The sequence below is a fragment of the Saccostrea cucullata genome, unplaced genomic scaffold, assembly GCF_032062105.1.
Source record: "Saccostrea cucullata isolate Sc308-1 unplaced genomic scaffold, CSIRO_AGI_Scuc_v1 ctg3167, whole genome shotgun sequence".
Classification (NCBI taxonomy): domain Eukaryota; kingdom Metazoa; phylum Mollusca; class Bivalvia; order Ostreida; family Ostreidae; genus Saccostrea; species Saccostrea cuccullata.
In genome coordinates, this window is record NW_026917908.1 from 1 (window position 1) to 72,089 (window position 72,089).

At 32.7% G+C, this 72,089-nt stretch overlaps 4 protein-coding genes and 2 long non-coding RNA genes across 6 annotated transcripts in view; 2 read left to right on the top strand and 4 right to left on the bottom strand.

The window, feature by feature from the left end:
- Positions 1-2,243: 2,243 nt before the first annotated feature.
- On the bottom strand, positions 2,244-14,143 carry LOC134260184 (uncharacterized). Its single transcript, XM_062742801.1, has 6 exons — positions 14,138-14,143; positions 7,735-7,981; positions 7,491-7,607; positions 6,648-6,686; positions 5,306-5,497; positions 2,244-3,373 (listed from the first exon to the last, which is right to left on the bottom strand). The coding sequence occupies exons 2-6, from the start codon at positions 7,928-7,930 to the stop codon at positions 2,691-2,693; spliced, it is 1,227 nt and encodes a 408-aa protein (XP_062598785.1). The 5' UTR covers positions 7,931-7,981; positions 14,138-14,143; the 3' UTR covers positions 2,244-2,690.
- A 13,278-nt stretch (positions 14,144-27,421) lies between these two features.
- LOC134260544 (uncharacterized) lies at positions 27,422-32,810 on the top strand. Its single transcript, XR_009990575.1, has 2 exons — positions 27,422-27,618; positions 31,931-32,810. It is a non-coding gene; the product is annotated as an uncharacterized LOC134260544 (long non-coding RNA).
- Positions 28,161-29,591, bottom strand: LOC134260286 (uncharacterized). Its single transcript, XR_009990525.1, has 3 exons — positions 29,387-29,591; positions 28,848-28,903; positions 28,161-28,253 (listed from the first exon to the last, which is right to left on the bottom strand). It is a non-coding gene; the product is annotated as an uncharacterized LOC134260286 (long non-coding RNA).
- Positions 32,811-34,314: 1,504 nt separating the features above from the next.
- LOC134260096 (uncharacterized) overlaps positions 34,315-72,089 on the top strand; it is a gene marked incomplete at its 3' end in the record, with an annotated part of 103,227 nt that continues 65,452 nt past the window's right edge. Inside the window, exons 1-3 of the mRNA XM_062742706.1 lie at positions 34,315-34,392; positions 70,080-70,148; positions 70,274-70,505. Coding sequence (XP_062598690.1) covers positions 70,104-70,148; positions 70,274-70,505 — 277 coding nt within the window. The remainder of the gene's footprint in view (positions 34,393-70,079; positions 70,149-70,273; positions 70,506-72,089) is intronic.
- On the bottom strand, positions 46,353-50,883 carry LOC134260608 (uncharacterized). Its single transcript, XM_062743192.1, has 2 exons — positions 50,613-50,883; positions 46,353-48,529 (listed from the first exon to the last, which is right to left on the bottom strand). The coding sequence occupies exon 2, from the start codon at positions 48,389-48,391 to the stop codon at positions 47,228-47,230; it is 1,164 nt and encodes a 387-aa protein (XP_062599176.1). The 5' UTR covers positions 48,392-48,529; positions 50,613-50,883; the 3' UTR covers positions 46,353-47,227.
- LOC134260451 (protein IMPACT-like) lies at positions 64,375-65,996 on the bottom strand. The gene is made up of 2 exons (XM_062743029.1): positions 65,537-65,996; positions 64,375-65,131 (listed from the first exon to the last, which is right to left on the bottom strand). The coding sequence occupies exons 1-2, from the start codon at positions 65,944-65,946 to the stop codon at positions 64,678-64,680; spliced, it is 864 nt and encodes a 287-aa protein (XP_062599013.1). The 5' UTR covers positions 65,947-65,996; the 3' UTR covers positions 64,375-64,677.

Sequence of the window (72,089 nt, forward strand, 5' to 3'; positions counted from 1 at the left end):
ATAAAATGTGCCAATATGGATATAAAGATTTAATTGCTTTTTCTTTATTATGTGTATTAATGATGCTATAATGATGATTTTATGAATTTGTACACGCCAGACCTCATTTATTTTTTTCATTTCATATGCTGAATACTATCATTTAGTTAAGAAAAAAGTATTTCAGAAAAAAAAGAAAATGGATTATACAAGTGTGAAGTTTTAATCCATTTGATTAAATAGAACTCATGTTAGCCAAAATTTAAACCAACATGTTTTGTTACCACAGAGCAAGGTTAACGAACATTGTACCGTCAAAGACAACGTTGAGAAAGTTTGTCAAAATCATACTTATTTTCTTAATATCAAACACGGTTTGTAGCGTCTTCTTCATTCAAAAAAAAACATATCCATTACACTTAGTTTGCGAACAATTGTACAAATATACATACCACTTAACCACGGTACGTTCAATGACGTTCTTAACTCTTTCGATAATATTTTTAACTGTCGAAAATTATATGCAATCAAAAATGAAATCACATACATGTATATGTTTACATGGTTTTTGCTGTTTTAAATCAAGTCCATATATTTAGAAACTGATATCTTTTAAATGGAGCGACATATTGCATAACCTGATTTCATTTTAATTAATACAGCAATAGTTTATTTAAACATGTAAATTCTATTTCGTTTCAGCTCCATTATTAGAAATTTCAATACTATAAATTGCAGATACATTCCAATTTTTTTTTTATCAAATTATTTGATGTTTACCAAATTTGGATATTATATGACGTTAAATAAAAAAGTTAAGACAAAAGTCTACGAACAATGCATGATGTTTAATTTAACCTTTATTGAACAGTTTTACAGATGTAATAAGAATATAAAGTCCGCCCGAGAACCTGTTTTATACGTAATAACTCTCCTCATACCCCTGTGCGAAAATAGCGACACTTGATACAATAAATATTAATAAAATAAACGGGACTGGATACTTTGAGAGGTTCTTTGGAGTTTTGGTACAGAATTACATTGCAAAAGCTCAAAATCGTCTTGAAACATCTCCTGAAAAAAAATAGTGGTCCATATAGACAGAATGTATAAATTTACGACCTTGAACGTTGACTTTTTTCATTTATGCCAAACAAGTTAATATGATCTTCTTTATATAGGAATTCAATAATTCTTGAAATTTATTGATGGAACATTAAATAGAACGTTTGAGAAAATATTAACTTCATTTACATGTCTAAGCAACTTTAATAAATATGTGCATTATAATCCTACAGTCTTCACTATCGTCTTTTTACGCAACGTTGTATAACAAAAATTGACGTTTCTAATGCATTTTTCCATCAAAACACTACCATATTGCAAGATCTCTTTTTGAAAAAAAAATATAATTGATATCGATAGAAGAAAAAAAGGCGTCTTTCTCATATCTCATTTAAACTTCTACATTGATTGATCTTGCATTGTATTCAAAAGCATAACCCCCGCTCCAATCTCATTTACGTTTCCCACCTCCTAAGAGTTCCTTTAATTTTAAGCAATCATGATAACGATAATTGTTACCCATATTAACCTTTTCTTAAATCAAGGAAAAAAATAACTTTTACATGATGCGTTCAAAATATTACAGAAGTGTATGAGAGTCACTTTGGACACTTTATTTATTTATTTTTTTATTTTTGCATTTTCATCTGTAAATTGTACACTTTTATCTGTAAATAAAACATTTTAATCTGTAAAATGTACACTTTAAGCTGTGACATATACACTTAAACATGTCAAATCTAAACTTTAATTGCTAACTTTAATGCAAATTTTACATTTTAATCTGTAAATTGTACACTTTGATCTGTAAATACTGTAAAATTTAAACATTTACCTGTTTAATGCGAACATTTCTTTGTTTCAATCAATACGGCAACTGCATACTTTTTTTAGTAATATGCTTCAATGCCAATAGACCATGAGTCCTGCATGATAAAATATAATGATGATTTCCTTTTTAACAATAAATGTGAATAATAAGTACTTATCTTCTGTTTGTCGCTCTATACTGAAGTACCAAAGAAATATAATGCATTGAAGGCAGATTTTCGATATTTGATTGGGAAGGCAGGCACATGAGGAAATGACCCATCCGTACTTATCATATATAAACATGTTTAAATCTTATGCAAACACATTTGAAAGCATATCAGTTTTGTACAATTTTTCATATGTCATATAGGTAAAGTACCATAAAACCATTCAATCGTTAGCTTTAGTAGAATTTTTATAGATTAATGTGAAAATTGTACAGATGAAAAGTGCAAAATTTACCGAATAAAGTGTAAAAGTTTCAGAATAAATAGTAAAATTTACAGATGTAATGTTTAGGGCCGTGGATATCGGCCTTGGAAACTCAGTTGGTAGAGCACCTTCTTGGACATGCAGGGGTCTTGGATTCGATTCATTATTATAATTATTCGTTTATCTTCCTGTCCGTAATTCATAAAAATAACCTTATTTATAACGTATGAAGAAAAGAGGATTTTCAAGTTGCTACATTTAAATTTAGATTGACCCCCTCCCTTGTGCTTTTGTTTTCTGTTGTTATGAGTACAAAAGGCAAGAGAGGGGATCATTTTAGAACCAAACACTGTAATGTGCTACAGATAAGACTGTTTTATGACGGATCTAGCCTTTATATTTCAATCAACAACTTCAACATAGGTATTTTCTGAATCTGCTACAGGAGTCAAGTACGTCTCTGCAATTGGTGTCAGGTATGTGTTTGGATCCAAATACTTATTTTTGTCATCCTGGGACTCACATGACATTTCGTTATCCTCTAAACTAGATCCATCAACAGAAGAATTAAGCATAGTTATTTCCTCATATTGTATATCATTTTCAGACATGGGAGGAATAAATGCCAAAAGCGTTTCTTGTTCATTAGTGTGTATTATGGAACTTCTAATATGCACATTTCTCTGAATAGGCATATAGTCTGTATTTTCCTTTTGAAAAGTATCCAAAGGTAATTCTAAGTTTCTTCTTTGAAAAACATTTTTGTGCATAAAGGAAAACGCAAATATCCCAAAAAATATCACAAACAATCCCGCTAATCCAAAAATAACATAAGGAATGTATCCAGACCAAAAAACATCCGACTTGACTAGAACTGCTGGTCTTTCAGAACTGAAACGGGTAGATATAATACTGGTGAATAAATAAAATTTATTTGTAGACTCGTGTTCTATGTATCTTCCTTTTGTAACTTCATTCTGTACCCCTGTATAGAATAGGGTTCTTTTCGAGCTTTTGGAACTGTTCATCGTTGATACATGTTGACTTAATTTTGTTGCCCATAATTCTAAGCGAAGGCTCGTTCCTAAATTGAAAGGAACAATGTTAGCAATTTTGCAATATTGCATCAAAAGAAGGAACGGGAAATCTAATACATGACTGTACATTGTCTTTTATTATGCGAGAGAATGATTTACTAAAATGAAATAGAGTATCAGCTTCATCATATTTATCCATATTTTATTGTTTGACATGAATTGATATTCAGCTTTTAAACATTATTGATGCATGTAGATCTAAATGTAAACTCCATTTTTATAACAACTTTGCTCAAAAGAGAAGAAGGAATTAAATACATTTAGAGATATATTATTAATTTACATTTTGTCTCCTAATCTACAGTGATTGGCTTTACTGTAATATCATAAAATTATGGAAACCGACGCTTTTAATGTTAAATACGGCATGTTATTCACTAAAATAATATCAATATTGATTGAGGCGAAGACTGGGTAAATAATTATGTATTTTACACACAGACATTTTCAGTACTGAACTATTTCATAAAACTTTTATTATATAGTCTGAATTGGATAAAAAAAATAATCTTGTCTGTGTGATTTACACGCCAATAATTCACATAAAACTCATTCCTTAAGAGATATGCTTGTTTATTACGTGTTAAATCCTGAAAAATCTAAATATACATAATAAGTGGAAAATTTATCTAGGAAATGAATTTTGTCGAAATGTGGTCAGATCTTAGAAAAACCCTCCTGGTTAACCACATTTATTTCCGAGAATTTTGTTCACATTGGTTTTTGTTTCCTAAGTAGGTATAAATTTAAAAAAAACAAATGTTTTCTCTATAACGACTTAGCGAGGAAAGCCATTTTAATGTTACCTAAAAAGCTACATAGAGTTAAATTAGGCATGGTTTAATTTTTTGCGTGAAATTTGTCCATATATTTTTAGCACTTTCTTCAAATGAGTGTTTAATTGCAAATTGTGAAAGGCAAGTGCATAACTCATTAACATTTTGATTATAATTATACATGAATATTTACATTCAGTGTAATTTTCTTTATGAAATCCATTAGAAATCCATGAAGTTCAAATATCTTTAACACACTCGAAACTTTTTCACCGCGCATTAGAATACGCAGAAGGATGTATATGCATTTTCAATACTTTATGAACAACAAGATTTACTATGTTTGACACAATTTAATTTAAAAAAATAAACCCTGTTTAATTAATGTAAAACTACAACAAATGTGCATTTATAATTAATTTGTCACTTTTTTCCTCGCAATGTTCGTTCGCGTTATTTAACTTTACGACGTCACAATCGTAACAAACGGTTCTTAAGTCTATTAAAACACACAGGTTTTCAAGGGCGCTGAATTCACATCACAGATAGTCGAAATGAAAAATTTTGAAGAGGACAAATTAAAGAATGTAAATATAAGTATTGAATTCATATTTTCGGTTGTAACACACCTGGCCATGCCGACAAATTATCATACTGCGCTAACGCTCGGTATTCAAATTGTAGGCACGGCCAGGTGTGTTATAGAACCGAAGAAATTCCAAAATATGAATTCAATGCTTAAATAAATCGCGATCAAATCTTTTTTGGATCTTTAGATAATATACACAGATACTTCAGGATCAGTACGCGGCGATATTTATTTGCGATGACGGGGTTCTTGTGGGCCTCGCGAAAATGTTTCACAAAAAAAAAAATAAAAGTTGGTTTACAGTATCAAGTAGTCATCAGTTTGAGTCAAATCCCACTTCACTAACGTTGGAAACCATTTATTATCTTTTTTTTTTCATTTATTTTACATGTTATTACATGTTATTACTAGTAATCGTTTTCAGAACAGCAAATAACCCCATTAAATGTGGCATGGTTATGTCAACAGTAATATAAGTTAAACATTTTTAAAGTATGCTATTCAACTTATCAAAGGGTTGTTGAATTACGGATGTTTAAAAAAAAATTATTTACCAGGGCAGGGCTGTGAGTTGCATGTCTTCTCCTTTTTATCCTCTTCAGAACCTTCACATTCGCGTACCCCATTTTCTGGTTCAGGATTTTTACACTCCCTTGTCCTCAAACTCTGTTGAACTCCTCCACCACAGGTAACTGTACAATCACTCCAGCTGCCAAATGGACTCCATGTTGACCACCCTCCATCAACTACAATAATAAGATTAGAATATTAAATGTGTTAAATTGCAATTTTCATGATTTTAATATAATCTGAAATTGCTATTGCATGTGTTTGAATTATACAGAAAAATGAATTAATTTTGGTTATTTTTGGTCACTTAAAAGTTGGTAGAAAAAAAATATTCTAATAACCGTTTAAAAAATAAGTACAATTTTTATTCATCCTTGCAATATTCAATTAGCATATGCTAAACCGGACTTCTGTCTACAAATAGTTGAATCCACACTTTTTGAAATATATGTCCCCTGGCAACCACCAAAAAAAAGAATCTTCAAAGTAGCATCTGTAGTTTTCTAATTTGTAACTTTTTTATCTGACTGGAAAAATTATGTGCATCTTACATAATAATTGTACCAAAATGGAATGAAAGAAACACTGGAAGTAAATTGAGCAATGAAGTCACCAAATGATACCCCCACCTCCCATATGAATATAAAAGCATTGTCCATGTTTTGCTATTGGAAACACAATTGGAATATGTAGTAGATATTCAATGAAAGTCTCATTAAATTTGATTCACTGGTATAAAAGGAATTGCAGATAAGAGAAGGGTACCCCAATGCGTAACAGACGGAGGGTCATCATTAACGGTCGCAAATACCAAATTAGAAGATCATTTTCTAATTTTATTTCCTGCTCCAGTGAATACCTTTGATTCTTCTTTTATTTATTAACTTCCCGAAATATCATATATTGAATATTCAAAATTTACAAAAAGTTTAACATTATCATTTTTCTTGTTCCATGACTCTTGAAAAGAAGATGAACCAAATTTATTTTTGTCAGTTCTAAATTATCTACACTTGGGAACGAGACTTTGTCCGAGACTCATTCTTAATTCTTTTTACTTCAGAACAATTTTTAGCTCAGATGGAACCATTCAAATTATACCAAATTTGGTTTACCGTCAAGTGTCTACGAAGAACATTTTTTTAAGGAAATTACCATCTTGTTATATATAATTTGGCAACAAAAAGTAGTTGCATCATACACTGGCAACCGTACACTATAATCGACTTTAAGATGGTCGATAATCAAGCAATTAAAATAATTTTAATAAAAATAACACTATTTTAGAAGACTCTGTATAGGGACTACATGTGCTTGTTTACATACCCTTATTTTGCTTGCCGCTAAAATTGTAGCATGGTTTATCTGTAATTAATGAAAACTCTGATTGAAAAGATAATTGATATTTACAATATATTTCAAGCAGTATACAAAAATAAAAGAAATAATCTTATGTTGAGGACATATAACAGGAAAACATTTTTTTCAGAAATCAGCAATGTTTCACATAGATTTATATTAATATACATGTAGGTAGCCTGAATATTGTTTGCCAGGTACAGGAGAAAAATATTTTGACAAAATTATAAAATTGAATGAAAATGAAAACGGCATGCCTAAGTATGAAACATACGATTTCTTAATATCTTATGAATTTATTATTTTTGTCATTTTAATTCACAATGAGCAAAAAATCATTCCCTGCATCAACTTTTGATTTAGTTGTATGTCCTTAAAATATTTTGTATTTTTGTACACAAACACGCTGTAAAATACCGTGTAACCGAGCATCCTATGATACTTCTTATTAAAGTTAAAATCAAATTACATATTGTCCAAATAACACGATTAGCAATATTCACTTGAATTTAATGTGGACTTAGTGATACACGTGCAAAAATACATAAGTCCATTGATTTATTTTTCATAAAGAATAAATCACTTACATGAACAGTAAAATGAAATAATCTGGACGAAAGTACTTGGAAAAACTGAAATTGTACATCTATATTAAGTTTTTTTGTTATTGGTATGCTTAATTCGCAAGAAATATTGTTGTAGGTACAAGAACTCACCTCATTTCATTCCAGAAAGACCTCTCCTAATGCATGTATACAGTGTATGATCTAGTGTTTATCAAACTAACAATTTAACTGTGAGATTACATACACAGATAAGCTTCTGTTGAACTGTAATTGCTTTTACATGGGGGATCAAACTTTGTGCAATCGTATCCAAAATGCGCCTGGATAGATCCACCTTTAACGTTGAATTCTGTGCAATAACCTGTAAAACACTGGTAAATTAACTCGATTTTTCTGCCAAAACTTTTTTTCTTAAAGTCACTAAGCACTGCGTGACTATTTCTAATAAATTGGTATACCTCAAAATATTGTAATATAAATATAAGTACCTTTGATTATTGTTTTAATGCCGCATACTTCAATTGTCTCATTTTTATAATCATTAATAACGCAGTGGTATTGAAATTTCAAAGGATCCTCATTACACTCGTGTTTATAAAGGTTCCAGTATCTCCTACAATTTTTATCTCTTGCTAACTTGTTCTTCTCATCTTCATTTGATGGACAGGAGTCAACTTTCATCATTGTTTCCAGCGACAATCCATTACAGGAAAGTGAGGAGGAAGTCTTGTAGTCCTAGTTAAAGAAAAACATTCATCTAATTGAGAACATGATAAAAGTATACATCAGTTACAATCTTTTTTTTTCTTACTTTTATCAGTATATAAGTATTATGCATGGTTACGGAATATTAAGTTTGCATGTTTTTTTTTTTTTTTTACTTTATTAATTCATTTACATATGCTTTATTAAATTTTTGAATAATCAAATGAAAGACAAATACATGAAATTTTTATCCTCTTTTCCTAATATCAGTCTGTTCATACATATGATAATTTTCGAGTACATCGTGTCGCTTTAGAGATTTAATTTTTATGACAATTATATTGTGTTCTTCTTTAAGACAAGCAAAAATTTAAATTTTCAGTAAATAATTTACGAGCAAAAAATTATTCCAGTTTATACAGCTAATGTACGTTAGATAAAATGATTATTTTTATTTTCTGACTTACCTTTTCAAAAGTGACAAACGCTTGCAAACCATTTCTTATTAAAATTACCTTAAATTGTCCTTTTTGTAAACTTATATGTATCGCAAGACATAATATCGAAGAATTACTAGTGAACAAAAATGCCCTTCACATATTGTATCAAAGCCTAGTAACTCTCTTACTAGGCCCTGGGTAAGGAAAGTATTTATACCATCATATTAATCATGTTAAATTCCGAAAAAAATATATTTATGGATTATATTCATCAGAAAACAATATCCTATGAATGAAAAAATGCACAAATGTATATGCTACACACAAAAGAGAATGTCATAATATTATTATTTCATTGTTAATTCTAATTGCTTTAAGTATGTGTAATACGATGAGAAAGTCTGGACGGAAACATGTAGGGATGAGTTTTTATTAAACACTATCCTGAAACCAATTGTTTTCATCTTATAAACACAATCATTTTTTATACTATACCATCTTTTGCTAGGGATTACATTTTTGAATGTATTGACACTATCTATGGGCAAAAAATAGAAAATAATATATACCCTTTTCCATATCAAATCTTGTATCAGCCCGAGACACCAATATCAGCCAGATCTGGAGGGCCGAAATTGGTCGTGGGTTGAAACAGAATTAGATGTGGAAAGGGTGTGTGTAAAAGAACACAATTAGATGAAAAGAATTTAAGTAAATAATCATCCATGGATTTCTTACAATGTACACTGTCTGTTGGTTCAAACAGTTTGAATATGTTTCTGCATGTACATGTATTTCTATTTTAAATCTCCCGATCTGTAATTTGAAAATAATATATTATTTGTTGAATAGATTATCCTTACATTCAAAAAGTTGAAAATAAATAAATAAATAATACCTTCAAAATAGGTGTATGATTACAAGTACTGATTTTCAGGTTTAATTTACTGAGGGTGTTCTATTGATCCGTATTAGCCCTACGAATCCATTTCAGTCCTATAGGGCTGATAGGACCGTTTTGACATCTGCCATATTGCGTATGCAAAAAAAAAAAAAAAAAAAAAAAAAAACTGTATTTTTTTTTACTTAGTATGTAATTTACAAACATATAACTGTCTGCTATAAAATGCAGAGTAGCTTTGGTTCCAGATGTACAAGAGGACTGATATTTGGACACATATAAATGGAGTTTTTTTTATTTTTTTTATGTACTATAAAGGTAAAGGTTAAATCAAGAGGCGAAAGATGGAATATTGTGACGTCATGTACTGAATCTTTACGGAATTTTTTTGCCATTGAATTTTTTAGATCGCAAAAATATCTGAAACCACTGGTTAATTTTTCTTAAGTTTTACGCAGTTCTTTTAGGGACAATCTGAATGATTCTGTTTAATCTTATAAAAAATGAATTATTCAATTATTCAATTATATTTAGATACCAAAAAGTGTAAGACATCTACGTGTGAATTTTCAAATAGAAAGCTATGTTTGTTTTATTTTTACTAACATGTAATATTTTACTCATTTTTTTTCAGTATCAATATGATTTACTGAGTTAAAGAAACAAGCAGGTTAGTTACGAGGGCCTAATGATAAATAATGTTCTCGGTGCTCAGAAAGACACAAAGGACGTTTTTCAATGATTTTGTCTTCATTTTTTTTACTTACTGTGGAATCACATGTCCGTAACCTTTTTTTATCCAATTTCTGATTGATGTTAGAACAGTTTTGTGTATGACCCTTTGTATACTGGAAAATGGCAGATCCAGTGATTTCCTGGACTTGTTTCTTCCTCATCAAAGGTGGTTTTTTTTCAATCATGGAAATCGAAATAAGTCTAAAGGTCAAAGATCTGGCGAATTGTGTTAATGTGCAAAAATATTAACTACATGTATCTGTGTATCCCGAAAACCCCATTTACTCTTCAGGGCGTGCGGGTTTGGTCGCTGTCATGAAGAAATTTAATGATTTGGACTCCTGATTCTGGGTCCTTCCTCTAATAAAACTTTCGATTTTTTTGCAAAAAAATAATGTTTTCTAGCCTCATCCAGAAATTAAACTGTCTCCCCGAATACGAATTTGACCAACAATACCACAAATATATAAGAAAATTGCATATAAATCTCTTTTTGAGCTCTTGCAATTCTTTGTTCTCTCCAGACCTTCGCTGTTTTTGTTAAGTACATCTCATGCTATAGTTTATTTTGAGGATTTTAAGCAATAGATTCAAGTTCATTATCTGTTTGAATATCCAAAAAAAAAAAAGTTGATAACTCCAGTTAATGATATTTTAAAATAATCGTTAAGACATTCATACACGCTGTCGTTTTCATTCAATTTTCAAAATATAGGGTGACCTTTGAATACTAAGCTTTTTTACCGTCAAACATCTCTTAAAACAGTATAAACCACCCCCAATGTGATGTTTATCAAATTTGCTATTTGTCTTAAAGTCAATCCTACATCATCAACTATTTTTTTTGAAATTAGGCAAACAGTACATAAGTGTTATAATTTTTTGTTGCCAAGGACGTTACCCATTTTTGATGCCCATTATATAATGTTTTATCATTGAAATCCACCTGCTCATTTGTCTACAAAACAGGTATTGGTTGTTGTAAATGTCACATATTTCAGTGAAAATTTCTTTGGCTTTTTAACAAGTTTAACAGCAGCTTTGTTTAAGCTTTTATTTTCACTCTAGTTTGCCGGTTCTTTACCATTCATTTATAATGCAGTATCTCGAAAAGCCCTTGTCTCCCAGCTTCTTACAATGAAGTTATGTGATGAAAAGTGGTCACATAAACTGTTATAAGTTCATTAAAGAATTAATTATGAGAGAAAGTCGAGTTCAATGCTATATGATATCTGTATTGTATGTCATAGAGTTCAGGACACTATATTTGAACAGCCCTCGTGCTATACAAATCTGCAATAGATCAATTGATAATTCTAAAGTAAGGCCCATTTTCAAGTCGAATGTCTGATTTCACAATCTTCTTACAGGGGTCTGATAGTCTATATTTCAGATATGTGTGCAAAAATGTTTGATGTTTCATGGCACTTGATCCCACCTCTGATGTTTTTGGGGTCCGTGATTGCTCTGCTCTTATTTTGTATTGTTTTATGGACTTTGAGATCGAAAACTGTTCGTTATCTCATTACTTCCTTGATCTCTTTCGTATCATATACATGTATGAAGAGATGTTTTGTATCCTAGAACAATATATCTAGGTTTCAGAATGAATGAACTCGAGGTTAAAATAAAAGGCTTATACATTGTGTCCTACATGAACATGTGCCTTAAAGACAGATGTTTGCACTGTAATTCATGATCTCCACTACTTAGTACAAAATTACCTTTCTATAGATGTTAATTAACCTACCAATTAATCTCTTAGTTATAATTTTACTGTTGTTTTGTTTATTATCTATTAGTGATAAGTATCTTTATTGCCGTTCAAGAGAAACTGTGAATATAATGATTTGCATATTGTGTCGATAATTGTAAAAATGGTGCACATATCGTGTTTTATGATATAAACAGTAAATAATCAGGGCTCCTCATATTTCTAAAGAAAAAAAAACTAAATGGACTAATCTATACGTAATGACTGTACACCATTCATTTATTTTTATTTTTTGCAAATTAAATCTAGAGAAACTTCTTTACGTAGTCACGCCAATGACTATGTGAAGTAGTAAATCAATGTTTGCAGTTTCGATGTTAATTTACGTGAGAAACATGCTAAAAGATAGTTTATATCATGACCCTCATGAAAAATCATTTGAGATTTATTTTAGGATTAAATGACTGTTTATTTATTGTTTACGCCTATTCGAGAATGTATCACTTTTAGGGACGTAATCATACACCGCTAAAAATGTTCAAATCGTTAATTTTTACTCGGTTCTTAACACATTGAACAGTGAGGAGATTTTATATTGCCAACACCTGCATTACACAGGGTGTCAGGTTTAAAGGTCTCATCCTAAGGACCCGTAGCGTTAAAATCAAGTTTTGAAAACATGGCAGAGAAATAGTTGCTACCTTGTTTTGTTGATTGACATGTAAGTCAGTTGCAGCCGAGATTTGAACTTGCAACCTCCCGATCACGTAAAATGGTTTCTATTGAATGAATTTTTGTTATTTGTACATGCATATGAAAATTCATTTGATCTTTTTTATAGAATTAAAAATTTGAAAATATATTTTTTTTTTTTATTTTACAGTTGTCTAGTGTGTTATCTTCATTTGGAAAAAAAAATACTGTATATACTAAATGTTCGCTATACCCTATTTTGCGAGGAATTTATCAACTCTCTATGAGCGGGGCAATTTTTTTTTAAAAAGTGTGACTTATGATCTATATAATCTTAAGGAATAAAAATAAACGCAAGAATATTTTTTTGCGAGTCCATAGTCTCCAGTTATAACACGAAATAAAGCATTGGCGAAAAAAAGATTAATAGTAGTTTTTTTGTCAATAATTGCCAGAAATAATTTGTTGTTGTATTATAAAAAAATTGACTCATACAAATTCAATTTTAAAATACTTACCATTACATGTAAGAACCATAGAAGAAAAAATGAAGCTTGTCCTTCGCACCACATTTTATTTTACCCTGCAATGAAGTACCTATTACTTCAGACAATTTTTAATGCATGTAAATATATACATGTTTTTATTGTTATAAGTATATTGGAACTTTAAAATGATGCATGCGCGGGTATGTTAAGGATGCATACAGGTCATTTCTCGGAAAATTTGGACTTTTTAAAGAAAAAAATTATTATGATGAAATACTAAAACCGCTGATAAACGTAAACTATTATTATTATGCATAAAGATAAAACGGTGTCTGAAGCAAAGACGTGCACCACCGCCACTGCATCACGTGACTTTTTTTCCTTAATTTCCTGAGATTTTCCTTAATAGCGAGCGCAGCGAGGCGGCGCGAAGCGCCGCTCGCATAGCGAGCTCTTAAAGCAACGCCTGTGCGAAGAGAAAATTCGGCCTTCTGCACATTCATTCGATAAAACTTTTTGATGCCGAATTTGGACCCACAATGCATCACTTGTTTTAGCTACGTTCTCGCGAGAATCACGGCAAATGTTCAACAAAAAGTTTACTCGCCTTGATTTAATGGATATATATTGAAGATAAATAGAAAATAAAACGTTCTTCATTAACTTTCAGCACTGTTCAGGCTTTTTCTCGGTATATTGTAATTTGCATACGTCATGTGATGTCAGAGTCTAGACGCACCGAATGTCACGTGCGGCTTGACGAGCCCGATCTAAATCAAAACAATAGAAGAGTTTGCGCTCGCTCTAACGGTCGCACCGTCAACATATTAAAAAGGCTAACAGAACAACAAATGATATGTTGAAAAACATCTATTTTGCCTTTAAAAGTGCTGCTAAAATCCTACTGTCCTGTCAGCAAAATAATTATTCCACACATTCGTACCAAACCTTACCCTATGTCATGGATTTTATACATATGAATTGATATTTTTCGGAAAATCTTGCCTTACTCGGGATTCTAGCAGCACTTTCCAAGTTTGTCAGAAGGCTAACTGTCCATCCGCACAAATCTTATATTTTGAAATATCCAGCTTATTGTTGTTCTGTTGTATCATTTTTCCCACGAATGACGGAGGAAAGGCCGACAGGAATACGTATATATATAGCAGACTGTCTTTGAAATAGAATATAATCGATGAAAATAAATTAGCATACCTGTTTAATTAACTCAATTCCATATGAATTTCACATAATATCGACGAAACTTCCTTTCCAACTCCATTTGACGTATCTTTGTACATGTCGTCTTAGCCACATTTTCTTTACACGACTTGATCAATTCCCAAGCTACTTGATGTACACATATGACGTCATCGGTGGTAGATTTGAATCAATTTGACAGATAAAGCATAACAAAATAAAAACATTTTTAATTTTGTTAATGTGTCAGATTACTATTAATTTTATAGAGTCAATTTTCATTTTCTGGAGTTAAATTACATCTCTAAATACCAATATTACAAAAAATGGTGTTGTAAAATTGACGTCATCTCACTTATTATGACATCATAATGTAGCACTGATTAAGTCAAGGTACAATATTTTGTATGCTTCCTTTTTACCTCTGCGTAATTTATTGATAAAAAAACAAACAATGAAAAAAAAATTTGATACCTACCAACACTTGATTATTTTTCTGTAAGACTCAAACAATAAAAAAATTGCTGCAGCTATCACACAATTATATTTTTTGAAAATGCTCGAATTATTTAAATTCATTTGCTTTTGCGGAAATTAAACATCATTTCAGTTTACTAATAAACGTCCTATAAAGCCCTTCCTGTATAAGGTTTGAAACACACATATATTTATAAAATCTGATATATTTCCTCTTTCTAAGATTGATTTTGACGAAATCAGTTGCAGTAAATTTAACAATGATATTAATAGATTTATGAGAACTATCTATTTAATTTACTGTTTTGTTGAAAAAGAGAAAGCTTGAATAGCAATTGACTTCAAACTATTGAATCAGCGTTTTTGATATAAAGAAAATATCAATTCAAAAAGGATAGAAAAAAAAATTCATATAATGTTGCAGATTTTTTCTGTCGAGAATTTTCAAAGAGCGACCTAAAGTGTACTAGTAATTCAGTTTATTATATTATATTAACAAGCCAGTAAGCTGCTAATGCTTAAGCTTTTCTGATTATCTTTTTAATGCACCATTTAACAGATATCTGGTAATATCTCTCTTAAGACAATGAAACAGCTGTCTAAAACCAAGAACATAACATTATCCATTCCCTCGATATAAGAGAATGTTTATTTATAATTCTATCATTTGCAATGTAGCGCCTATTTTTGTTTGATTTTTTAATGCTTACAACTATGACAATTTGGCATACTATAGGCAGAATTTTCAAAGTAGAGATATGCTATGGAAACCAATATTATGTTTGCGAAATTAGACAATTGAAATCAGTATAACAAGCTCGAGCTTTTAAATGTGTGCAACTCGTATAAATCATCACTTAGCTATGATCTTTAAAATGACCTTGTTTAGATATAAAATGTTCTTTATCATCAATTACCAATAGCTATTCTTGGATCAGTTTATTGCCATAACTCTATTCATTTCGGGTGTAAATCGGTCAAGCCCGCTTTTGAAATATGCTAACAAAGCGAGTACCGTTTTTGACTACTTAAAATTGTTTGACAATCCTGACAATTTTTTTATTTAAATGTGCTACAATAACCTTGTACTGATGATTGTTTCGCTTGGGTTTGTGAAATGTCAACAAGAAGAAATGAAACCAGATTTGGTCTACAAAATACAATGCATGTGTCAAAGTTGCTGTCTAGAGAATGATTTATAAATGACAATATATGCTAAAACCCTTGATGGCACCTAAATGTATTATGTGTCTAGAAGTGCAATCATTCATCATCACAAACCTGCTTTCATCCTTTGAATACTAACTTATTGGGTATAAATTTTAAGGGAAGGTCATGAAAAATGCAAATTGCCGTTTTATCTGATTTATATGCAAATTTTCATGCATTTTACAGCACATTTTGTTTCAACATGGTAATAAACGCAGAGCACACGCCTGCAAATATAGTTGAATATTTCGTGAAATAGTATCAGGTGTTTTTGAGTATATCAGGTAAGCAAACTTTGTTCTGCTTAATGAATTGAATATTATCTCAAAGAGCTACATTCAATGTATGTAGATTTACTTTTTGCATAAAATTGCCCTGTCCTTATATCAATTAATTGACTAGTACATGTATAACCTATGTTACAACACGAAATGTAATAACAACGCGAAATGTAATAAACCTGGATTATTACATTTTGCGTTATTACATTTTGCGTCGAGATCAACGCAAAATGTAATAACGCAAAATGCAATAACACGATTTTTAGATTATTACATTTAACGTTATTACATTTTGCGTTGATCACGACGCAAAATGTAATAACGTGCTTTTTCGTTGTTACATTTTGCGTTATTTTATTTTTGCACTGAAGACAACGCAAAATGTAATAAAACAATATGTAATAAAACAAAATACACTTTTTTTTTATTGCGATTAACAAAAAAAAATAATAAAATTGATTCAAAATATACATATATCCAACATGGGAAAAACGCTGTACAAAATATTTAGAACTAAAACAATGAGAACAACTCTAGGGCTTTTACGGACATAAATACATCATAATGTATCGTTTTTCTGACTCTGACTTTAGTAATATTGAATACACTGTGCTAAATTATAAAAGTTTAAACTTAATTGGCATATTTTTGATAGTCTTATTAAATTTCTAACCAATAACACAATTTATTTAATTACCAAAGAATTGACCATAAGTTCATTATTAGCTCTTGATATGCATGTTTGGCATGTGTACATTGGTTAACAAAGAAGTGTATGTGTGTGTCAAGCGAGGAAGGGCAGGAATAGGGTGGAGTGTTTACTTTATATATATCATTGTATTACTATGGACATGCAGAAACAGTCCATTTATTATTGGATAGAGGGAGGGAGGGGTGGGGTGTTTTTGCTTGTGTGCAATGCAGGTGATTTGCATAGATCAGTATGGTATCACAATTGTCAATAAACCCTTCAGATATATATTTACACCTGCCAGTACAAATAAATAGGTTTTCTTTTAGATTCATTGCATTTTCTATTTAAAACAAGAGGCTTAGGGGCCACATCGCTCACCTGAGCCATTGGCTAGGAAAAAACAAAGATCGGATCAGAACTGAAAGTAAGCTTGAATTTTACCCCCCCCCCCCCCGAGGGGTCATGATTTGAACAAACTTGAATCTACACTACCTGAGGATGATTTCACACGAGTTTCATCTTTCCTGGCCCAGTGGTTCTTGAGAAGATTTTTTTAAAAATGCCATTATATTTCTCTAATTCATAATTATCTCCCCTTGGAAAAGGGCGTGGCCCTTCATTTGAACAAACTTGAATCCCCTTCACCCAAGGATACTTTGTGCTAAGTTTGGTTGAAATTGGCCCGTTGGTTCTTGAGAAGAAGATGAAAATGTGAAAAGTTTACGACGACAACAACAACAACGAAAACGACAACTACGACAGACAACGAACAAATTTTGATCAGGAAAGCTCACTTAAGCCTTCGGCTCAGGTGAGTCAAAAAGCAAAAGTACACTGCTACTCACGCGCGTTTCTAATTTGCAACACTTATAATTTGAATACATTAATTAACCTGATTTAAAACACATGTAGTTTATTATATCAATATATTATGAAATTCATTAATTGTAGGAAATTGCATATATCTGTTTTTTTTCTTTTGTTTAATTTCCTCTTCAACGGCTACTACTCTATTAATAATTGTACTCAATCTGGCTGACCAAAGAGTGTGTTGTTACATTTTGCGTTCTTGCTGTTTGCTTAATTTCGACGCAAAATGTAACAACGCAAAATGTAATAATCCAAAAATCATGTTATTACATTTTGAGTTATTACATATTGCGTTGATCTCGACGCAAAATGTTATAACGCAAAATGAAATAATCCTCAAAAATGTCTTTTTACATTTTGCGTTATTACATTCTGCGTTGATTTCGACGCAAAATGTAATAACGCAAAATGTTATAATCCATGTTTATTACATTTTGCGTTGTTATTACATTTCGCGTTGTAACAAACCTATGTCCAATTTTATATATCAAAATTAAGCAGAGGCGGTACGATTTTACATGTATATCATGTAATATACGTTCTTTATGAGAACTCACTTATTACCTTACAGGCTTTAAGAAAAAGAAAGTAACTAAATTTTGCATAGACAATATGATTTGACCGCGTTTAGTAAAAAAGTAAAGTATGATCACAGCCTATAAACATTAAAAACAGATAAATATGTTATGTTTTCTGATCTTCAGAAATAGATCTTTCATTGTGTTTTGGTTCAAATTTGTGCTCAATATGAAATATTGAAGAAAACAAAAATAACTTTTAGGCTAGTTTCTAACGAACTTATAGCTATAGGTTATGGAAAAAATCACGCATTTTATGACGTTATAATGCATCAAATAGATGAAAAATTACGTCAGCTCCATGGTTACATGCCAAAGCTATATGTACGATTAGTTCAAGTGATAATTACTGCATTTTCAATATAAACTTTACAAGTTTTATTTCTCAGGGGCAAATAAAGCTTCAGAGGGTCCTTGTTCTTTGAGGAAATTCTTTCAAGATTGACGAAATTTAGTAGTTCCCTAGGTCTGTACTCGTTAAATCAAATAAATTGGTAGATTTCAAACAGGCAACATTTTACAGACTTAACTGCAAACCTAAATTAAAGCATATCAAATGTTAGCATCAAATGATGGGCCAAATTCAGCAATTACCATACATTGTCTTTTAAAGTAAATGCGTTTAAGGTTCCTCGATATCTTTAATATTACTTTTCTAATATAACTGATCAACAGTAATGACGTCACGGGTTTAGTATTTAACCCCTGTGGTGAATATCTAGACCCAGAAACCACAAGATTCCTCTTATATTATGCATATGCATATTTTGATTCATTTTAGGACCTCAAATCAATCTTAAATGTCGATTTTAAGAAAAATTTATCTCTCAAGTTTACGTCATATAGTTCACTATGAAATCAAATCACATCGGCAAGTAGAATATTTGGTTGTTACCTAAACAAACCTGCGTATATAGTGAAATTATGTTTTTAATGAATGAACAGTATTCCAACTTAAATGTCCCCTGAGACAATACAAATGTGTGCACATCAGACATTGGCTTCTATTAATCCGAGATTTATTCATGTGCCATTGAGGAGTTTTATACCTTTTCGACCAGTCTCACCGATCTTTTGTTCGTTTAAATGATCGAAACATGCAAATATATAGACAATTCATTATCATTGTTGAAATAATAGTCTTACAATTAGTAAAGAAAGGTCAGTTTTATTTAATTTGATCATATATTGTATACTCATACACTAACATGATCATGAATTTTATGAAGACAGTTAATATTCTTTGTATATCATGCAATTTCTTTGTCATAAGCTTTTTTCGTTTTAAATTTTTTGTACGTAGTTCATGCTATTGTCAAACCAACTGAGTAAAAAAAATCCCTTATGCAGGTGTTAGATTGATACACAAGCAAGGGAAGGTAACTAAATGCATTAAATGACCCAGTCCTTATATCAATTAAATGATTTTCACTCCCCATCCCATTTTATACATGAAAATAAAGTGGAGACAGAATTAATGCTCTTATTTCCTGTAACAAAATTTCTTTTTGAGAATGTAGGTATTAGAAAAAAGGCTTTGAAAAAATGCAATGTTCTTGATTTTTGCAGAAAACATCCCTGTCTGAATATCTTTAGTAAGGAATAAAAATATATGCATAACCCAAGATCCAAATATTAGAACATGATTTTTGATCTTTAGAAACAGTTTTTCTTAATATTGTTTCATATTTTGGATCAGAGGTTTTGCTCAATGTGAAGTTTTGAAAAAAAATCTGCGGCTTCAGTTTTAGGCCATTTACAAGGAATTTACGGGATATGGTAAAAATTTTATGCCTCATAATGCATTGACTAGAGGGAAAATTACGTCATTTTCAATAGATATATGGTCGCCACAGTCGATGTGATAAATACTGCGTTGTCAACCTAAACAGAGCTTTTTTGGTTTTTCAAGAATCGCCAGGGCTAAGGTCCTAAGTGACTTTGCTCTTGAAATCATCACTTTTATCCAAATGTTTTGTTGGATAATCATATTTTCTTTTTGCTGTACAATATTTAAATATTGAGCAGATGTTACAGATAAAACATTGAATGTAGAAATTTAGTTCCAGATGTTTTCCTATTTCATATTGTTGTACAATTGGTACACAGCTGATATCTAAATAAAATATGACGTTCAAACTCCACTTCCCATTAGGCTTTATTTCAACGTTTTGTTTCCTTTTTTCGGTTGTAAAATGTCATTCAACTTCCAGTTTTATAGAATAAAAATAAAAACAGGGAAATAAATCAATTATAATCAGAAAAAAAAACTTTCAATCCTCACTGATTTAACTTTCTCAATTTGTTGGTTAAAAAATCAATAGAATATGAGTTTTTTGTTAGGACGGCTTTGGTATTGGTTTAAAAGACATATGTATAGATAACCTTCAATTTAAAAAAAAGGAACGAGTACATGGATCTTCGGAATAATGCATAAACGTCATTTACACCTATTAAACTGAAACTGTCGTCCTATTTAACATTTTATGATTAAACATGTCTTAAATTTTACGTTAGTTTTTTATAGAATAAAATTCAGATATAAGCAAATTTTACCTTTAAAACATTGCTGTTTCAATTTCAATAGTTATACGGATAACAATGCTAAATTTTAAAGAAAAAAAAATAATAAAAAAAAAATAACAAATCTATTTTTTTTTTCAAATCATATTGAATATTAATCCAACTTAACTCAATATGAGTTAAGTTGTATTATAGAAATGAGTAGATCACCTTTTGTAACATAGATAAAGAGGCATAACTCTTGCAACATTTAAACATCACTTACTTTTGACACTACCCTTCACAAACATTAAACTTTGACGCCATCCCCTGTTAATACCAGCATATATACTACGCTCGCGCCAATTGCAAATTCTTTCTGGAAATTCTTCTCAACAAAATTCAGACTAACCACCATCGAAGGAATCCTTCAAACTTTATTAGCCATCCTATAATTTTGGTAAAGTATTTAGATCATCAAAGCTACGGTACGTACTTACTTCCATTTATTTTGATTTGGTTGACGTCATTTAGGCTTGTAAAATTGGTAACCGATTTCAGCTCCACCATCATCCTCTCGGCATTTGCCGCCATCATTGTTGCATGGTTTGTTTGAATTTTTAAGAAAACCTAAGGTATTTCTGTTTAAGAATAAGAATTAACGATTATAATGGATTAAAATGATTTTGAAACACAATAAAGACTGCACTTCATAATTTTATGATAGTACCCAACATTAAGATTTGTCGGGCCCGTGCAGGCCCGCTTAGCTAGCCTTAGGCTACCATGCATATTATAACAGTGAATGTATTAGTCTTACGAATTCCTAGGGAATGTTGCGGTGTAGCAAAAGAAAATCCAAGTCACCCTATGCTAGGCCTGTCAGGACCCCAGTTGAAAGGTCCATTGCAGTCACGGCCCTGTAGCAACCTCTAATGATAAAACGTCGCTTAATGATAGAAATAGCATTAAGCGTTGCAATTGCAACGCTTAATGCCAAAAATTATTGCATTAATAGCTGACATAATCAACAGCTAATGCTAAATCGCCGCTTTATGATAGAATTATATCATTAAGCGTCACAAATGCAGTGCAACATCGACGCTTAATGAAACAAGCAAATATCGACATATTCGACGCTTAATGATACACACTGATGTATCATTAACCGTTGCAGCTGCAACCCTTAGTGATATAAAATTTAGAAATCGCTCGTAATATCTAAGAGAAACACACATTCACCTTTCCTGAACAATGAGATATCACTTGTAAAAATATTTATATACGCCCTTTTGCTACATGTATATAAATAGTAATTAATGAAGTTTTATTGTGTTTTCTATTTAGTCAAGGGAACGTCTTTAAGCCACGGATGTTTAAGAGATAGCTGGAAGAAAGAGATACAAACAAAGAGATAAATAAAATGATATTCAAATCCTTTAAAAGAACCATTTCTAAACTGAAAATAGAGAGGCAAACAAGCAATTAAATTCCTTTTAAATTTATACAATGATTTGAATAGTCAACCTGAAATATATATATGTTTTAGATTTGATACCACTTTACACATATCACTGTTAACGTTTCAGATATACATATCGAGGTTTTCACTATTGCTTCGTTTCTCCAAATTCCGAAAAAGAGAGACATCAATATTGACAACTTATGTTTAAGGATAATAACAAAGAATACAAGTACATGTAATACATAGAATAATATATATTGTGTTGAGAAAACGGTTCATTTATGCTTTCATAGTGAGCCGTGTTACTTGAATACATCACTGAAGCATGATTATTTTAGAATCAATTTTGAATTCTAGTATTTATCAAAATACAATATACATATTGACTGAGGTTGAAGAAGCTGTATTTTTTTTTAATTCTAAATCACGCATATTTCATTTGTAGTATATTTTTTTTTCTTTCGATATATAAGACTAAGTTTACATCTGACTAATATTAAAATGAAATAGATTTAAATGAATATAGTTCTTTTTTCGGTACAAGAGAGACCCTCTCTATTAATACTGGTATTCATCAGAAGTATTTCGTTCACTGCAAATGGGTATTGAAAGGTAGCATGAAAGGTCCGACTATGCTTTACTTGCATTGGTGAAGACTTTAATGAGCTACAAAATAATCTTGTCTCATGCAACTGCGGCCAGATTGGGAGAGGATCGTACATTTTGACAGTGGTTAGCGACTTTCCAAAGTTTTCACTTTAGCAAATCAAAGTTCCAAAGTTTTCACTTTGCTTCTCTAGTTAATTATATTAAACTATAGTAAACTATGAAGTTTTCTATAGTATTTTTTTTTGTTAGGGACATGTCCGCTATCTAACATCAGCCATAAGTGAAAAAAAAACTGTCTAAATTTCAGACTTATATTAAGCAGAAACGACTAACAGGCGAGTATAATGGTACATGTATACCGAAATAGATCATTCTTTACTGACAATTGCAGTGAAGACAGATTGAAATCTTTCTGGTTAGGAATAGAATTAACAACTTTTGAATAATATAAGACATTATTGTTTCTAATTATTCTAAACATAAAGTACAAAACTTTGATATCCTTGGACTCTTGGTATTTAAGGCATATGGTATTCTTGGCGCTACATAATTAGATGTTAAATCGATTCCACATGGTCAATAGCTCATCTGATTCTATACATAACAAGAGGCCCAGGGGCCTCATCGCTTACCTGCGCACATCGACTAGGAAAAAGCACATATCAGATAAAAACTGAAAGTTTACTGGGGGGGGGGGGGGGTTAACACCCCTGGGTGTCATGATTTGAAAAAAGTAGAATCTACACTACATCTGGATGTTTCCATATAAATAGAAAAATATCACTAATTATGGCTTTGAAGTACTTGAAAAGAAGATTTTAAAAGGTGTCCCTCTATATCCCTATGTAAAACTTTGGTCAGCCATTTTGGGCCCACCCTAGCCCCAGGGTTTATGATTTAAAAATGCTTGAATCTACACTAACTGAGGATGATTTCACATAAGTTTCATCTTTCCTGGCCCAGTGGTTCTTGAGAAGAAGATTTTAAAATTTTTTTCCTATATATTTCTATGTAAAACTTTGGTTAGCCATTTTGGCCCCACCCTAGCCCCGTAGGTCATGATTTGAACAAACTTGAATCTACACTACCTGAGGATGATTCCACATGAGTTTCATTTTTCCTGGCCCAGTGGTTCTTGAGAAGAAGATTTTTTTAAAGATTTTTCCTATATATTCCTATGTAAAACTTTGGTCGGCCATTTTGCTCCCAATCTAGCCAGGGGGTCATGATTTGAAGAAACTTGAATCTACACTACCTGAGGATAATTCCACATGAGTTTCATCTTTCCTGGCCCAGTGGTTCTTGAGAAGAAGATTTTTAAAGATTTTTCCTATATATTCCTATGTAAAACTTTGGTTAGCCATTTTGGCCCCACCCTAGCCCCGGGATCATGATTTGAATAAACTTGAATTTACACTACCTGAGGATGATTCCACATGAGTTTCATCTTTCCTAGCCCAGTGGTTCTTGAGAAGAAGATTTTTTAAAAATACTATTAATTTTTCATTAATTCATAAATATCTCTCCTTGGATGAGGGCTTGGCCCTTCATTTGAACAAACTTGAATCCCCTTGAACCAAGGATACTTTGTGCCAAGTTTAGTTGAAATTGGCCCAGTGGTTCTTGAGAAGAAGATAAATATATGAAAAGTTAACGACGACAACGACGACGACGACGACAGACAACGGACAAATTTTGATCAGAAAAGCTCACTTTAGCCTTCGGCTCAGGTGAGCTAAAAAGTAGCACAAATACAAGGAACGAAAGAAACACAGAAGTCTTTCAGTGAGCTGTCTAGTTGGCAAAAATAAGCACGAGCTAGATTTTTTATTGCAATGACATTTATTTTATTTTCATTTTTTATTGTTATAAAAAAACAATACTTTGATTGGAAATAGTTACTTTAAGACCCTGGGTACCACTTGTAATTTAGATGCTAAAAAGAAACGTAATTTGCATATAAAGCACGTCTGTGGGAAAATTTTCCAAGTATAGAGGAAGGCCTTAAATTGAGAATAAAAAATCCCCAATCTTCCCAAAAACAATAAAGAAATACTAGTATTTAACTTACGAAGGATTCTTCTCTGGTTTCTTACTAGATGGAATATTCAAAGTATATTTGTTGATATGTCATATATTTAGATGTAAGAGGTTTAAAAGACCATATTTTTCTTTCTTCATCACAATTATACACAATTATACAACTTGAAATAGAAATGGTAAACTGCGTTTGAAAACTAGCAGGGACTATATTTTTGGCTTAATGGTGGCGTATGAAATTTAAATATCTTCTTTTCTGCCACTCAAAATTATTTTAGAACATTGAGTTTGCTTTTAAATGCTTCAAATCCAAGTACAGATTTGAGCCAAAAATCCGTAAAAAGTCTTAGTAAACGATCAAAACGGTTAGTTTTTGTATCATTTTGTACCTTTATGTTCCAACTTTACTATATGTGAAAATTGGAAAAATTTAAACACATGTATAGGAAGCATAATAGAAATAACTAATAAATCCTAAAAATTTAGGAAAAATAGAGGATATTCGGATTAGCATATATCCATTTTATTTAAATTACCCATGTCAATTTGGTAATATGATCTTATACGCCATATATGTTAGTATCTTTCTGTGCAAAAATAAAAAAAAAACATCTTTTGAAGTAAAAGTAGGGATCGCATTATTGGAAACAGTAACTTTTAGCTCTACTGGTCAGAGACTATTGAAGAGCTTTTGCGATAGTAATGCGCCCGTCCGTCTAGCTGTCCGTCTGTCTGTAAACATTTTTTTAAACGCTACTCCTACTACAGTTTTGTCTGATTTCAATATAACTTGGCACACAAATATACTACAATAAGATACATAGGATATTTAATCGGTTTTTGATTTCGATGAACAGTGTTGCCATGTTTACTAAAAATAAAATTTTCTATGAAATTTCTTTGAAACACTACTTGTCCTACAATTTTTGTCTGATTTCGATATAACTTGGCACACAAGTAGACTACACTTAGATACATAAAATAGTACATCAGTTTTTGATTTTAATGAACAAGGTTGCCATTACTAGTAAAAATAGTAATTTCTGTGAAATTCCTTTAAAGCGCTACTCCTTCTACAGTTTTGGTCTGATGGTAATTGCTTCTTTTCTCATCCTTTGTTATAAGTACAAACCAGTTGGGCTACAGTCTTGACAGAGATTTCTGGTTTAATGTAAAGGTCAGACGACACGTTCCTCAAAAATATATAATTTTTCTTAAGAGATTGTCATTGAATAGTAGGTACTTAAACAAGATTCCTCGCAAAAAATAAGGATACCTTACCAGCCATTTGGACAAGATACCAAAGATTCATATTTCTTATATAACCCTTATGTTCATTTTTTAGAGATTCACAAACATTGAATCAATGGAAACATACGGAATAATTTGTAATTTAAGTCATTCCATGATGCCCCTCTTTTTATAATCGTATCCCCCTTTCTGCATATCATGAAATCCAATTCTATCAAATTATACGGCCCACATACATGTGCATCTTCTGCTAGAACGAAAGAAATCCATTTTCTTAGGTCGGATAATTACTGAAATAATTATTTATAATCTAAGATATTAAGTCTTACATGTATCTAGTTACAGAAATAGCCATTTCCGGGTTTATTTCAAAGTCTATGAAATAATATTGATAATTCTTTCAAACCTTAAATTAGTATTAAGCCGTATTTCGTTTTGAAAATATCGATTCCTAAATATTTTGAACGATTTTGAGTGAAGAATCGCGCGTTTTCGTTAACAATCGTGTAAGATCGTGTAACGTGTAGAATCGTGTGCGTGAAGGATCGTTCGTGTAACAGGTTTAATCGTGCATTAATCGTGCGGGATCGTTCGTGTAACGTGATCGTTCGTGTAAGTTGCCAACAATAACGTCGCAGCCAGTGTAAGCTGTATCAAATCTAAAATAAAAAGTTTGGAATATTTAAATATATTCTATATATTTTAGGATGAGTATTTAAATCATTCTATCAAATTAAAAGGAATTTGATTGCTTGTTTGCTTCTGTATTTTCAGTAAAAAAATTGTTTTTTTAAAAGGACTTGGATATCATTTTATTTATCCCTTTGTCTGTATCTTTTTCTTCTTACTATCTAACTATCTGTCTCTTTAACATCCGGGGCTTAACGACGTTCCCTTGACTAGATAGAAAACACAGTAAAACTTCAATAATAACAATTCATATAGCACAAGAGTATATATAAATATTTTGACAAGTGATATGTCAATTTTAAAGAAAGGTGGATGTGTGTTTCTCTTTGATATAACAAGCGATTTCTAAATTTTACATCATTAAGGGTTGTAACTGCAACGGTTAATGATACACCAGTGTGTATCATTAAGCGTCGAATATGTCGATATTTGCTTGTTTCATTAAGCGTCGATGTTGCACTGCATTTGTGACGCTTTATGATATAATTCTGTCATTAAGCGGCGATTTAGCATTAGCGGTTGATGATGTCAGCTATTAATGCAATAATTTATGGCATTAAGCGTTGCAATAGCAACGCGTAATGCTATTTCTATCATTAAGCGGCGTTTTATCATTAGAGGTTGCTACACGGCCCCCGTGATCACGGCAACCCAGGTGTCACAGCCAGCCACCCAGACTGCTAATTCATCGGTGGCAACCCTTAATCCTCCCGAACTCCCACAACCTCCTGAAGTCCCACATTCAGCTAGCAAGAACTCCGAATCCTCAGTGGCAACCCCTAATCCACTTTCTATAGGGGATATTACAACGGAGCAATCCTTGACATCAGGTGAAAACCCTTTAATTAGTATTACAGATGAGCTTGGGGTTCATGTCCCCCAGGCCATCAAAGAAAAAATTTGGTCAAAGCAATTTATTGATTTGGCAAAAATTATTATTTCAGAAAAAGATAATCAAGATACATATAAATTATCAATTGTTGAAGGGCAATTGGTCATCGAACCAAAAACCAAAACAACCAAAATCATTACAATGCAAAGTTGGGTTGATGCCTTTTTAATATTCGCTAGTACAGTGCTGCTATCCTATAAGTTGACAGTTCTATCCTATCCTATCGTGAATCCTGCTAAGATCACAGATACATGTACATGAAATTTGTTTAAATTAAAATTTATCAATGTTTTTATTACACTTGTATAATGTTTCACATGCATATAGTTTGGCTTTCTTAACCGTCGCTCAAATTAAAATTCAAATGTCAGAGTTAATGTCAGAGAGATGGTCATAAACCAAACAGTTCTTCAAATGTCAACAATGCACAGAAAACACAATGATCTCCTTAATAAAAGCACCATGATTTCAGACTAAGAACTCCGTGACACTGGTTTGAACATCTTTTATCATTTACTCTTACAGCATATGGCATGAACTGCATTCTGTACAGCTGTAAATGTGCAGGGTTTCCTGAAGAAAAAAAAACAACATAAAATGAAATTATAGACATGGTGATTGTAAATTTTGTCATACACATTTCATACAAATTTAACATGTTTAAAATGTTTTTGATTGTGACTATCTTTCTCATTTCATGTATAATTGGTTTTAATTTCACCTTTTTCTCTCCCAAAAGTAATGCATATAGAAATCATTAAAAATAAAATCTTATACTGCAACCTCAGTCATATAAAAGAAAAAAAATCTTATTCAACATAATTTACTTGTAGATTTTAATTCACTTTATCTTGTCAACTTGCTAACAAGTATGAATACATTTGTTTTAGTGACTTTTCTCTATTTCTGCTGGTATTTATCTATTTAATGTTTTTTCTTGGTTTTTTTTTTTTTTTGGACTTGAAATTTGAATATGAAAATCTATGATACTATAACATGATCACCAGAAAAATTCAACATTTCTTTTAGTTTTACTCTAAATATTTTTGAAAGAAGAAAATCACTTGTTCCGAGTAACTGCAGACATGTCGCGTCAACTCAGATGATGATGTTTATGTATTTAAATGACCATGTAAAAATACATGATAAAAATAAAACCATACATACTTTTTAGGTTGAAATCCTGGTACTGCGATGACGCATGAGTGTAGACAATCCATTTTCTGTAATGATTAAAATGACAAGATTAACTTATGTTTCATAACTCACAATACATCAAACATACATGTACAATATGTATTTGCACTGCTTAGTGGGCTCATTAAACATTTAAGCAGAAGCATTAGAAATGGTCATGATGATTTTACATTCATTACACAGAAATAAAAAAAACAACTATTTTCTGACCTTATTAGGGAAATGATAAGAGTAACAACATGATTTAGGCATAATACATATGATTGTTTTAGTCTTAGAGCTCATTGATAGCTGATTGAATCATATAAGAGAATTTGTAAATATTACAGCCCCCCCCCCCCCCCCCCCGCGCTTCTGTCTACACTACTTCTTTTTCCCGCATCCGATTTTTGTTTATATAAATAAATAAAATAAAATGTTTATATTTTAAGACGTGAGAAAATTGTTTAAAGTGATAAATATGTATAAAAATGCACACATGCACTGTGTACAGTGTGAAGTATACTTACATGATATCGCACATCATCTATTCAAGTCCGCTGCTGACGGTTCCTGTGGAATTATCCAAACAAACAGAGCATATTTAACAGAAAAACATGTTAATACACTTTTACACAAGTAAGAATCGGTTAAATCATCCAAACAAGCTGAAGAAATACGGTCTTTCGATGCCTGGACTCTTCGTTGTTTACGTTCCCAATTCTTCCGGTGATCGTTCACGGTTAGATCGTACGCCGTGTTACTCGAAGTTTATAATGTAAATATGTGTTTAGAGAAAAAAATGTTATATTTTCTTTTAAAAAATATATAAATATTTCTTTTGTAAACATTTTATACCTATTTCGTTTTTGTAATTTATTCTGAAATATGAATAAACCTTTGCTCGAATCTGATTGGCTGTAGGATACAGGATAGGATAGGATAGGATAGGATTGGATTAACTTCTATATGTTTCTATATCGTGAATCCTCAATCCTGAATCCTATCCGATCCTATCCCATGTCAACTTGTGGGATAGCAGCACTGTATAAACCTAGCTAGGATTCCTTCAGATATTCAGGGCATATTGAGATATATACACACAGTGCGCCTAGGCTACAGCCGAAACACAAGTGCTAATTGGCTTGAATATGACAGACAGTTCCGTCTCAAAATGTCCAAAAATACATCACTTTCTTTTGGCTTAGTCGACGCAGAGTTGTGGCTAATATACATGCAGGCCCAACCTAGCCTCAATGCCCCACAACCAAAATCATCACTTAAATGCTTTGATTACAATCTCAAAGGCTCATGCTCCAAATCACAGTGTTTTATCAACATGCACGCATGCACTGTAACAAGACCCATCCACGTATACACTGCTGGGCCTACCAGTCTACACTTACTCAATCTTCAAGGCCTAATACCAACTACCAACAGTTTAACACTAGATTAAATCTAACTCGCCCAACTGCAGGACAGCAAAATTATGCTCAACAATCTTGCTCGAATTTCGTCCCTATCGCCCAAGGCAATACCAGTCACCACAACAAGATTTAACACGCCTAGGTTCTACATGTACTCCAATTAAGCTCCCAGTACTGCAGAAATACCTAGCTTTGTACCCTCAAGTTCAAGATGCCCCATTTTTACTCAATGGTTTTACATCTGGTTTTCATCTGAATTATGCAGGCCCTCGAGACTATTTACAGCCAAAAAACATGAAGTCTGCTAAGGAACATGTGGAAGAATTATTGTCAATTATTAAAAAAGAAATAAGCTTAGGTCGCATGGCAGGCCCTTTCCCTACCCCCCCCCCCTTCTCCAACCTTAGGTGCAACCCGGTTGGAGTGTTGCCTAAAAAGATGGGGGGATGGAGGTTGATTTCAGACCTATCAGCACCAATCGGTAGTATCAATGAACAAATTGACCCAATTTTATGTTCAGTCTTCTACAGCTCTTTCGACCGGGCAATTTCCATGATTCAAAAAAATGGGAAAGGGGCATTACTCTGTAAGATGGATTTGTCCAGTGCATTTAGATTATTACCAATCCACCCTACAGATTTTTCCTTATTAGGTATGTGTATTCAAGACAAATATTATTATGATATGTGCATGCCATTTGGTTGTTCCATAGCTTGTTCAACATTTGAAAAACTCTCATCATTCCTGCACTGGTTAGTAGCACAAAAAGTCAGAAATCAAAACATCATTCATTACCTAGATGATTTCTTATTTGCGGGGAGTCAAAATACTCCACAATGTTCTCAACTCGCTGAAACATTTAAGCTAACCTGTGGCGAACTAGGTGTCCGAATAAATGATAAAAAAAACGAGGGTCCCTGTACAAGATTAAGTTTCCTAGGGTTGAAGATTGACACAGTAGAACGGGTAATCTTTATTCCTGACAACAAAGTTATAGAACTACAGTATAAGCTTACCTCACTGCTTTCATCCAAAAACGTAACACTCAAGGAAGTGGAATCACTCTGTGGGTCCCTAAACTTTTTTGGAAAAGCCATCCCAAGTAGCAGAGCATTTAATCGCAGGTCTTACAATGCAACAATTGGCATTAAGAAACATTACTTTTTGATAAAGGTTACCCAAGCCGTTAAGGATGACGCTAAAGTTTGGCTAACATTTCTTAAAGGCTACAATGGGCGCTCTCCATTCCCTGAACTATCCTGGTCAAGTAACGAGTCCCTTAACCTTTTCACCGATAGTTGCGGTTCCTACGGGGGAGGTGTAATTTTTCAGAATCACTGGGCAGTTATTTCCTGGCCAGAATCATAGGGCCCAGATATTCGAAGAGATATCACCTTTTTAGATCTAGTACCGATTCTGTTGGCCATTTGGGTTTTGGCGGATTATTTTGCAGCAAAGAAATTATTGATAAATACCGACAACTTTGCTTTGGTTTATATTCTTTATTCCCAAACAAGCAAGTCTCAAAGGGTCATGACACTTTTAAGGCCATTGATATTGCGTTGCATTAGGCATAACATTCAGATTAAAACTATCCATATTCCAGGTTATCAAAACTCTATCGCGGATTCAATTTCTCCATTTCAGTGGGAAAGATTCAGAACCTTGGCTCCTCAGGCAGACAAAATTCGAGTCAGTATACCTCCGGCATTGACAATTCTCTTAAACAACATGTAGAAAGTTTGCTCGAAGCAGCAGTATCTAAAAATACTGCTTCAACATATCAAAAGGGCATTAACTCTTTTGAAACCTTCCGCTCTAAATACAAGTTTGCCTTGACTTGGCCTCCACCAGTCCATCAGATTATTAATTACATTGCATACCTCCATACAAACCATGTATCACATGCCACAGCAAGATGTTACTTAAGTGATATCAGTTACAAAATCCAGTTATAGGGGGGGTTGGGGGGGGGGGGGGTTGGACAACACTAAAGCCTTTATAGTTAAGAAAATGTTGGAAGGCTTCCGATGGCTAAATCCAGCAAAAGACCTAGATCCCCAATTTCCCTACGAATGTTGCATCAAATGGTAACAATTCTACAAAGAGTTTGTTTAAACACCTATGAAGCCGCAATGTTTTCAACTTTTTTTATTTAGCATTTTTTGCACTGCTGCGTATTAGTGAATTTGCTTTCACCAGTAACTTTACACCAGTACTATCTTTCCAAGACTTCACCATTGATCAAGAAAAAATTTCTTTGTTTATCAAAGGTTCAAAAACTGATCAATATCGTAGGGTTACCACATTACAAATTACATACAGTCCTCAAAGTGCATCTTTATTTGAGCATGCACACAATTTTTTGTCAATCCGACCCCAAATACAAGGCCCATTTTTCTGCCATATCAACGCTAAACCTCTCACCAAATATCAGTTCACATCACTCCTACACAAAGCCGTGAAATTCATCGGTTTAGACACATCTATATTCAAATCACACTCATTCAGAGTAGGTGGGGCTACTCATTTATATTCACAAGATGTTTCTGATGAGGACATTAAGTCCAAAGGTAGGTGGAGGTCTAATGTATTCAATTCTTACATTAGATTATAATGGTTATCATCATACCTGTAACATGCCGTATTCTAACTGAATACCAGTTTTTCAGGTCTACAGCAATGTACGTAAAAACAGTCTCCCTGTCATGGCACTAGGGCAAACTTTTGTCCGCTTGTAGAGGATGTCTTCATGTATTATATTAATCTACTTATCATACATGAAGACATATGGCCGAACTTTGCTTAAGCCTGCCACTGATTCTGTTTTCTTCCAGGTCTATGGCCAGTAATTGGGCTTATCTTAATTGACACTTTTATGGAATACATTGAGTGCTTGAAAACATTGATGAACTGATTGATTGTCATATTGACTGATTGAAAATGTTGATTGATATGTTGTTTCTTGTGTTGTTTGATTGAAGTATTGATTTTTCAAAATATTGACTGATTGAAAATTTTATTGAGTGTTGATTTTACATCATAACTAACCAAAGTCGATGTAGATCACACATATAACATAATGCAATGATATACTGATTTGATATAGTGTTTGTCAAATTTTATTTCAACATGTATTATTAAAGTAAAGCCATGACAAAGACTGCCAATACTGTGTTGTTGATCTATTCTATTGAAAAATAAAATTAAATGGATTTTTTCTTCTTTTTCTTCGATGCTTTCACTGCAAAGTAATATGCGATAAGTCGGAAAGTGCACAATTTAAAATTATTTTATTCCGAATGATTTCGATGGATTACAAGATTTATTTCATAGAATATATAATTATTGAAATTGTTGTTTTCGTCCTTTCACATTTGCAAACAAGCTTGCCTCGTTTCAAATTCTTACAGAAAGATTTTTGTTCAATATTTTATACTATCTACATTGAATTCGCCAAATTTTGAATTTGCGCACTTCCGACGAGGGGAAAGGGGCGAAAATAAAACGAATTAAAACTTTCCCTCTTTACAGTTGTACATAAAATTAAAACACATAGTACCTCAGCTTAACAGAACTCCACGGGGCTGAAGATTTATATCGGAAAATGAATTTTAAAAAAATTAGAAAAAGGAAAAAAGCTGGAATTGAAAGCCTGTCTTATCAATGTTAACACAAATAATGTAGTGTAAATCTTGTTGAACACGTAAAAAGAAAATATAAATACATCCAGTAAATACATTAAACGGGTGTGACCTGAAGCATTTACTGGATTGTTACTTACATGTTTTCAACTAATAAGTAATTCCACTAAATTACATCAAACTGAACATTAATAATTACGTCTTAAGCAAGCTTGAAGCTTTGTATCATTTCTTATCGCTTAGTTGACATGAACTGCTTCGCTACCAATAGTAGCTGGTGTCCGAAAGCAATATTTTCACTATACGCACTTTATAACAGTGTAAATGCATTTCCGATAAACATCGGGACAATTTTAACATGGGTTTAAAGTCTAAGCTACACCGGAACAAAATCATCTTTGTGTGACTTGAAGCATTTCCAGGTGTGGTCTACCGTTCTGATTTGCACCTTTAAGGCAACTAAAGGTAAGAAATATTTTTTTAATTATCGTAACAGTAAAATAGATAAGAAAATAGTTACTTTATAATGCATTTATCTCCTTTTCTATTTAAAAAATAGTCAACTTGAAAAATTCTACTTTCGATTTACATGACGTAGTAAAACATGTTTTACTCATTTGTGTGTAAGGGTAACCCTTACAAATATTTTCAAAACGCTCTCCATTCTTCCTTTAAGGCCTCATTCGCTATAACTTTCATTAAATATTCAGCAAAACTTTGTATGTATTAACAAAAAATTGCAGCATTTTAATAGACATAAACAAATCAAATGTACATATAGCACATTGAGGATAAGTAAATCAGTTTTAAAAACACGTACATGCTTACCATATACATGAATATCATTGGAAATATTTCTAAGATAAAGATTCCCCTTTTAAATTACAAAGGGATACTCTGAGAGTGACTTATCAGAAATCAGCACAAGTGCATTTCTGCTCTTATATTTATTTTATTATGCTTTTAAAACCAACATGTTGTGAAATATAAAGCTAACATTTTGTGTAAGATTCGGTTTTATCTTAAAATTGACACTTTTGTCGCTAAACTTTAACATTTCATTTATTACACATGTAAGTCATGCTAATTATATTCAGTAACATTAAAGGTACTTAGACACAGATTTGAAGTCAATGTTTTCTATATAATATCACGAATTATATATTTTAATAGCATTTCACACAAAAATTAATTAAAAATCTTATTTCATTCAAAAGTTATTAAAACTTTAAGGTTTTTGGCGGGTTTGATTGACACATCCTTGCACTTTCACAAATTTTAACTTTATTCTTTATCCTTAGGAAAATTGGCAATCTTGTTGTGTATTGATGCGAAATATTAAAGCTTAAATCCAGAAAAATAATTTTATTCAGAGTAGAAATGTTAAAAAGCAAAACTCCTTTACAAGTATCGTCATTCCGTTGTGTACAGGATTTAGCATATCGACCACACTCGTGTAATGAACATATTTTTAAATAAACAAGTTTTTGTAAACAGGGCAAGATCTCTGTTATTGTTTTTTGTTTACGATTCACCGGGTGCGTTAAATAGCCAAAGTCTGTTCACCACATCTGCACAGACTGACAATAAATTGAGTGTTTGTTTTGCTTTCAATCATGTCCACTTTGATTTTTCTGGATTATAGTATTAATATTTTCATTAACACACAACAAGATTGCAACTTTTCCTAAGGATAAAGAACAAAATTAAAATTTGTGAAAGTGCAAGGATGTGTCAATCAACATCATAGCATGTGGTTTAACACATTGTGTTATAAGGAATGTATCAAGTCCTAAAACAATGAAATATTTTCATTGACATTTCAAAGAATTATCCTTGTCTCCATTTTGCTACAGTTTGAGTATGATTTTGACATCGCAATCCGAAATGTTTTGACGTCATAGCTACACTGCGAATAACATTCCTTGAACGCTCCGCCCACTGAACACCTTGATTCGTTAAAAGGCGTTTAAACGGCCTATAAAAAAAAAGTTTTTTTTTAAGTTTCATCCTCAGCAGCATAAGAAGGTGAAAGGGTTTATTTCATACATATCACGTAATAAAAAAGAGTCCACAAAGAGACAAGGGACTTTACAGATAAACCTATAAATTTGGGATACAGTCAGTATATGACATCACCAATAAGCAGAAAAGACTGTTACTTGTATGTCCATTGAACAGAAGGATTTGGAGATAACGAACAGTATTCAATCTCAAAGTCCATAAAACAAAACAAGAGCAGAGCAAACACGGACCTCCGAAACATCAGGGTGGACCACGTTGCATGGGGGAGTGAGCATCCCCTACTGAACGGTCACATGTGCTCATTGTCATGATCAGTTAACTTTTACAAGAAGCACTGACTTTAATAGTTGACTGTTAACTTGGACATTTAAACCTGTGTCATATACGGGGGTACATAACTGATAATATAATGTATATTGACAATGCCTTGGAAATGTTAGGGGCACTCGGGCCGGTAGTGTAGGGTAGGTTTGTTGTCGTTTCCTTCAAAGACAACTTGTACAAATTCATGTGCATTTAAAAAAAGTCGTTATTTTTGTTGAATAAAATGTCGAACTAAATATTAATATCGTTAAATAGCTTCCACACTTTGTCCTAGTGTACAAGTAAGCCGTCAACTGTAAAAGCCTGACCTTCTCGTAAAAGTCCAATTATGGCTCTTCTTGAAAGGACTATAAGATAGAACCTCTGCATGCATGTTTATACGTATGTTCCGATAGATTTCTATCTATTCTGATTTTTCAAAAAAGCATCTGGGATTTATACACATGTTATTTCTTTTAAGCATGAATCATCAATTTAAATTGCCGAAAGGGGAGGAGGTAACCGATTAAGAATGTTTTCGCTTGCTTCTCCTTTTAGATTATATCTTACTTGTAAATTGATGAAAGAATTATTGCAGGCATTTACCATCTTTAAAGTTAATTAAACTAAAACAGGGGATACCATTGCTTTTGACTTAACAAAGATCGCATAAAATAATAAGATTATTCTCGGTATCAATCATTCTTCTTTCATTGTAAACAAATAACAAAGAACATTAATGTAGACATACAAATTCATGAACTTTCAAGATAACTCAACGCATCACATCATAGCAATCCGACGGCCCGTTTGAGTAATACATGTTCATTCAGTTTACTTGTAATATTCGTATCAATGTAAATAAATGTAACAAACAACATAATAAACAACGTAATGAACAACAATTTTATAAAATTCATTTATAAATGAACTAGGTTTACTTAGTACTAGTACCTGTCTACCAAGGATTATTTGGTCACGCACTAACCACTTCTTTCCCCAGAGAACGTTTTAACGTTGTTGTTTATTTCTTGCTTGATTTGCTGGATGGATTAAACACATACACTTTTTTTTATAATAAAAACACAGGATGAACAAATACATGTACAATGTACCAGCGAAGGTAAAAAACCAACCCTACCAAACAAACTGAATGATTGTTTACTTAGGTAAAAGAAATGCAATGTATTTGTCTGTGTATTCAACTAGGGAAATATACTTACTAAAAGGTCGATCAAGCAAACTGACAGACTGTTATTGGAATGCTAGTACAAATAGGTATGAGGTATTTTAAAGTATTTCTAGGCTTTTTTTAAATTATAAACAAAAAAAAAAAAAAAGACCCAGATTTCTTTGAATTCAGCAAATGTTATTTCATGCTAAATGTAATACAACAGAAATGCAGATTTATCAGAAATGTAAAATGCATTCTTCAAATCATTTGACAAATCTGTTGATTTGATTTTTTACGGGGCTTGCTGAATGCATAGCCCTCAATGCAACACAGGCCATCAGTGAGGATGGAAAGCCGGTTAAAAAGTTTTCGGGCAAATAATATGCCACATTTTTAACTTGTTAAATCTATATCAGACCAATTATAATTGCCCAAATCTTTTACTGAAAGTGAGATTTTAGGTTTGACTGTCTGTCTAGCTGTCTTACTGTCTATATGAAATACTTTCGTTTGCCCACGATATCTAGCCTTTGACCTTTTGTAATGAAATTTTACTACTAATCTTGTGGCCTGGGGAAGAACTGTACTGATCTTGTAAAAAAATATTTAAAGAATCAAACATATTTTTTTTAAGCTCACCTTGGCTGAAGGCTCAAGTGAGTTTCTCTTATCAAAATTTGTCCGTTGTCTGTCGTCGTCATTGTCGTCGTCGATGTTCTTAACTTTTCACATTTTCATCTTCTTCTCAAGAACCACTGGGTCAATTTCTACCAAACTTGACACAAAGTATCCTTTGGTAAAGGGGAAATCAAGTTTGTTTCCCCGCAATCACGCATTTTCACGTTCTTTAAAAAGTTCATTTAATCTTTAATTTATTGCCAAATTCTAACTTTTTTATACTTGCTTGAATCTCATAAAATAAGAAAAGTTATTTTCTAGTTAAAATATTATTTCAGAATATTATTTACGCCAAACTTTAGAAAAATTTGAACCCCACTATGAAGTGCTTGCGGGGAAATGGTAAAGTAATCTTTCTATGACACGAGGATTCAATGTATGTTATATAGTTATTCTGTAAGTTGTAAAGAGTTAAAAATCTTCTTTTCAAGAATAGCAAAGGCATGAATGATCATATTTATATGGTAGTATCCTTAGGTACTGTAGATTTAGGTTTTTTTCAAATCATGACCCCCGGGTGTAGTACAGTACCCGCATCGTTATTCTTTACATTTCTATCGTGTTCTATCATGAATGTCAGACTGCTCGGCCCAACGACACCTCGGCCCAACGATACCTCGGCCCATTGACACCTCGGCTCCGACGGCTCGGCCCAAATTTGCAGACACCTCGGCTCACATAAAAGACACCTCGGCCCAAACAGAAATATAAGATTTTAATTGAATAGTTTTTATTATTTATGCTGTTATATATCTATGAAATGCAAAAGAAAATTAATTTGATACATTTGCAATCTTCCAAGACGTCAAATTGACGGTAGTTAAAGAAAAATAATCCATTAGTAACTTGATCATAAGTGCTAATCATTAAACAAACAAGAAGATGCGGTGCATCCTTTAGAGTCTCGAGCGCGTGTCGTATGGGGTGGTGACTATGAGGAGTTAATTACGAGAAGCCATAATTGGGAGACTTATTCATGTTAATGAAAAGTTCTTTAAGAAACCTTTGTTGATATTTTATTGAATTGATTTGAAAAAATATGAGTTTTTAAAAATAAACAGTAAAATATATACATGTATATCAAAAATAAACAAATCAATAAATCTTGCGGACCAGGGCATAAACTTCTGTGTAGACTTATTACATGTACCTCCCAATCAACGGATTAATTGTAATTTGATGTTGTGCTGTGGTTTGTTAGAAAATACTTAAATATTGAAATTATCGTATATTTATAGTATACGTATAGTGATTAAATTTATATTGTAAACATTTACATTACCGTTGCATAGAAAGTACACAAAAAAATAATAAACTAATTAAACAAACTAAATTTAAATTTTATTCCTAACGCATGGGCCGAGCAGTCTTCGGTATGGGCCGAGGTGTCAATGATTTTGAGCCGACCTGTCAGGGCCGAGGTGTCAACCAGCATGGGCCGAGGTGTCGTTGGGCCGAGTAGTCTGTCTACCTCTATCGTGCGTGTATCCTATCGTATCGTGCGTGTATCCTATCGTATCGTGCGTGTATCCTATCGTATCCTATCGTATCGTGTTTTCCGTTTATCAGGTTTTGCGTTTTCTATCGTGTTTTGCGTTTATCGTGTTTTCCGTTTATCGTGAAGATCGTTTATCAGGTTCTATCGTGTATCGTGTTTTGCGTTTATCGTGTGCCTTCGGAACTCATCGCAAATAATCCTTACATAAAGATGAAACACCCGAGGTATCCCGAGTCCGATTTTCGTTTTGTTAAATTTTTTTACGATTTGTTCAAAATGGCGCGGGCAGAGAGAGGGTTGCGATTTTCGGAGGCAGTGAAATTAGCGATTGTGAGGATGTACAACAGCAAGATGTCAGTTGAGAAGATACGAGATGGATTACAGAGGCATCACAACGTGATCGTGAGTAGACAGGGCGTCTACAATTTTCTAAGACGGTGGAAATCCGGCAATGGTCTCGCCAGGAAACCGAGGACCGTGAAAGAAGACGCCACCAAACTAAAGCCCCTGCACTTAAAGTTCCTGGACGCTTGGTTGTCAAAGAACAACGAACTGACCACAACTATGCTCCAGAGAAAACTGTTTGAAGTGTTCGGAATCCGTGTGTCCAGCAGTCTGGTGAGAAAACAACGAGCCGCATTAGGATGGAAGACAGTTTTGTCCAAAACTTGTCAGCTCATCAGTAATAAGAACAAACTGGTAAGTGTTTTGTATTTGAGTGTTATATTTTAGATTAAGTTAAAGATTCCGTTGTCTGTATAGATGAAATGCTCGGTTGTGATAAGGCAGCAAGTACTAAAAAGTTAAAACATATTTTAGCCATTTGTTTTGTTGTTTTTCGTTTAACATGTTATAAGAGACATTAAAAAAAATGATTTCCTGTATATTTTACTTTTAAGCATCAAGAAATTGAATATCTAATTATTTTTTATATTTATCTGTATATAATATTGTTCTAAACTTGATTACAAGTCGTGAAAAGAATTTCCCAAGTGAAAAATTTTTCAAACAAATCACTCACAAATTGCCTACAAATTGCTTTAAAATCACTTAAAAGTGATTTGTTTCAGTGATTTGTAAGCAATTCATCTAACAAATCATGCTTAAATCACTTTCTACTAAAATGATGACTATGATTTGCTTACAATTTGTTATAAAAGGGTGATTTGCTTGTGATTTCTTTCCCATTTCAGACAATTTCTGAGTGATTTGTTAAACTTAGGAAATTGTTACAGTGATTTCTTCATGATTTGTTGAACTTAGCCATTCTTCAAGGTGATTTGAACATGATTTCTGGAACTTCAGAGTGATTTGAAGATGATTTGTTAACTTAGTCTTTCTTCAAAATGATTTGTAAATGATTTGTTGATCTCATGGCCCTTCTTCAGAGTGATTTGAGAATGATTTACTTCATAACTTCCGCCTGGCTTGCTGATTGGTCAGTATTAGAAACTCTACCGCCAATTTTCATTAATCAGATTTGAATTGAAATGAAAGGAGCTACATTGTGCTTTTCTAGATTCATACCTCTCTTCTTTTGTTGAAACTGATTTTTTTTCAATAATCATGCAGAATATAGTTTTAAGGTATGTATAACTGTATTATGCTATCATTTCCTCTTGAGATTCAGTTAATATTCCCTATGTTCACATGCAATTTATTGTTCTTCTACCAACAACAAAGTCGGTGGCATTTAATGTTTAAAACAAAATCTATGTAAAGCTATAAGCTTCAGCAAAGTACTGGCTTTTTCAAAGTGTCTAGACAAATATTTATTTCAGATAAGAAAACATTTACCAACTTCTAAAAGTCAACAATTAATGCTTATATCATATTCTGAATTTGTAGCCAAGTACATGTGTATATGTCTAAAAGGTAACAGGTTCGTTCGCCCGATCTACCTGTTCGCCGGAGTCCGTTCGCGCAGGGTCCGTTCGCCCAAAAATTTCTATGCCCAAAATCTTGTTCGCCCTATTAAAGTTTCGCCCAATAATTATATATTATATTATATATATACTTATATATATTAACTTATTTGAAATAAAGATTAACATGTATTTTATTTCCTTTACGACCTTGGGTTATTTCTCTTCAAACCGGGAACAATGTTTATTTAGTCTTAATTAATTTTTGATTTGATTCGAATGCATTTATCAATGATTTAGTGTTTGCACTATGGTTAATTAGATGACTATAATATCAATGTTTATTGGGGGGATACACCCGTGTTGTTTTTACGAATTGGGCTATGTTTTGAAAACAATTAAGGGACTGAGACGTTCATAGATCCCTTATATAGAACTGAGCAGCGGATCCTGAAGGTTTTACCTCTGAAGAATCTCCCTTTGATCTCAAAAAATGATTTATAAGAAGATGGAAGATGAAAATTCAACATTCAACAAGTATTTAGTATGAGTCTGTATGACCCATATGCACAATCAGTCGGGTGCGTTCACAGTTCTACCATTAGTACCAACTTTCAATATACCATTGGTACAATAATTTGACAATGGTACCAACTGAACGGGTATTGGCATACAAATGTAACAATTTTACCAATGTTACCAATGGGAGTCCAATGGAGACGTTGGCAATACTGAATTATAGATTTCTTTGTCTTCTAGGTTATTGGCACATGCCAGAATCGCAAGAAAATCATAGCAGACTCATATCCGACAAACAAACCACATTAGGATCACATATCTTTAGTTGAAATATCTATGAGTTTTATATAATCCATTTAATGGATCATGTCTAAATCATACTTCAAAATCATGAATATAAGTGTTTGATATGATTTTTATGTGATTTTGGCATGATTTGTTAAAAAGGATTAGAGGAAAAATCGTTTATATCATTGTAAATCCGGGATCCCAAAGTCTTTCTAACTTGTTGCCATGTCGATAACTAGCTGTGACGTCATTTACCAACACTAACCACACTCTAGACTGTCTGCAGAAAAATCTACCATTGGCAAAAAACATTGGTACCAGTGGCATGCCAATGGTAAAAAATTTTACCAACGGCAACTTTTGTCAACCAACGGCAGAACTGTGAACGCACCCACTAGTATATTATTTAGAATGTACCAAAAATGTACAAAGAAATTCATTATATTATATTCTATATAAAATTTGGACGAACGGACCCTGTGCGAACGAGAAATTTGGCGATCGGACTCTGGGCGAACGAAAAATCGGGCGAACGGGATATTGGGCGAACAATTTTTAGGGCGAATGAACATGGAATCTGTCTAAAATACATGATGCCATCTTAATGAGGACACATCCTAGTAAAAGTTTATATTTTAAAATACACTTGCCAAAAGCTTTTTGTTCATATACAACAAATATCGGTATGCATGCATGTGTGTTTTAAATATTTGAGGGATGGTTACATGAGCATCCTACACACAAGTGTGTAACCACCTGGAGTGATTTGAAAGTGATTTGTTAAACTGAAGTGATTTGTTTGCAATTTATTTGAAATGATTTGTTTGCAATTTATTTGGAATGATTTGGTTGTGATTTGTTCAACAGAAGTGATTTGTACACGATTTATTCAAAGTGATTTCGTTGTGATTTCAGGGTGATTTCCTTACAATTTGTTAGGAGTGATTTGTTAGCTCATTTGCATGGGAATTTGCATCACTTACAAATCATCCTCAAATCACTGATTCATTAGTGATTTCTTAGAGTGATTTGTTTGAGGATTTTTTTCACTTGGGTTACAATGCTTCAACTTGATTCAACTCAGTAGACAGCCTCATTTAGCAAAAATTCACAGTCCTTAAAAGTCAATCATGCTACAAGAAGTCACAGTTTTCTAGCTATTTTATTTGGTGTTGAATTTTACACTGTTGTCATCATGGTCGTGTACCAAATTTTAAAATGAAGCTGCGTGAAGAAGTTTGAAACTTGATGTTGAAAATGAATTATGATTTTTAAATAGGCCTAGTCGTAAACCATATTACATTCCCATCTTAATATTAGATTGTATACTCATGTTATTTTATCTGCTGTAATAGTAATATGAAGTTTGGAAGCATTTTGGCTAAGTTCAACTCTTTAAATAATGAAATTCACTTTCCTGAAGATTGAAGAATGATTTTTTAAACCTCATATTTTTTCATAGGTGCGACTGAAATGGTGCCTCAATGCCCTCAACCAGAAAGAGGACTTCAGAGACGTTATCTTTGTGGATGAGAGCACGGTAGAGATGTCCGCTCATGGAAGACTTTTCTTCCATCAGGACAGCTCTCAACTGCAGAGAAAGTGTGCGAGGAAATCCAAGCCAAAGCATGCTTATAAGGTAAGAGAATGTTGTTGTACATGTAAACATTGTTGTCAATCCATAGATAATGAACTCTGACTTTTACGTTTTTTACGTCAAGGAAATATCATGTAACTATATCCTTTATTATGAAAATCAAGTTTATAAAATTGCAAACTTTGTCTTGAAGATCCAAGTCTTCCCATTTTCCATATGTCAGGAAAAGGTGTATTACAGTGAAATAATTTTAGTGTATTGTGTTTCAGGTTCATGTATGGGCAGGGATATCCTACCGAGGTCAAACAAACATTTGCGTTTTCAATGGGGTGATGGATTCCGTCATTTACCAGGGCATACTGGCTGAAAACTTGATTCCATTTGTGGAAGACAAGTTTCCTGATGGATATCGGTTGTACCAAGTAAGTAATCTGACTACTCTTCATCATGTTCATTAAATAAACTATTTTGCCAATCAATTTTAGGTAGCAAGAAATCAGTATATTATTAATGCTATAATTCAATGTTTAATTTGAAAATGACTGTAGTACAAACATTTAATACAAGTAATATTTATTTTTGAGAAGTTTTGAAAATGTACAAGTACATAAACTCATGTTCTTGTGTATATTTCTCTCAAATCTTGTATTTTATTATTATTATTTTTTTTTATTTCTTTGTTTTTAATTAATAGGACAATGACAGCAAGCACAACTCGAAATCGACAAAGAAATGGATGGAAGACCATGGGGTACTGGACAACGTTATGGAGACACCTGCCTCATCACCAGATCTCAACCCGATCGAGAATGTGTGGGCGTCCATGAAATACTACCTCCAGACGAAGACCAAACCCAGGACCAAAGATCAGCTTGTTGAAGGGATAAAGGCGTTCTGGGAATCCCTGACTCCTGCCCAGTGCGGCCGCTACATCGACCACATCCACAAGGTTATCCCTTATGTTGTACTGAATGACGGTGAAGCATCTGGGTTTTGAAGTACACAGTGCATATGTTAAAGATCTTTTGGAAAAGGACCCCCCACCCAGAGTGAAAGTGTTCTTTTGAAATTCTAAAATCTTTGGAAATTTTAAGTGTACAGACATCTTCTAAATGATATGTGATTTGCCTTATCAATTGAAATTTACATTTTTGTACATAATAACTTTGAATTGACAGAAAATTGTAATGTGCATAGTTGATTTGGTTTTACTGTATACATGTATATGATTCCATTTGTATGTATTTTTTCACCACCACCATTTTTTGGCACTACATTGTAAATGAATAAACTTTTCTATATTGGGGCTGAAAACTTAAAATTTTGTAATGTATATATGTATGTGCTGTGTTTAGTGAAAAAAATATGCAAAGAGTTTGTTTCATATGTGTACGTTTTTAACTTATTTTTGTTAATTGTTACATTGTTCATTGCACAACTGATTGAAGAATATTTAACCATGACTGAATAAATCAGTGAAGTGTAAAAATGTGTTCAGACTTTGTGTACATGTTAAGGAGCAACCATTTTTATATAAAAGTAAAATACTTTATTTGTGCAGATCAATGTACTACATTTTCATTGTTGAAAACACCATTTACCATATCAACTCAGTATTATTGGGGAAAAAACAATCAACTTGTAGGCGAGAATATATGCACAATATTAAATTCAAGCAAAAAGCATCTTATATGGAAGAAAAACCGACTGTTGCAATATTTTTCTCTATCATGCTAATAAGATATTTCATTACTGGTATGCACATCACTATAATGTTTCCTTGAATAAAGAGCTCTGTATGTGTGACTTGCTTTAGCAGCATCAAAGTTGGGCCATGGGATTTTGAGGATACATGTACAAAGGAGACCATATTCAGAGGAAGTAAATACTGTATACAGGCTTATTTTCACCTTTTGCTAACAGTTTTGCCTCATTTTAAATATTGCCCGGTCACAATTCTGTTCCAGATATTAACGGTATAACGGTATTCTTTGAATTTGCCCCATTTAAAATTTGCCCACTTTTTCCAAGGGGGAAAATTTCCCTGTATACAGTACATTGTTATCAAGTTTAAAAGGGGTCAGATTTCATCAGATGTTGGTTGTAGATGAAGACAATATGCCACTTGAATCATCATTTTAACAGTCACCAGCCTGCATATACCCTGAACAGTGTACAGTATAGATGACTTTTACAGAAACAACAGTTATTCCCCTTTGCGGGGTTAGTCATATAAGGCACTGTTTTCCCTCTATAATCTTACCAACTTTATTGGTCAATATCTTTAGACTGAAATAAATTCTGTATGAATATGTTTATTATGTTGCAATACAGGTACAGATCAAATTTGTCCGATTTACGTTTGAAGATTTAAAATATTAAAATGTAATGTACCAAGGACCAAGTGGGAAAAATGATTGTTACGTCGACAACAGCTTGTTGTTACAAATGTTGTAAGGCTGTCATTTAAAATACACTGTATTATTTGATGTACTTTGACCCATATTTCTCAAGGACAGTTTTATTTTTTGTGGCAGTCTTAAGGGTGCTCTTTCAAACAAACTAATGGTAGTCATTGAAGTCTACAACTTAGATATTTACTGATCTTTTTATGTAACACTGAACAGCTTTGCATATCTGATATTCTGAAATCTTAAGAAATGGTAAAACTTAACTTTAAAAATGAAACACTGTATTTCTCTTGATACCAAATAAAAAATTAAATATAAAACAACAACAAAAAAAATCTAGGGACATTTTATAGGGTTGGTCAGAGTACATCAAACAAATTATACAGTTTTGTTATCTGCCTATGCAATGTTTTAGGGGCTACAAAAAGCTACTGTAACAATCTCGAATGTTACATGCATACATGTACATCTGACTGCAATCTATCTAGGGATAAGGATTCTATCATACATATTGGTCTACACAGATATTGTATAGCAACTAGGCCTCTGAACTACCTCATATCTGATTTTAAAAAAATCTCTCAATGATGCAAACCAGCAATAATATCATTAATTTTTATTGCCACATTATTAAAAAAAAAATTGCAATGAGATAAAACTTTTTATCTTCTTTTTTTCTCAAATAAATAAATATATAGTTAAACATGACATTACGTAAATTTATATGTATTTACATCTTATGACTCCATATATATAAACATGATAAAGGATCATATGTTACAAGAAGTACAAAAGTATATTCTGCAAAGCATAATCATAAGTATCACTTTCAATCATTGACATAATTGTGGTAGTATTAAAACAAACAACCTCTTTGGAACTCTAACATTGGAACTTTTCGTGGACTAACCTAAAAGTAGTAATACAGTAACATCATAATCATCAACGTCCTAGAGATCGAATGCCGTTATTGATGCTGTTCACTGCCTTGGTGAATTCCTTGTAGGATGTTCCACATGACGCAATGTAAGCATGTGTTAGTGCCCTCTTCCTTCGGGGAGATATGGGTTTCCTCCCTTTCCTTCCAAAGAAGTTCCTCTCGACAAGTTCATCCTCTCGGAATAACTTCCTGGTCAGAATCCACATGAAGTTTCCATCGGAGCAGGCTGTTGACTTCACATCAGCAAGGATATCCCGTCGTATTCTGAATTCAAAATCTCCTGGGACTACATCGGTGACATCTTTGATTTCGAGGATTGTTGCAGTTGAGCTACAGGGCACTGTCAAAACCTGATCGTCTTTGCTCTTCTTTCTGTTGTTTACTCTATGAGCTACTTCCTGGACTGTGGAAACACCATCTTCTGATCCCTCATGATCAACGTTTTCCTCGGCAAAGAGAGTCTTCTTTGCTGTTAATGGAGAGGCACGACGAGCTGGCAGAGAACTTGATGGCGAAGAGTGGCGGGCTGAAGATGGCGATGGTAAGGATGGTGAGGAGCTGCTGGCTGGAGGTGACGTAGGGCGCCTCAGAGGAGATGAGCGGCAGGCAAGGCGAGGTGATGATCTAAGTGGTGAAGATCTGCAGGCTACAAGTGGAGAGGATCTCAGTGGTGATCTGAGTGGTGTTAAACATCGAACTTTCACAGGTGAAGGTCTTTTCTCTTCCTCCTGAATTACTTCTATCACAGGTGTTGCACTTGGGCGGTAACGTGCTGGAATTTCCAGGATGGAGTCTTCCACAGGCACAATTGTGATTGATGGTAGCCCTGGCTTGGGAGTCGATGTGTTTTCTGTTACCCATCTAACGATGTCGCTTACATTGGCAATGTTGTTGGTCTTTAATGAAAGGTCAGCAGAAGTTGCACGTAGAATACTGAGAATCTCGTCTAGTTTGCCATGAACTGAAGACTGCTCTCCACCATAGGATTCTGTTTGCACACTTGCTTCACAAGAAGTACGAGAGTCTGTTTGGGTTGACACAGTCTTCCTCTTCTTTGCTTCATTCTGCTTGGCCAGAAGGTCTGTTATCTCAGTCTCATCCTGGATTACAACCACTTTCTCTGTTTGTGAGGAGGTGCAGATCTTGTTGTCCTTAAAGTACCCCATCTGAAGTTCGACAACTTCGCTCTCATCTGTTGTAAGCTCCTTAAGGTAGCACGGCTCACGGCGGGGGGTAGCAACAGTAGAGGCTCTTCCAGCAGCTGATCCCTCGTACAACACTGTAACCTTCCTGCCTTTTAAACCCTGAAATGTTAACACAATCTTATAAAATTTTATGAACTTAAAAATTTCTCTGGACTAATTTATAAAATAAATGTACTTCTGTGTAAATACACCAAGGGTTGGCCAAAATGGTGGGAAATACTGATATTAGGACATTAGGAATTACCAGAAATACTAGCTGCAGAACTGTAGCTCTCCCAAAAAATATATATTAATTAACAGACGGGAGAGCTACAGTGCCACATATTGAAAAACTGCATATTTATTGCTAAAAAAAAAGTGCTCTGTTTCTCGATTTATTTCTCAATGTTTTTAAAACTGTGTCATATCAAAATATTGCTCAACGTGTGTTTCTAACATATTTTTTCACTGTTTCCACAATAAAACATTCATTATAAATTGTTTTCAACAGCCCTACTGGCCCTGAAATTGAAATCATTGAAAAGTTTGCCTATTTATGCTGCCATTTTGGTATTCGAGATTAGGCCCAACGCACTTAGTACAAATGTAAACCACATAAGTTATAGAGGAGTAAGGAGTCTTTTGAAATATATTTTTTCTTTTGCAATTGAGGTAAAAATTTAGTATAAAGTATTAATTAAGAACCGACTGCACTTTTCTGTGCACAATAAATATACAGTTTTTTCAATAGGTTGCACTGTAGCTCTCCGGTCTGTCAACATATTGTATTTTTTCGGAGAGCTACAGTTCTGCAGCTACAAAATTACTAGTAATTCTGGGGATTAACTTGTAATATCCTGGGAAATAAGAACAAATGAAGAAACAGCTACATTAATTCATAACTTTAATCTTATTTGCCCAGGTCAAGCTAAGATGTCAACCTGGTATCACTTTCCCTGGTTTTCAAATCACAGGTTTGGCAGTACATGTATTTCATTTTCAATAATCATAACACACTGTATTCATAAGTCATGAGTGACACTAGTTTCATGCTTACGTCAGATCCATAAAATGAACCTCAAGATCCTATTTATGGTGATTATCCCTAAAATCAGGGACACATAACCCTCCAGGGTCAACTTGTTAAAACAAGAGGTCTATAGACCACATTGCTTAATCTAGTAGCTTTGTTTCTTACAAGATTATCCACTTAGTAATATATATTGTGCACCTGTCCTGCCCTTGAAAGTCATGCGGCAATCAATTCAAAATGTACACTACCTCAGAATGCTTCAACATAGGGTTCAACTTTTATGGCCAATTGGTGCCTGCGTAGAGAATTTTGCAATATTTTTCAATCTAACTCCTAAAGATAGTGACCCGGTCCTGCCCCTGGGGGTCATGATTTGTATTTGAATCTGTACACTACCCCAGGATGATTCTACATAAATTCCAGCTTTTGTGTCAAGTGGCTTTCTTTTTAAGTGGTCAAGGCCTTCAAATTTAATGATTTAAGTTCCCCTTTTACAAAGGGATGCCTTGTACCAAGTTTTGTTAAAATTGGCCCAGTGGTACTTGAGATTGTAGACACTACAATGTTTGTAGAAGGATTAAAACCAAATTTTTATGGACTTTGATCTATAATTAATATATAAATTTAATAATTTTACTAAACTGAAAAGAAACTTGAATCGGAAAATCTTTTTGTTTTTAAAATACAATCAGGGAATCATGTTCTGGTACAGAGTGCTTATGGGTACAGGTTGTGGAGTAGTAAAACACATACTCTCTCTCTCTATATATATATAATATTGCAGTTTATTCAATTTAATTAATTGTATATTCCCACCACTAGTAATTCCTAGCCAACCCAGATTACATCTAGACGAACCTTGGTCACTCAAATTAAATCTTCTCCATTTTTATTTTACAATGCCTTTATTCTCTTAAATCTTCACCGAAACAATTAAATACACTGTATGTGAAGGGTAGAGTATAATTGCATTATTTATGGAATTTTTTTTCCCGCTATTTCACCAGTTGAAAATAATTACATTGTTTTAAACTTGTTCGTGTTGTTCTGTGAGTCATGTTTCCATTTCAGAAATAATACTGATTTCTTTGCAAAGGGGAAAAGGGGTGACACTGAAACTTGGGTGAAAATTTCCCTGCATACTTTATACATGAAATAATAATAATTTACCTCTATCACTCTGCTTCTAGTCTGTTCATGTAAGGCTGGGTCTTGATTGCTTTCATCCTCCTGTAAATAAAAAACAAAATCACATGTGGGTATGTCAAAATAGTGATGAAAAATGGTAAGACATTACACTTCCTATCATTCCATGCCAAAAGAAATAAATGTTTGTAGAACGCCTATGCCCCCTCCTCAAATGATTGGATTTAATCCCATTTATCTCAGTATAAGGGATATAACTCTGTCAAAAATGGCTCAACCATACCCAAAACAGAGCTTCTCATGACTAGATATTTTTATGATAAGTCTGTATACTGAATATCATTACAATATGTGCAACCTCTACAAAGAAAATGAACAGAAACTGTAAACACTCGGAGTTGGACAAACTGACCAACAGGCAGCAGCAAAGAAATTTGACCTTCCTTCTTTAAGGGGGGGGCCTAAGTATCTCACAAAAATATATTGTTAAATCAATTTTATATATGACTGAGATGGAAATTTGTATACCAAGAAATAAATCCTTTTCATGTCAGAAGCCTTCTTATTGATTTCATTCCTTCCTATTTTAGAATTAGTTTAACTGCATGATCATGGTGATAGATAAATACAAATAATATTTTAGCTGCATTATAAACATTTTAATGTTTTATTACCAATAAAATTCATCATTTCATTTCCTATGACTATGAAATATGTATGCATTAAAATGAAGTGATCTGGTGATCAACAACTATATTACCTGATTGTCATAATGGCTGACACAATTTAAAGAAGTAAATGAATAAACATATGACTGGAGAAAAACAGAATGACATACAGAAGAGCTAGATCTGGCCACTTCATGCAAAAAATGACACTGTCCTTCTATCAATTAATAAATTATCACCCTCTTTTCCATTTCATATATCAAAATAAAGAAGAGACTAAGTACTTCCATTTTCTATATTAAACATGTTAAAACTTCTCTTTGAAAATCTAAGTATTGCAAAACAGAATTTGGTACAAGAAACCCATGGGTCACACGGCTCACCTGAGTTATGTTGCGACATAAAAGCAGAAATTACTGAAAGGTTTAAACCCAAAAGTAGTCCCAAACATTCCTTAAAGTTGAGAGGGTATGATTTGCACAAACTTGAATCTACACTATTCTAGAATGCTTCGTTATAAATACATGAATGACCAATCATGGCTTTGATATTCTAATTTAATGAATTTTCCTATATATTTCTATGTAAAACTTTGGTCGGCCATTGTGGCCCCCGGGGGTCAGCATTTGAACAAACATGAATCTACACAACCTGAGGATATTGCCATATAAATGACCAATCATGGCTTTGTTATTCTTTAGAAGATTTTTAAAGACTTTGCCTATATATTTCTACGTAAAACTTTGGTCGGCCAACATGGCCCCAGGGCTCTCACACCACTTTTTGGGACTGGGGCCGAGGCCGTTCAAATTGGGAAAAATTATTGTCATTTTGGGAAAATTTGGATGACTAAAATTCATTTTAAAAAACCTCAAATTTTGCGTTTCTAGGACTAGAAGTCATCAATTTATATCTACATGTAGGGTATTTATGAAAGTACATTAGCTTATTATAAAATATCATAAAATTTCCTGATTTGACAATCTATTATTAATTTGGAGTTCAATCATTGTCAATACATTGTACTTTTGGCATAAATTTGTTCAAATCATTCAGCATATTGTTACCAAGCACTGTAAAAAATGTCTGGTGCCCCAATAATCTTGCGAGATTTTGAGTTTTTTTGACTCGCCCACAAGAGCGGTTGTAACTGTGAGGTATCTGCGATATATTACTTTTGGACTGGTCCTAGCCCCCCCCCCCCCCACTTTTTTGCAAACGTAGACATTATATAGGCATTAAAAATTGGGGGCTACCATTTACATTTTGCCCCCCTCCCCCTCCTCCCATTTTCAAATTGCTTCTGATGCCTACATTCTTAAAGAAGTGGACAGGCTTTCACCCATATCCACGATATTCACTTAAAACTAAAGAGAATACCTCAGTAGCTATATAAAGTACCCATATAATAGGACTGAAACAATTCATCAAAACATTGATAATAGAGAAGTTGAGATTTCGTACGTGTATGTGTACGGGTACGTGTAGTAGGGGAATAACCTAAACTCTGTGTGTATTACATCATCAATTTTAGTGACGTCAAGATTGCTACACGTTCGTAAAACTTGTAGAATGGAATCTTCACGTAAGTGAAAATGTGTCGCTTTAATAATAAAAATTAGCCAATTTAAGTGTGAAAATGTGATTGTTATACATCATATAGGATGTTTACTTTCACGAGCACTTATTTTCATCAAATTTTGTTTACTAACTGATGACAAAAAACTCTCTAAATAGTTGAAACAGAGACACCGATTGCAGTGTACACGTATTACTACATGTTACACGTCATAAAAATCTTCAACAAATTCTAAAAAATGTGTAGGTCAAAATATATACAAGTACACGTACACATAGCTCTCTATTGTTCAATACATAATTTCTCTATTCAATATTCAATTCACTACTTCAATTTTCAATTCAATACATCTTTTTATAATCAGGGTAGATTACATTTGTACCCCTTGAAATGACCGGCTTTGTACCCATTTGGACAATTTGACACTCTAGAGAGAGATAATTGAGACGGAGGAAGTTTTAACGCAGGCTGCTACGGCTAGAATTGACACAGAGAATGTGTTATTTTAATCGACAGGAGCAAAAGAAGCATTTTCTTTTTGTATCACCACCTTTTACGTATCTTTTGGAATCTGAATACATTTGTTTTCTTTGACCTAATGATCAGTTTCTTTTTTAACAAGTTTAAAATGTATCGCATCAATTGAATTGTGAGACAAGTAATTGCAAAACGTATCGTACTGTGGAGGGGGTGTATCGTTTCAGTCCTACTATATAAAGCTATGAAAATAATTTAAGCTATCAACATGATCCTAATTCTGTAGTTTAAATGCTGGCCATGTGATTATTCTAGATCTGACAGAAATTGATGCGAGTGTGCTCATCAGTGCTAATGCCATAATCGTAGATATTGATAGATATTGCTATATTAAAATTATATCTAGTAATTACCGGTCCTACTAAACAGAGTACGCTAGTACAATAGAGTACTTTAGAGTATGCTAGTTATATTTTATAATTTAATGCAATTAAACTACTTTTTGTATGTTTTTCTACTTTATTTTAACATATTGAATATATATTTTAAATAAAATTTGTATGTTTTCTTTATTTCAGGAGTTATTTCAATTTTTGATTTCAGTTTACGGTTTATCGTTTGATCGCGATCTAATTTAACTTGAACGTGTTGAAATGTCTCATTGTGAATTTGTAAAATATTCACACATGCAATTGATTTAATATTTGATAAAATTTGGATGTAAGTCTTTAGTAAGTAAGTCTGAAACAAAATAGTAATCGAAATTGGGGTATTGTAATCTTTTTAAGATGCGTTCAATTATGGATGTTGTTTTCTTGTCAAAATATCACTAAAACAAATATTTGAAACAAATATTGCAATATAAGGTTATAATAATGTTTAATCAAGTTGTACAAACATAAATAAACAATTTAATTGCATTAAATAACATAATTTTTCTAGCGTACTCTAAAGTACTCTATCGTACTCTAGCGTACTCTGTTTAGTAGTACCCAGTAATTACACATTCATGTAGGGAAAAAAACGCTCCTACACTAGTCCTACGACCTGGCTTGTGGTATTGACTTGTCCCGAGACACAGTTATAATACTCTTTTTTTTTTTTTTTTTTTTTTTTTTTAATTCATAGAATTTATTTTTTGCTTTCACATTTACAGACTATGTACAATAGATTTGTTTACATTCAATACATACATATACTATATAATTTTTCTTCCATATAATTTATATTATATACCTTATACAAATTCTCTTTGGTAAATGCTAAATACAAATTCATTTCATAAAGCTGCATAAGATATATGACATTCATGTATATTATGAATCTTCATTGTGAAAGCTTTATATACAAACAAGAGGCCCATGGGCCTTATAGGTCACCTGAGCATTATGCAACAACTTTCCAGTGATTGAATTTGATTCATGTTTTAATCCAGATGCTATGGCATTCACAATTTTGAAAGAGGCACCATTGATCATCATAACAGTACACTTAGCAGTTGCTTAGTTTGTTTACTTAATACCCATAGGCAGGGTAGGGGAACAAAAAATGCATTTCAAGTAATCAGTAATATTCAGCATGATCAGTAATGCCCCGATCACACATGAACCCCTGACCCTTAGGCCTAGATCCACACATTGCACAATTTTTGAAAAGGCGCCCTTGCTTTTCAAAAATATTTGATTAATACCAAGGAGCATATTTCGAACAATTCATCCAGTTTCAGTATATAAGTACAACCCCCCTCCTTTATGGTACCCCTGACCCTGGGGCCTTGAAATTCACAATTCTGGAAGATTAGTACCCTTGCTCATCATAACTATATATTAGGTAGTTCATCTGCTTAATAACAAGGAGCAGAAAAGAAAACTTTCAAAGATTCAATGTATTTTCACTATATAATCAATAGAGCCCGCCCTATCACTAGAACCCCTGACCCTAGGGCCATAAAATTCACAATTTTGGAAGAGGTATTCTTGCTCATCATAACTATGTAATTAGTTTATTTCATTCCTAGGAGCAGATAAGAAGATTTTCAAAGAATTCATGTATTTTCACTATATAAACTATAGAGCCCTGCCCTAACACCAGAACCCCTGACCCTGGGGCCATAAAATTCACAATTTTGGTAGAGGCACTCTTGCTCATCATAACTATGCACTTATTTAATTTATTTAATACCCAGGAGCAGAGAAGAAGATTTTCAAAGAATTCATGTATTTCACTATATAATCTATAGACCCCCCCCCCTTACACCAGAACCCCTGACCCTGGGGCCATAAAATTCACAATTTTGGTAGAGGCACTCTTGTTCATCATAACTATGCACTTAGTTAGTTTATTTAATACCCAGGAGCAGAGAAGAAGATTTTCAAATAATTCATGTAATTTCACTATATAATCTATAGAGCCCCACCCTTACACCAGAACCCCTGACCCTGGGGCCATAAAATTCACAATTTTGGTAGAGGCACTCTTGCTCATCATAACTATGCACTTAGTTAGTTTATTTAATACCCAGGAGCAGAGAAGAAGATTTTCAAAGAATTCATGTAATTTCACTATATAATCTATAGAGCCCCACCCTTACACCAGAACCCCTGACCCTGGGGCCATAAAATTCACAATTTTGGTAGAGGCACTCTTGCTCATCATAACTATGTACTTAGTAGGTTTATTTAATACCCAGTAGCAGAGAAGAAGATTTTCAAAGAAATAATGCATTTTCACTATATACTTATTTGGCCCCGCCCTAGCACTAGAACCCATGACCCTGGGGCCATGAATTTCACAATTTTGGTAGAGGACTCAATGCTGATTACAATCATGCAAACAGTTGACTGCTTGATGTCCAGGAGTAAAGAAGAAGATTTTTAAAGATTGCACTAATTTTAGTGGTTTTTGCCCCACCCCCCAGGCCCCAGGGGGGCAGGGACCATGAAATTCACAATTTTGGTCCCCTTCACCCATAGATGCTATATGCCAAATTTGGTTGAAATTGGTTCAGTGGTTTAAGAGAAGAAGCTGAAAATGTTCAAATGTTAACGCACGACGCACGACGAACAACGAACGACGAACGACGACGGACGAAAAGTGATAGCAATAGGTCACCTGAGTTTACTCAGGTGACCTAAAAAGTAAACAAAGGGGAGGGGTGATGAAAGAAAACAAAGTGAGGTGGGGGAACAGTTTTCACTATTTTACCATATTGGTACATTTGAGTATAAATTTGAAGAACATTATAGCATATATCACAAATAATTTTCCAGGTCTTTTCATATTCTGAAAATTTACAATTTCTTAAAAGAATAGCCTTTTCAACCAGTATTCTATCTACAATTATTTTTTCTAGCATTACTATACTTAATTTAGGCATATTTTTAAACCTACTGGCAAAAATGAATTGTTTAATAGTAAGTATTATTATATTGTGTAATCTATACATGTTTTTATTGTTGTATTTTCCAAACAGTATATCTTTTCTATCAAAATTAATAGTAAAATGGAAGTTTTTCATAAACCACTCCTCTATATGACACCATATTCTTTTTACACAGAAACATTCAAAAAATAAATGTTCAATTGTTTCAACTTCTTGTTTACAAAATGAGCAAACAGGTGAATCAATTAGTTTAAGTTTATAAAGGTATTCATTTGTTGCAATAAACCTGTGCAGGATTTGAAATTGCATCCACTGAAATTTTGCCTCTTTTGTAACTTTAAATGGTAGTTCAAATATTTTGTTCCATTCTAACTCACCAAAAGATATTCCATTATTTTCCCATTTTGCTAATGCTTTAAGTTTAATTTTTTGCTTTTTCTTCTTGATGAGTATATTGTACATATCTTTACAACCACTTGTGCTTTTATAAAAAATGTAAATTGAATTTGGGATAAAAGGTCCATTTTCTTCTCTTTTTTCAATATCAATACTTTTTAATATCTTTGTAACGGCTATTTTTAAACCGGTATATTCTACAAAATTAGTTTGTACATTCAGATTATTGAGGTACTCGAGGCTTATAAATTTTCCTTCAACGTCAAACAAATCTCTTATGAAAACAAAGCCTGCATCAAAATAACTTTTCAAAAATACAGAGGAATTATTTATTTTAATTCTTGGATTAAACCATATATGTTCATGAAGAATTTGAGTATTACTTGTTTTTTGACTACCACTGCAGTCAATGATTTTTACCCAATTAAGTAAAACCTCTTTCCAAATTTGTTGCTTATTTTATTACACATCTTAACTATAAAATCTAAACCTCTTACCCAAAGAGATTCAATTTTCATTCCTAATTCTGATTCAAAAAGTTTTAACCATTTCGTGTCTGAGTAGATTAGTCTTCGAATCCATGTTGATTTTAATGCACATAAGAAATCCATATAATCAATCATTTTCAACCCCCCATTTTTATAGTCTTGGATTATAACACTCTTCTTAACCTTATGTACTTTACTTCCCCATAAAAAGTAATAAAGGTCTTTCTCAAATTCATCGAGTAATTCCTTATTGGGGTTTGGAATAGTCAATATCAAATGGTTCATCTTTGGTATAATCAGGGATTTAATCACTGTTAATCTACCAATGGGAGTCAGTTTTCTTAATTGCCATTGTTTTATCAATCGCTTTATTTCATTTAATTTTGGGGGGTAATTCAGTTCAATCATTTCATCTAAATTAATAGAAAACTTTACACCAAGAAGATCAAAAGTAGAATTATTCCAGTCTAACTTCCATCTCGAGTGATGAAAGACTTCTTTAGAGAATTTTTTACTACCGATCCACACCATTTTTGTTTTTGTAAAATTAATTTTCAGTCCAGATACAATTGCAAAATAATCAAGCTCTCTTAATATACCATCCATAGACTGTGGTGATCCATCAGATATAATTGAAGTATCATCGGCATATTGTGAAAGTTTATATTCCTCCCCATCAATTACAATTCCTTTTATGTCTTTATTATTTCGAATGAGAATCCCAAGAACTTCAGCACATAGTAGAAAGAGATATGGTGAAATTGGGTCCCCCTGTCTACATCCCCTTTGTGGGAACAGGTAATCAGAGGAAATTCCATTCTGTATGACACATGATTTGATTCCATTATAAAATGTTTGTATCCAATTTTTAATGGATTCCCCAAAATTAAAAAAATCTAATGTTTGGTATATAAACTTCCATGATATAGTATCAAAAGCTTTTTCAAAGTCAATTAACATTAATAAACCTGGAATCTGTTTTTGTTCTGTGTAATTCATTAAATCATAAACTAGTCTAATATTTTCACCTATGAATCTTCCCTTCAAAAAGCCAGTTTGGTCCTTATTTATTAATTTATTCAACACAGTTTTTAATCGTTCAGCAATACAGCCTGAGGCTATTTTATAAATCACATTCAATAAACTGATTGGGCACCAGTTCTTTAAGAATTGTTTTTGTTTTCCTGGTTTTGGTAGGCAAGTTATTAAACCTAATTTATTTGGTTCAGTAAAGTGTGATAATTCATACGAGTTGTTTATTGCTCTTGTAATGAAAGCACCTAAATCCCGCCAAAAAATTTGAAAAATTCACAGGTGAACCCGTCTGGTCCAGGGCTTTTCTCATTTTTCATAATTTTCAAATAATTCAAAACTTCAGAATTAGTCAAAGGGCCTTCGAGACTTTCTGATTCTTTTTTGTTTAATTTCGGCACATCATATAGCTTTAATTTTTCATGGATATTTCCTGATTCTACATTCTCTTTACTTTTATAAAGATTTTCATAGAACAGCTTAACTTTTTTTTTTTTTTTTTTTTTTTTTTTTTTAATTTATTTCACAAATGCATGTACAATAAAGTGCAACAACAAATCAGCAATTATTTTATATATACAGTGCAATAAAGCAAAAATCTTAGGATTGCTGATTGAGAGGAAAGAAAGGAAAAGAAAGAGAGAGTGAGGAGAGAAGCTGCTTATTAACAAATAAGGGGAAAAAACCTTGTCAGTATAAACATTTATTTGATCTGAGACACAGTTGTTGATTCTAAAATCGAGCAAAATTGTCAGAGCCTTCTCATTATAAAAAGCCAAATTTCCCATTCTTTATGAAAATCTTCAAGTTTACAGTTTTTGGTAGCTATATACTTCAAAGTTGAAAGATAAGTTTTGATATCTATAAGTAGTCCATGAATTGATAATTTTTCATTAAGACACCGCTTTTTGTATATATAGGATTTGAGAATTAGAAATATCTGGTACAAATTCCTACAACTTGAATTAAGATCTAATCCCAAAATAAAAGAACAAGGATCCCTTGGAATAACCATATCCCTTGTCTGACAAAATTCAAAAAATAAATTAATGAGATCTTGAACACAGGGACATTCCCACAGTATATGATAAATTGTTTCTTCAGCTGAATTACAGAAATTACACATTTTACTATCTTTCATCCCAACTTTAAACAAAAATACATTAGTAGTTAAGATATGATGGTTAATTCTATATTGTAACCATTGTAGTTTTGTACTTTTAGTACTGATAAAAGGTAACTGAAAAATTGCTTTCCATTGTAACTTAGATAAAGTGAAATATCTTCCCCATTTTGATTTGTAAAAAGATGTGACATTTTCCTCTGTATTTAGTGTGTCATACATAATTTTAGTACCTTTTTTGGATGAACAAAATAATCTTATGTAAAATGGTATAATTGGTCTAGGGTTATTTTTTTCTTTAACAATATCCTCATTTTTTAGACTGTTTGAAATAGAATTTTGTATACCATAATATGTAAGAAAATTAGTTTTAATGTTAAACTTTTTCTGGAGATCTCGTAAACTCAAAAAAGTTCCCATTCTCATCAAGCAGATCATTGATATATATAATATTCTTATTATACCATTCAGTATAGAAAATGGGCTTTTTTCCAATTTTAATTTTATTATTCAACCAAATTGGTTGAGTTACAAATTCTTGCCATGTTTTTATCTTCATTTTATCTTGAATATCTCGAAAAGCAATAAATGTATCTTTCCAAAAAGGGTTTCTTAAATGGTGTAATATATCATTGATGTAATCTGATCCAGTTTTGAACATTTTGTCAAAGTTTACAGTTTCATTTAATAAAGTTTTCCATTTTGAATTTTGACTGTTCAGTAATCTTTTAATCCATGATGATTTCAGACCTTTGATATAGTTATTAATTTCAATCATTTTCAGGCCTCCATTTGGATAGTCTTGAGTAATTTGTTTTCTTTTAATTTTATCCACCTTAGATTTCCATAGGAAATTAAACAAAATACTGTTCAAATCTTTTACAAATTTGCTTGATGGTGTTGGTAGCGAGATAAAAAGGTGGTTCATTTGTGAGATAAGTAGAGATTTTATCAGCGTAACCCTGCCAATAGGAGTGGTATGCCTTTTGTTCCACTGATTAATAATACTTTTGATTTTTACCAGCTTTTTGTCATAATTAAGTTTGGGAATATTAGTCAGGTCAACATCAAAATGAATGCCTAAAATTTTAAAGCTGGTTGTCCAATGAAAATTCATTTCATTACATAATTTTTCATTTGAGTATTTCTTGCTACCTATCCAAACTAATTGTGTTTTTGATAGATTAATTTTTAGGCCAGAGAGTGCGTTAAAATGATTCAATTCCTCAATAGTGGCTCTCAGGGATTTTTCAGACCCATCTAGTATTACTGCAGTATCATCAGCATACTGAGACATTAAATATTCTATTTCATTTATCTTAATACCTTTTATATTTTTGTTATTTTTTATTTTGAGAGCAAGAAACTCTGCACATAATAAAAACAAATATGGAGAGATTGGGTCACCTTGGCGACAGCCTCGGCTAGGTTTAAAAAAGTCGGAGAGGTATCCTGCTTGTGTAACAGATGATTCTATATTACTTTGAAAAGTAGATATCCAGGAATGAATGGATGGACCAAAATTGAAAAAATCTAGACATTTATGTATGAATTTCCAAGACACTGTGTCAAATGCTTTCTCAAAATCTATCAACAGTAAAACCCCTGGGATGTCATGTTCCTCTGTGTATTGCATTAAATCATATATTAATCTTGTATTCTCACCAATATATCTACCCGGTATAAAGCCTGTTTGATCTGAACTAATTATTGTATCGAGAACAGTTTTTATTCTTTGAGCAATACACCCAGAACCTATTTTATAAGCTACATTTAAAAGTGTTATTGGTCTCCAATTTTTCAAGAAAATTTACTTCTTCCCTCTTTTGGAATACAGGTGATAATACCTTGTTTCTGTGTTACCGAAAATTGACCGCTACTGTATCCAAAATTTAAGGACCTAACCACAAAATGTCCAATTTTGTTCCAAAAAACTTTATAAAATTCTGTAGTAAAGCCATCGCTGCCGGGGCTTTTATTATTTGACATATTCATTAGAACAGATGTTGCTTCGGTGTAAGAGAGTTCCCCTTCTAATGAGACTCTTTGAATATCATTCAACTTTTTAATGTCTGTTTCTGATCAAATTTCATTTAAATCATAGTCTCTGCTTTCATCATTTGCCTTATAAAGATTCTTATAGAAACTTTCTATTTCTTTTAAAATTTCATTTTGATCCGTTATTTCTTCCAGAGTTTCTTCATCTTTAATTAATTTAGGAATTATTTTATTTGTATAATGTCTGTTTTCTAAATTCAAAAAGTAGTTTGTAGGTTTCTCTCCTTCATCTGTCCATTTAGCTCTTGATCTCACTATGTTTCCCATTAATCTATGATTTCTTATATTCTCCTTGCTTGTTTAAATGGATGAGGCTTGCGCCAAGTATATCTTTGTTTTTCTGGGTGAATTTCTCTGAATACATCTGACAAATTTTGGTCAGAAATAACTTCTAATAGCCTTTCTCTTGCTTTCGGATTATTAGTATGAAGATAGTTATGATAGTCCTTATCTGGGTTAATAACTAAATTAAAGTCCCCAACTAAAATAACATGATCATTGTTCATATTATCTATTGATTCTGAAACCATATTATAAAACCCAGGATCATCGTCATTTGGACCATAAATGGCAATAAGACTTGTACGTACATCCCCAAGGCTAATATCAAGTGCTAAAAAATTACCTGAGTTATCTTTCACATTGTTGTGAACTTTATATTCAAAATTATTATTTAAAAAAATTGCTATACCTCTGGACTGAGACGAGAAAGAACTAAAATATACATCATATCCCCATTCATTCCTTATATCTTCCTCCATATCTATAGTAAAATGAGTATCTTGTAAACAGAGTATATTACACTTCAATAGAACAGCTTAACTTCATTCAAAATATCAAATTGGTCAGTAATTATAGTTCCATCTTCCTTTTCAATTTTAGGTATAACTTTACTCTGATAGTTTCTAGACTCAAGGCTGGTAAAATATTTTGAAGGTTTTTCTCCCTCTTCTATCCATTTCACTTTTGCTCTAATACATTGGCCTTTAAATTTTATTTTTCTAATATTCTCTAATTCTTCATGTTTTTTTTCTAATTCTTCAGCATGTTCTTGCAACAAATTCTGTTCCAGTATAAAGATTTCTTTTTCTAGTTGCAATTCTTTTTCAGTTATTTTCTTTTTCTTAAAAGTTGAATAAGAAATTGATTTTCCTCTTATTTCCATCAATAATGTATCTAGAAATAATTGATCACTTAGCATAAATTGAATTTTATCATTTTCAATAGAGTCAATGTTATTAAAATTGTAGATAGGACAGGCGTATTGTAATTTAATATTTTTAATTTTTTCTTTTATCAAATTTACATATTCTTTATCTGCTAATAAAGAGTTATTTAATTTCCAAAACCCTCTTCCTTTCAGAAATTCATTTGTTTTAACACCCATTACAACTGGACAGTGATCTGAACGATAACTATTTTCAAATTTTACATAAGGGGCCAAATTTAGTAACGATTCTGATATTAGGAAATAATCAAGTCTTGCCTGTTTTATTGGATTTTTCTTTCTCCAAGTGAATCTTTTTAAATTTGGATTGTTTTCACGAAAAATATCTTTTAAATTTAGTATCTCTATCATCTTTAATACTTCCATTCTTGATTTAGGGTTATTTAGGTTTTTATAGTTCATTGAATCCAAATCCTTATCCATAATTAAATTAAAGTCACCACCTATAATCATATATTGTAATGAGTAATATTCTTGTATCATATTTAAAATCTTTGTATAGAAGGCTGGTGTATCCTGATTTGGTCCATATATATTCACTAACAAAAAAGGAAGATTGTCTATTACTACATCTAGAATAAGATAATTGCCATTGTCATCTTTATATTCATTAATCAATGTCAAGTCACAGTTATTATTGATAAGTGTAGCAACTCCCCGTGAGTTTGATTTGTATGAACTAAAAAAAGCCTTATATCCCCATAATGCTTTTATCATGCTTTCATCTTTTGTGACAAAGTGTGTGTCTCGAAGGAAATAAACATTTAATTTTTTTTCTTTTAAAATTTTAAAGACATCCCTCCTTTTATTCATGTCCCCTAAACCTTGGCAATTTAATGTAAGTATTTGTAGGAAATTTTCACATGGATAGTCATCCATTCCACAGCAAATGCATAAAAAAGTTTACTGTTCCCCAACAGCAAGAAAAAAAGAGTTGATAAAAAAAGTAAAAATCTATATACACTACAGAACAGTAGTTTTTAAGCTCAGACACACCTGCTGTCATTTTGAAAATGTGCAAAACTAGACCCAAAAAACCTAACTTTAAGTTTATATTTGAAATGAAAATGTTAAAAATATACAAAATTAATTTCAGTTGAGAGGAACTCTATATACTCAATTTCTTTCCTATTCAGTTCCTTTTTTCTAATTACAATTTGTTGTAGTTACCATGTTTGTTTTTTTTTCTATTAAAGAAATATATCTGAAATGTAATTACAACAAAAATTTATCCATATCAAAATGTCGCACTTTGCACTGTATTAAAATTGAAATTATGCACACATACTCCTCTCTGAGTTGAGTGATAGAATAGAAATTGATCAAAAACTTACAAGTTTACACGATCCATGCTGTACGATATCTATACCGGAAATTGAGTCTTTGAAAAAACACAAAAATAGTGACGTATACACTTGCAAATTCCGGAAAGTATCAAAACCTAAACATAATTTATAATTAATCCAGATATCATGTGCAGCATGAATATAGTCATATCGAAAACCACTAAACCACTAGAATAAATATTTTAGTTTATGCAGAATTACCGTAATAGTCAAATTCGATGAAAGTACACAAATACTAACTAATTGAAAAAGTTATTTACTGTAAGTTTGTATTTTTTGCTAGTGACTTTTCATAATTTACATTTTGAAGCGTCAGACGGGAACCGGCATATTTCTCGCCGCACTCATCCCAACCTCTGTGATGTGCGTGAACCGTCTAGGACCGATCTTACTACCACACCACCGCGAAACGACCACTAGTGCGTTATTTATGTCATTATCAGTCAGTGTCTTTAGTAGCATTCTCCCGGCTCCGTGCTCGCCGTCATCTTCCGATCCCTCGTGTATCGTGCCGTCGTTACTGGTGAACCGAAACGCATAAATGTTATGACTTGCACTGGTAGTGTTATCTGTCCGCATAACTTCCACAAGCGATCGTCTCACCTGTTTATAGGAATCTACTGGCGTTGCGTGGGCAGCAAACCGGTTTCCATTGTCTTCTGTTGTCTTCCCCGTACTGATCGCGATCTTTACCTCTTCTCCACTGATGATCTCATCGGCCATTGGTCTGCTACCAATTTTTTCCCTGTACACCGTCTTGCTCTGCGTGAAAATGAGCTTCTGACCTTTTAGCACCGTTTCTATGTTACGGTCCGCATATTTCATCATATCAATGCTTCCTCTTTTCACGGACTTCTTCAGGTTGGTGTTGAGACACTCTTATTGGGGACTTCTTATCCTTGAGAATTTTAATGTGTCTCATCACAATGTCCTTATGTGATTTATTTACAAACTGGACACAGACTGGCCGAGGATATTTCCTATGTTTGTCGTATATTCCCCCATTCGGAACACTTTATATATCTGTAGGCTATCAACAGTCTCTGCCGGTATCTCCATCTCTACTGCAAACACATTACTAATGATCTTCACAAGGTTTTCAGGATTTTTTATTTCGGGCGCCTTTTCGTCTACTCCACTCACAATGATATTGTCTTCAATTGCTCTAGATCTTAGCTCTAGAATCTGTTCACTTTGAATCTTTACACAATACTCCAGTCGAACTATGTAATCTTTCATTCGGCTAAGTTCTCTTTCCATCTTCTTCTGTTTTTCCTGCAGTTCAGTGGTTATATATATCGTATCGTTCGCCTGTTCTTGTACGTTTTCTAATCTCTCCTGAATGCCATGTTTTCCTCTAATGTCCTTGGTAACTTCGTCTAGATGGCGACCTTGTCCATCAATCCTTAGTAGAAGGTTTGCAAGAGTATTTTGTATATTAGTTATACCGTGCATGACATCTCTCATCTGAAAATTTTCACATTCCTTTGAAATTTCTTCATCACTAGTACTGGTGTTAATGGTGTTAGTGTCCATATCATCGAGCGCTCTCTTTTTAGACTGGGTCAATTGACTAGCCATATTTCACAATGTAACAGTGGAACGTATGAGTATCGCTCACTAGTGTTCACAAACAGATATGTTTACAGATTTTGTTTACCTTCTCGTTCCTCGCTTCTATTGCATTTTTTTTGGTTAAAACACACTTCAACACACTTTAAAACATCTTTGAATATCAGCAATGCATTTTTCAAGATCTGAAATTAATTAAATTCGAGGTTTTTGGACTACACTTTGCTCTCGATAAAAACTTACGTCTACATGTCGAGCATGCGCACCTCCGCCCCGGATCTGAATATTGATTCTGTGCCTACTTTTCTACTTTATTTTAACATATTGAATATATATTTTAAATAAAATTTGTATGTTTTCTTTATTTCAGGAGTTATTTCAATTTTTGATTTCAGTTTACGGTTTATCGTTTGATCGCGATCTAATTTAACTTGAACGTGTTGAAATGTCTCATTGTGAATTTGTAAAATATTCACACATGCAATTGATTTAATATTTGATAAAATTTGGATGTAAATCTTTAGTAAGTAAGTCTGAAACAAAATAGTAATCGAAATTGGGGTATTGTAATCTTTTTAAGATGCGTTCAATTATGGATGTTGTTTTCTTGTCAAAATATCACTAAAACAAATATTTGAAACAAATATTGCAATATAAGTCTATAATAATGTTTTCAAGTTGTGCATACATAAATAAACAATTTAATTGCATTAAATAACATAATTTTTCTAGCGTACTCTAAAGTACTCTATCGTACTCTAGCGTACTCTGTTTAGTAGTACCCAGTAATTACACATTCATGTAGGGAAAAAAACGCTCCTACACTAGTCCTACGACCCGGCTTGTGGTATTGACTTGTCCCGAGACACAGTTAGAATACTCTTCATATAACTAGAAACATGTACTGACGTCTTTGTACTTTGAAAATAGAACATTTTCAATGAAAAAACATAAACGAATACTGATAAACCGACAAACCTGTCACTCTTCATGGTCATGCAAGTAAAGAAGCACAAGTAGCGTAAACCGAAAGTGAAACTAAGTTTTAAAAAAATGGGAATTTGGACATGAAAATATTCGATCCACTTGTACATGTAGTTTTATTTTTGAAATATACATTGATAAACTAATTCACCATGATAACACATAAGAAATTTTGTCCTCTTTTTAAGGCTTCACGATATTTATATTGATTTTTTAATTGTTCAAATCTGTCGGTTTTTCTTCTTCTTTGTTGAGAAGGGGGGGGGGGGGTGTTTGGGTGGTGTTTATGATTTCACTACGACAATGTAGTACTTAAATTTTCTTAAGTAATTTAAAATTATCCAAATGCTGAATGAGTTATTGTGCTTCATACCTTTTAGACCAAATTAAATTCAAATGATGTCGAATTTTTTTTTTTTACCTTTATTTGGTTCCTAGTTTAGATTGAAAATTTACTTTTAAAATAACACGCTATGTATACTAATAGATATATGAACATGATAAACTTACTTGTCAAGCCGAGAAAGGAACTCTTTATAATAAGTAAGACAGTTGACAACGCCTCTACTTATAGAGTAGTTGTGTACCATACGAACACAGGAAGCCATACTGAAGAAGGGTGACACCAATGTTTCCTACCAGTACACCGTCTACCTGTCTACCTGCCACTTCCACCTGTGTATTTACCATCTACATACTGCCCCCTTTTACCCTTTCACGTAGTGGTTATCGCCAGGGGTACTTAATCATTTCAGGGCTACCCGGGCCCTCTCATCTTAGTCTGGGATTTTAATAAAATTCAGTTCCGTAAAAATCTTAATTTTATTGATTATTAAGTATCTTTTGGGAAAACAATTTCTACATGTAATACCATTAGAAACAGATAAAGTTCACAGGCACGTAGCATCGTTTTTGAAAGTGGGGGGGGGGCCAGCCGGAGAAAAATTTTTTTGATTACCTGAAAAAGTTGACAAGCAAAAAAAAAAAAAAAAAAAAAAGGGAAAAGGTGCCCAAGGTCGAAAATCCTATTTCGTGGGGGGGGGGGGGGGGGGGGGGGGGGTGGCCACCTTTTTCAAAGCCAATTTAATATCACTTCTAACTTTTTCCTTAAAATCCTTCCTATCACTATACTATCATTATGGTTATAAAGTGGGGGGGCCAACCATCCTATGAATGAACATTTACTGTAGTACATGTCATGTTGGGGAAAAAAGTGGGCCCCCCCCGGATGCTACGTCCCTGGTTCATATTCAATACATTTGAATACAACTTATTATAATTGATATATTGAAAACCAAGTAAAAAAAAAATGTGTAAAAAAAAAATATTTATATATAAATCGTGAAATCAACTTACGTGTTCTTCTGTATTGACTGCTTTAAAAGTGTCTGCTGCCTTTTCTTTCCAAAATGTCTTGTGTTTGTAACGCTATTTTCAAAGCATTTATAAATTAATCTATTTATTTTTTTAAAACAAACCGACGTCGGTAATTACACTATCTGTAATTTAGAGTTAGGACGGGCAATCTGGAAACATAATTAATGATACGATTATTTACCAGGAATTAAAAACTGATTAATTGTACGTAAATAGTTTATATTTAGATCTATATTAGTCGAAAATTAAACTAAATTATGTTAAATGGAAATTATTCGTTTCGTCATAAAACGTTCTGTATTTTATAACAATCCTATCGTGTTTTGCGTGTATCCTATCGTGAAAACCGTTTATCAGGTCTATCGTGTTTTGCGTTTATCGTGTTTTGCGTTTATCGTGTTTTCCGTTTATCCTATCGTGCGTGTATCCTGTCCTGTCGTGCGTGTATCCTATCGTATCGTGCGTGTATCCTATCGTATCGTGCGTGTATCCTATCGTATCGTGTATCCTGTAAAGAATAACGATGCGGGTACTGTATAGGGCCAAAATGACTTTTTAAAATTTTACATAGAAATATATTTGGAACGTCTTTAAAAATCGTCTTCTCAAGAATAACAAAGGCATGAATGATCATATTTATATGGAAGCATCCTCAGGTGTTATAGATTCCGGTTTGTGAAAATTATGACCCCGGGAGATAGGGTAGGAACACAATGGCTGATCAGAGTTTTACCTAGAAATTTATAGGGAAATTCTTTCAAAATGTTTTTTTTTTTCAAGAAAAATAGACATTAAGTGGAAGCCTCTCCAGGTAGCGAAGATTAAGATTTGTTCAAAACATGACCCACAGGGGTAGGGTAGGACCACAATGGCAGATCAAAGTTTTTCATAGAACATATAGAAAAATCTTTAAATATATTCTTAATAATAACAAAGGCATGAATGGTCATATTTATATGGAAACATGATGACCTTAGGTAGTGTAGATTCAAGTTTGTCCAAATCATGACCCCTAGGGGTAGGGGCGGAGCCACAACAAAGAATCTAAGTTTTACGTAGAAATATATAGAATTTAAAAAAAAAATCTTTTCAAGAATGGTAAAGTCATGACAAATCATATTCATATGGAAGCATTCTCAAAGTGTAGATTCAAGTTTGTTTAAGTCATGATCCCTGGGGGTAGGGCGGGACCACACAATGTTTGTTCAAATGTAAAGGACAAAAAAGCCACAGTTAGTCAAAGAAATATGCAAGCATCCTTAGTTAGTGTAGGTTCAAGTCCACGGGCCTCTTGTTCTGGATTCTAATCACTTAAGAAAATACTTACATGCATAGATAGCGGATGGTTGGTAAAAAAATGTACGAAGCCTCTTCACAGAAACTTTCCCAACATTAAAATGGAAACTGTTGGTTTACTAAACAATTACCACAATTAATGTTACTTATTTTCATTTTTAAAAGATATACCTATAGCTAATTAATATAATCCAAACATCTCCGACAATTTGAATATCTTATATTTTAGTCACATCAACATATTTTTTTTTTCGCTTGCAACTTCCTGAAATCAATTTTCTGAAATTATATTATATTTAGGTCAGTCTTTAGAGGTCTACATCTTGCATGTACGAACAATGCAACCAAAGATCTAGGTTTGTTTAACATACAAATACAGTAAAAAATCTCTCGAGATATCCACATTTTTCGTGGGGTAAATGCATTTCAAAAGTATGCTTGTAGACTTTATTTCAAGCAATTGTGACTGTTATTAATTTTTCCAGATGCAGTGATATTCAAACTGTGACATGGGATCGGGATGTATTGTTCAAATATGCCTGCTTATCATTAATGTAAGTATCACTTTATAAGAATTTTCGTTACATTGACTGCTTGATTATTAAACGTTATCTTAGAGATAGTTCATCAAGTTTAGATTTCGATCTATTTCACAAATAATATCGTTGAAATTTTGTAGCTTACTATTTCGGCTGCTCAGCGCTGTCCTTTGTCTGCCAGGACAGAAACAATTGTTAGACAATGTCCAAAAAGCGAAGAAAATACCAAAACAAGAGCACAAACAAAAGCTTGTTATAGGCTTGCAGAAGAGCAGACTTGTACAAATTCATCGAAATTCAAGTATCACTGTCTTCCTACTGATCTATCGGGAACTTTGGTGGAAGTGTGTGCTGCTGAAACATACATTCATGGTAAGTATGAAAATGAATATGTGATGGAAGAGAGAGAGATAAATTGCTAACTTTTTTCTCTTTTAAATTGCATTCAATAAATTAGTTTAGAGAAAAATATACCACTATGTAGAAGTGGCGTTTAATATGAGCATGATTTATGTTTTTCAAAGTCATATTTCATGGTTTAACTAACTTGTATTAGTGGGATTGAAATATTAAAATTACAATTGTTAAAAAAATGAGGGAAATATGATTTTACCTACCTACAATCATTGAGCCTCATAAATTATATAATTTTAGGAAAAAGGAAGTTGTAAGCATGTAATCTATAATTAATATCAGGATTTGTTCAATTTTAAAAAAGGCTTGGATTCGTCTAGTCATTTTGAAGACTGAAAATATTTTTTTATATATAAAACGGTTGTATCAAACCTAGTCATACAGTGGCCTAGTAGAAGGGCGCTTTGTGATTTGGAGGCCAGGGTTCGAACCTCGTTCACCGTACTGCATCTGAACCAAGATGTTAATATAAGTAGTGACTCTTCAAGTGAAAGTCACTAGCATCTCGAATGAAACCTTAAATACCGAGGTTTCTTGTCACAGTAGGCATTGGCATAGTAATAAATCCTCGCTGCCCAATGGCCCTGAGTCCCGATTTCAGGTCTTAATTTGGAGCACTTTATTGACATACGGTCACCTATCCATACACGTGGAAATTCTCGATTGAGGTTTTAAACAACATACAATTAAAGGAACCCAATCAGCGATTTTATTTAAATGATCAGTGTGTGACATAGAAGACAGATTTACATTTTTTTTCTATATTAACGATTGTCAACACAAAGAAATGCATTCAATAAAAATCAAACAAGCAAATTCAAAAAACAAAAAAAACTTCTCATCAAGGGCAAATTTTGAAAGCATGATTTTTATCCTTTGTTTTATGTTTTGTTATCGTTTTTAAACATTTCTCTCTCGCTCTATTACTATCTCATTCCCTCTTTCTCTTTCTTTCTCTCATTTGATTGTTTGTCACGTTATCATCACTTGTCTGTCGTTTTCAGACGTCATTATTTCAAAGCAAAGATTCACTCATTTAAAAAGTGGTACATGTACATGATATGAGGGTTTACAGAATCTAAGGGCTGGAATACACCCCAAGGTTTCTCTAAAAAAATTCTCGCATCTCTCATACAAAAATATACTGTAGTACAAACCAAGTGTAAAGTTTAAACCTGTCAAAGAAAAAGAAGACAAATTAACAATTTTTAGACTAACAAGAGGTCCAAGAGCTTTATAATGGTTATCTTTGTAAAAACAACACTGTTGAGGATCCATAAAGGTATAATAGAATTACTGATACATAAATCTTTGTTGCCAAATAATGTCAAAAATCTTTGAGAAAATACCAAGGCCCTGCTTACATGTATGTAAAGTGCATAACTAAAGTTTTTTTTGCGAAATCTTTCAGGGTTTCCCATGTCCTGTACGGATGATAATGAAGGAAAAATACAAATGTAAAAGATTTTTGTATAGTGCGTTAGCTCTTCAATACATGTATACAAAAATATGTTTGTTACTTTGGTAATGCTGCAACCAATT

Bases quoted from the DNA above. Each gene is read 5' to 3' on its own strand.
- LOC134260184 (XM_062742801.1), bottom strand. From the start codon at position 7,930: ATGATGAAAGTTGACTCCTGTCCATCAAATGAAGATGAGAAGAACAAG. The intron at 7,608-7,734 runs GTACTTATATTT...AGTGTTTTACAG, and splicing joins CATTAAAACAATAATCAAAG to GTTATTGCACAGAATTCAAC. The intron at 6,687-7,490 runs GTATGTAATCTC...CATTAATTACAG, and splicing joins TTCAACAGAAGCTTATCTGT to ATAAACCATGCTACAATTTT.
- LOC134260608 (XM_062743192.1), bottom strand. From the start codon at position 48,391: ATGGGGTACTTTAAGGACAACAAGATCTGCACCTCCTCACAAACAGAG.
- LOC134260451 (XM_062743029.1), bottom strand. From the start codon at position 65,946: ATGGCTAGTCAATTGACCCAGTCTAAAAAGAGAGCGCTCGATGATATG. The intron at 65,132-65,536 runs ATCTAGAGCAAT...GCTCATTTTCAC, and splicing joins GAACAGATTCTAGAGCTAAG to GCAGAGCAAGACGGTGTACA.